Below are 60,948 nucleotides of genomic sequence, written 5' to 3'. Positions count from 1 at the left end.
CCGCCCAGCCGCCCTGTTTAGGGTGACCCACTCCCTTCTTCGGGGGGGGGAGTGCGGGAAGATCCCTTGCAGGATCGTGCTGAGGATTTTGTGCAATTCCTGCATGATAAAGTCGCTCGGATTCGGGATGGGTTGGACTCCGATTGGATGGGTCCAAGGGAGGAGACGAGGGCAGGTCTTGAGAATGTTATCTGGGAGGAGTTTGATCCTGTGACTCCCGAGGATGTGGACAGGGTTCTGGGTAAGATTAGTGCCGCCACGTGTTTATTGGACCCGTGTCCCTCCTGGTTGGTACTGGCCTCCCAGGAGGTTACACGAGGCTGGCTCCAGGGGATCATAAGTGCTTCTCTGAGTGAGGGTGCCTTTCCTGCCGCCTTGAAAGAGGCGGTAGTGAGGCCCCTTCTCAAGAAGCCTTTCCTGGACCCGGCTGAATTAGCCAACTATCGTCCAGTCTCCAACCTTCATTTTGTGGCGAAGGTTGTTGAGAGCATGGTGGCACGACAACTTCCCCGGCACCTGGATGAAGCTATCTATCTAGACCCGTACCAGTCGGGCTTCAGGCGGGGGTACAGCACAGAAACGGCATTGGTCGCGTTGGTGGATGATCTCTGGAGGGCTCGGGACAGGGGTTGCTCCTCTGTCCTAGTCCTATTAGATCTCTCAGCGGCTTTTGATACCATCGACCATGGTATCATGCTGCAGCGGTTGAGGGGGTTAGGAATAGGGGGCACCGTTCTGCAGTGGTTCTCCTCCTTCCTCTCCGACCACTTGCAGTTTGTGTTGGCAGGGGGACAGAGGTCGACCTCGAGGTGTCTCGCATGGGGAGTGCCGCAAGGGTCGGTCCTCTTGCCCCTCCTGTTCAACATTTATGTGAAGCCGCTGGGTGAGATCATCCGTGGTTTTGGGGTGAAGTGTCATCTGTACGCTGATGATACTCAGCTGTACATCTCCACCCCAGACCACCCCAACGATGCCCTTGATGTGATGTCTCGCTGCCTGGAGGCCGTGCGGGTCTGGATGGGGAGGAACAGGCTCAGACTCAACCCCTCCAAGACCGAGTGGCTATGGCTTCTGGCACCCCGATATAGTCAGCAGGTGCCATCGCTGACTATTGGGGGGTGAATCTTTGCCCCCCACAGAGAGGGCTCGCAATCTGGGTGTCCTCCTGGACGCACGGCTGTCTTTAGAAGAGCATATGACGGCCGTGGTCAGGGGGGCCTTTTATCAGGTTCGCCTGATTCGCCAGCTTCAGCCCTTTCTGGACCAGGACGCTCTGCGCACGGTCACTCACGCCCTTGTTACCTCCCGGTTGGACTATTGTAATGCTCTCTACATGGGGCTCCCCTTGAAAAGCACTTGGAGGCTCCAACTGGTCCAGAATGCAGCCGCGCGGGTGGTTATGGGCGCAACTCGTTGTGCCCACGTGACACCCCTCCTGCGCGAGCTGCACTGGCTCCCAGTGGTCTTCCGGGTGCAATTCAAGGTGTTGGTTATCACCTTTAAAGTGCTCCATGGCATAGGACCCGGGTACCTTCGAGACCGTCTTCTGCCACCAATAGCCTCCCACTAGCCAGTCCGCTCCCACAGTGAGGGTCTCCACAGTGAGGGTCTCCTCAAGTTATGTCGGCTGGCGACACCCAGGGGGAGGGCCTTCTCTGTGGGAACCCCAACCCTGTGGAATGAACTGCCCCCGGAAATACGTAAAATCTCCGACCTCCAGGTGTTTCGCTGCGCACTGAAGACCCTGTTGTTCCGCCAGGCCGGGCTTTCAACATAATAATTTTAAATTGGGGTATTTTAAATTTCTGGGGTTTTAAATTGAGCCAAATTTATTTAATTATTTTAAATTTTAATCGTTGTTTTGTCTTGTGTTTTTTAAATAGGCTGTACTCCGCCCTGAGTCCTTCGGGAGAAGGGCGGTATAGAAATAAAATAATAATAATAATAATAATAATAATAATAATAATAATAATAATAATAATATCCTAACCATTTTTAATGACAGCTACCAGATGTGTGCTGTGGAAATCAGATAATTAATTGGTAAACAGCAACAATAAGTTAACATAGTGTGTCCCTAATTTCTATCACCTAGTGGTTGTATGAATGTTTGCAGCACAAATCTGATATCCCTACCATTATGAATGTTGAACTTTATGATCTTTTCAAAAGAGTTTGAACTGGTTATTTTGATCTTTGGTTTGGTGGCTGAAAGAAATACAAGCTTTCTGTATACGGGCAATAGTTCCTATCGGTAGAGAATTGTTTCAGTTTAATGATTCCAATAGTTGAAAAGAATTCTGTTCTTGATAAACTGAGCTTTGAAAATCAGATGAGGAAGTGCTTACTTGATTATATGGAATGTATGGATAATATTTTCACTAAATATGAATTTTAATTATTGTTATGCATTTAGACAATAATACATTTCTCTGCCAGTAATATCTAATCACAAATTGGAATTAATGGAGGTATCCATTAGTGGCTGGAATATTGCAAAAAGGACCTGGAAAGCATCCTGCACCAACCTGCAACCCTCGTGCATGTGCCCAGTCCTCCCTGCTAATGTGCGTGCGTGTGCCCCACATGCGCCCCTCCCCCTGCGCGGCAGAGACTCAAAGACCAGCTGGCCAGCAGGAGGAGTGCACAGATGCGCGGTGGAGCTTGGCTGGGGCAACGGCTGGCATGCCTGCAGAGAGGTCCCTGCATGCCACAGGTCACCATCATGGCCTTAAGATAATGTGCATAATAATCTGGGCCTAGTGGCTCAGCAGACTAATAGCATTGTGATTAACACCAGCTGTCTGCAATTACTATAAGTTCGAATCTCCTCAGGCTCAAGGTTGACTAAGCCTTCCATCCTTTCTAAGGTAGGTAAATTGAGGACCCAGTTTGTAGGGGCAATAAGCTGACTTTGTATAAATATACTAAAGTATGAAGGCTATTGCTTAACGCATTGTAAGCCGCCCTGAGTCTCCGGAGAAGGGCGGCATATAAATCAAATTAAAAAAAAAAAAAGAACTAAAAGAGTCTGCTAAAATAGACCGGAATATATTGTATATTTAATTTTCAGCAGCTGGCTCTCCAAAACAAAATCCAACCGTAGCAATAAGTCTTCAGAGCAAACATTCAACTCAAGCACAGTAACCTAAGGGCTTTCTTTTTTCAGAAAGATCAGATTTCCCCTATATTGCGACTTCAGGGAAAAGATTCATCTCTTGAAGAGTCTGTATCATGAAAATGGCTAGATTCTCTCGCAGAATCCAGTGTTTCTCCTGATGGCTCCTCTTCCGCTTCCTCTGACATTTGCTCAATGTAACTTTGGGTTAGCTCGTCTTCAAACTCATGATGAGCATCATTAGATACATTGCTGGCAGTTCCTGATTCTTCGGCTGCACCCTCCACTTCTTCTAAGACCAGATCGAAGAGGGATCGACGAGAAGCTGTTGATCTTCTTCCTCTCAATTTGACCCTTGGAGAAAAATAAATCGCAGCCATTGGCCTGTTGGTCTTTGGCGTGGACATACAAATTCCCTCTGGTTTGTCCTCATCCAGTTCATCTATTAATTCATCATTTTCCTCTTCCTCATCCGAAACAATAATTGCAGGACGCTTCTTTTTCCACAGCCCAAAACTGCCTCTACTATCACATGGACCGTTGGGATCGTCCATGACCACAGAGCCCTCTGCACCATTGCTAGTCTGGAGGCTTCTGTGACTCCCATGTTCTCTCCCAATTGATTCAGTTGCAGAGCTACAGTAGCTAACCAACCTCAGCTGGAATCCTTTGTTTACTGTCTCCTTTAATGACATGTCTTTTTCTGCAAAGTCCTGCAGCAGTTTCATGTGGACATCTTTAAGCTCATTTCTTGCTTCTGGAGATGGTTCACAAAAGATCATTTTGGATTCAGAGTTGACACTGCCTTCGAGAGATAATGAAATAGCTTGGAGAAGAGGAGATACAACATTTAGACTCTCGTTTTGCTCATCTGCTTGTAGTCTGATTGGTTGATATTCTTTGTTTTTAAACTGCAGAACATCCGTATTGATTGTATGCAAAACCAGTTGCTCATCATCCTTATTCTAGGCAGGCAGTTCAGAGATTGCGCTGGATTCAGGACTGTAGTCCTCCTTGTTAGATACTGAATGAGTCTGAAAAGGGGACACAAGACCTGTCCCAGGCTTTAGTTCACACGCTTGGAAGCTGGGAAATTGCTGTTCTTTCTCCTCAGAAGGCAAAGCATCTTCCGTATTAGAAATAGTCTGAAGCATTTGCTCATCACCCATGTCATCAACAACCAGACTGGTCATTTTAGAGCTCAAATTGACCATACCACTAAGAACGTCATTGCCATCATCGCTTGTAAGATCAATAACTTTGTTACTGTGTACAGGACTAATAAATACAGGTGGGTTAAACACAGGCGTTGGAAGAGGAGTTGGTGATTTCTTCATGGATGGAATGGGTGATGCCACAACTGTTGGGTTTGTCCTTTCGGACATGGATGGCCCAAGAGGGCTTATCTGATGAAGACTTGAATGGTTTTGTTTTTGGCTGGGTGGATGAGTCTCTATCTCTTTCCCATGGTCCTTCAGTCGTGTTTCTGATATTTCTCATCTGCTGAGAGGAAATACCAAGAGACTTGAACTGCGCAGTTTCTCTCAAGTCAGATTTCTGCAGCACGCTGTTTTCTGACATTTTGCTAAGCATGGTCTCCTGTGGTGCCACAGCATCTAGTTCCTTAATTTTGCAGGCATCTCCATGAGTGATTGGAAGAACATCAAGTGACATCTCAGCCTGAGTTTGGTGCATGTCATCATCAGGATACGCAATTGTGTCTTGCAGCAGTTTCATCTGGACATCTTTACTTCCTGCTTCTTCGGCTGCACCCTCCACTTTTTCCAAGACCAGATCGAAGAGGGATCGACGAGAAGCTGTTGATCTTCTTCCACTCAATTTGACCCTTGGAGAAAAATAAATCGCAGCCATTGGCCTGTTGGTCTTTGGCGTGGACATACAAATTCCCTCTGGCCTATCCTCATCCAGTTCATCTATTAATTCATCATTTTCCTCTTCCTCATCCGAAACAATAATTGCAGGACACTTCTTTTTCCCCAGCCCAAAACTGTCTCTACTATCAAATGGCCCGTTGGAATCGTCCATGACCACAGAGTCCTCTGCACCATTGCTAGTCTGGAGGCTTCTGTGACTCCCATGTTCTCTCCCAATTGATTCAGTTGCGGAGCTACAGTAGCTAACCAACCTCAGCTGGAATCCTTCATTTACTGTCTCCTTTAATGACATGTCTTTTTCTGCGAAGTCCTGCAGCAGTTTCATGTGGACATCTTTAAGCTCATTTCTTGCTTCTGGAGATGGATCGCAAGAGATCATTTTGGATTCAGAGTTAAGGCTGCCTTCGATAGATAATGAAATAGCTTGGAGAAGAGAAGATACAACATTTAGGCTCTCATTTTGCTCATCTGCTTGCAGTCTGGTTGGTTGATACTCTTTGTTTTTGAAATGCAGAACATCCGTATTGATTGCATGCAAAACGAGTTGCTCATCATCCTTATCCTGGGCAGGCAGTGCAGAGATTGCGCTGGATTCAGGACTGTAGTCCTCCTTGTTAGATACTGAATGAGTCTGAAAAGGGGACACAAGACCTGTCCCAGGCTTTAGTTCACACGCTTGGAAGCTGGGAAATTGCTGTTCTTTCTCCTCAGAAGGCAAAGCATCTTCCGTATTAGAAATAGTCTGAAGCATTTGCTCATCACCCATGTCATCAACAACCAGACTGGTCATTTTAGAGCTCAAATTGACCATACCACTAAGAACGTCATTGCCATCATCGCTTGTAAGATCAATAACTTTGTTACTGTGTACAGGACTAATAAATACAGGTGGGTTAAACACAGGCGTTGGAAGAGGAGTTGGTGATTTCTTCATGGATGGAATGGGTGATGCCACAACTGTTGGGTTTGTCCTTTCAGACATGGATGGCCCAAGAGGGATTATCTGATGAAGACTTGGATGGTTTTGTTTTTGGCTGGGTGGATGAGTCTCTATCTCTTTCCCATGGTCCTTCAGTCGTGTTTCTGATATTTCTCATCTGCTGAGAGAAAATACCAAGAGACTTGAACTGCGCAGTTTCTCTCAAGTCAGATTTCTGCAGCACGCTGTTTTCTGATATTTTGCTAAGCATGGTCTCCTGTGGTGCCACAGCATCTAGTTCCTTAATTTTGCAGGCATCTCCATGAGTGATTGGAAGAACATCAAGTGACATCTCAGCCTGAGTTTGGTGCATGTCATCATCAGGATACGCAATTGTGTCTTGCAGCAGTTTCATCTGGACATCTTTACTTCCTGCTTCTTCGGCTGCACCCTCCACTTTTTCCAAGACCAGATCGAAGAGGGATCGACGAGAAGCTGTTGATCTTCTTCCACTCAATTTGACCCTTGGAGAAAAATAAATCGCAGCCATTGGCCTGTTGGTCTTTGGCGTGGACATACAAATTCCCTCTGGCTTGTCCTCATCCAGTTCATCTATTAATTCATCATTTTCCTCTTCCTCATCCGAAACAATAATTGCAGGACGCTTCTTTTTCCACAGCCCAAAACTGTCTCTACTATCACATGGACCGTTGGAATCGTCCATGACCACAGAGCCCTCTGCACCATTGCTAGTCTGGAGGCTTCTGTGACTCCCATGTTCTCTCCCAATTGATTCAGTTGCAGAGCTACAGTAGCTAACCAACCTCAGCTGGAATCCTTCATTTACTGTCTCCTTTAATGACATGTCTTTTTCTGCAAAGTCCTGCAGCAGTTTCATGTGGACATCTTTAAGCTCATTTCTTGCTTCTGGAGATGGCTCACAAAAGATCATTTTGGATTCAGAGTTGACACTGCCTTCGATAGATAACGAAATAGCTTGGAGAAGAGGAGATACTACATTTAGACTCTCGTTTTGCTCATCTGCTTGCAGTCTGATTGGTTGATATTCTTTGTTTTTGAAGTGCAGAACTTCCGTATTGATTGTATGCAAAACCAGTTGCTCATCATCCTTACCCTGGGCAGGCAGTTCAGAGATTGCACTGGATTCAGGACCGTAGTCCTCCTTGTTAGATATTGAATGAGTCTGAAAAGGGGATACAAGACCTGTCCCAGGCTTTAGTTCACACGCTTGGAAGCTGGGAAATTGCTGTTCTTTCTCCTCAGAAGGCAAAGCATCTTCCATATTAGAAATAATCTGAAGTATTTGCTCAACATCCATGTCTTCAAGAACCAGACTGGTCATTATAGAGCTCAAATTGACCATATCACTAACAACATCGTTGTCATCGTCGCTTGTAAGATCAATAACTTTGTTACTGAGTACAGGACTAATAAATACAGGTGGGATAGCCACAGGCATTGGAAGAGGAGTTGGTGATTTCTTCATGGATGGAATGGGTGATGCCACAACTGTTGGGTTTGTCCTTTCGGACATGGATGGCCCCAGAGGGCCACCTGATGAAGACCTGGATGGTTTTGTTTTTGGCTGGGTAGATGAGTCTATATCTCTTACCCATGTTCCTTCAGTCGTGTTTCTGGTATTTCTCATCTGCTGACAGGAAATATCAAGAGACTTGAACTGTGCAGTTTCTCTCACATCAGACTTCTGCAATGTGATGCTTTCTGTCATTTTGCTAAGCATGGTCTCCTGTGGTGCCACAGCATCTAGTTCCTTAATTGCGCAGGCATCTACATGAAGACAACCAAGTGACATGTCAGCCTGAGTTTGGTGCATGTCATCATCAGGATACACAATTGAGTCTTGCAGCAGTTTCATCTGGAGATCTTTACTTCCTGCTTCTTCGGCTGCACCCTCCACTTTTTCCAAGACCAGATCGAAGAGGGATCGACGAGAAGCTGTTGATCTTCTTCCACTCAATTTGACCCTTGGAGAAAAATACATCGCAGCCATTGGCCTGTTGGTCTTTGGCGTGGACATACAAATTCCCTCTGGCTTGTCCTCATCCAGTTCATCTATTAATTCATCATTTTCCTCTTCCTCATCCGAAACTATAATTGCAGGACGCTTCTTTTTCCACAGCCCAAAACTGCCTCTAATATCACATGGACCGTTGGAATCGTCCATGACCACAGAGCCCTCTGCACCATTGCTAGTCTGGAGGCTTCTGTGACTCCCATGTTCTCTCCCAATTGATTCAGTTGCAGAGCTACAGTAGCTAACCAACCTCAGCTGGAATCCTTCGTTTACTGTCTCCTTTAATGACATGTCTTTTTCTGCAAAGTCCTGCAGCAGTTTCATGTGGACATCTTTAAGCTCATTTCTTGCTTCTGGAGATGGCTCACAAAAGATCATTTTGGATTCAGAGTTGACACTGCCTTCGATAGATAATGAAATAGCTTGGAGAAGAGGAGATACTACATTTAGACTCTCGTTTTGCTCATCTGCTTGCACTCTGATTGGTTGATAGTCTTTGTTTTTGAAGTGCAGAACATCGTTGTCATCGTCGCTTGTAAGATCAATAACTTCATTATTGACGACAGGACTAATAAATACAGGTGGGGTAACCATGGGAGTTGGAGATTTCTTCATGGATGGAATGGGTGATGCCACAACTGTTGGGTTTGTCCTTTCAGACATGGATGGCCCAAGAGTGTCACCTGGTGAAGACTTGGATGGTTTTGTTTTTGGCTGGGTGGATGATTCTATATCTCTTAGCGATGCTCCTTCAGACGTGTTTGTGATATTTCTCCTGTGCTGATAGTGAGAGGAAATATCAAGAGACTTGAATTGCGTAGGTTCTCTCGTGTCAGATTTTTGCAATGTGATGCTTTCTGTCATTTTGCTAACTATGGTCTCAAGTGGTGCCACAGCATCTAGTTCCTTAATTTCGCAGACATCTCCATGAAGAACATCAAGTGACATGTCAGCCTGAGTTTGGTGCATGCCACCATCTGAAGGGTACACAATGGAGTCCTGCAGCAGTTTCATCTGGACATCTTTAAGCTCATTTCTTGTTTCTGGAGATGGATCGCAAGAGATCATTTTGGATTCAGAGTTGACACTGCCTTCGATAGATAATGAAGTACCTTGGAGAAGAGAAGATACAACATTTAGACTCTCATTTTGCTCATCTGCTTGCAGTCTGGTTGGTTGATACTCTTTGTTTTTGAAATGCAGAACATCCGTATTGATTGTATGCAAAACCAGTTGCTCACCATCCTTATCCTGGGCAGGCAGTTCAGAGAGTGCGCTGGATTCAGGACTGTAGTTCTCCATGTTAGATACTGGATGAGTCTGAAAAGGGGACACAGGCCCTGTCCCAGGCTTTAGTTCACACGCTTGGAAGCTGGGAAATTGCTGTTCTTTCTCCTCAGAAGGCAAAGCATCTTCCGTATTAGAAATAGTCTGAAGCATTTGCTCATCACCCATGTCATCAACAACCGGACTGGTCATTATAGAGCTCAAATTGACCATATCACTAAGAACATCATTGTCATCATCGCTTGTAAGATCAATAACTTCGTTACTGTGTACAGGACTAATAAATACAGGTGGGATAGCCACAGGCATTGGAAGAGGAGTTGGTGATTTCTTCATGGATGGAATGGGTGGTGCCACAACTGTTGGGTTTGTCCTTTCGGACATGGATGGCTCAAGAGGGCCACTTGATGAAGACCTGGATGGTTTTGTTTTTGGCTGGGTAGATGAGTCTACATTTCTTACCCATGTTCCTTCAGTCGTGTTTCTGATATTTCTTATGTGCTGGTCATTCACCTGAGATTCTCGTTGTACCAACTCTTGGGCTATTTGGACTCTGTGTATAATGTACCTATGGTCTTCTTCATTTTCGGCTTCATCATGTGCTGTGTCACATGTGTATATCAAATCATGGTCAGAAATGCCAAATATATCTAGCACGTGGAGGTATGCAATGTGTTCATCCAGCTTAGTATCTGTTTTTCTTTGGGTGGCATGCAAGGACTGCAGTTGTAACTGTGTGGCCGAGCTTCGTGTGTCTTCCAATATGAACAACTCCTTTAGCTCTTGCACAGTGAAATAGCGATAGGGATTTTTCTTATCGCCCGTGCTTTGACGTATTAAGGAATCTTTGAAGACTTGCCTTCTATAAATCTTCTCTTCTACTGTCCCACAGGTAATCAGCCGGTAGATTATGACATTCTCTTTTTGGCCAATCCTGTAAGCTCGTTCCACAGCTTGGGCATCTATAGCTGGATTCCAGCTAGGATCAAAGATCACCACCCGGCTAGCAGCTGTTAACGTTAAACCAACCCCACCAACTTGAGTAGTAAGCAAAAACACAGAGTAGTCTCCATCTTTCTGAAACATGCCAATTCTCTTCTCTCGTTCTGCCAACTGGGTCACTGTCCCATCAATGCGCATGAGCTTAAATCCTTTGTGAGTTAAGACGCGCTCTATAATGTCCAACGTTTTTCGCGATAGGGAGAACACCAGAGTTCTATGTCCCTCGTCTTGCAGTCTTTCCAGCAGCGCCACAAGGAAGCTCAACTTTCCAGACTCCTGAATCAGCATCTCATCAGAAACATGCCCAATACTCCTCTTCATGTCTGGGAGCTCACTAAGGTCATTTTCACCAACATCTTGTTCACTATAATCGGATGCTTCCAGGCCTAATTGACTACATGCTCGATTTGACAAGAGCCTTGGGTGATCACAGAGCTTCTTCAGGACAGTGAGTTCAGCCAGTGGAGACCTGGTAGACAACAACAGCTCCTTGATATGATCCAAAGATATAAAATTTCTATATATTTCCTCTTGTATGGGTGATAAGAATGCCCATATAATGAACTCGTTCTTTCGAGGAAGGGAAGGCATGATAGAAGCAAGATCTTTGCTTTGGTTTTCAGGAAGATGGTTTGGAAGTTCAGCCTTTTTCTTCTTCTGGAGCTCATCTTTAGTCCGTCTCAGAAAATATGGCTTTATGATGGACATCAGATTTTCTGAGATTTTAAGTCCCAGAGCTTTCTCTCCAGGAGTGGCGTCTTTTGCCCTGGCTCTTGTGATGGGGTTCTCATATTCCATCCAAAAGGTCTTGCTGGTACCCAAAAGCGAGCCTTGACAAGCAAAATCAAAAAGAGCCCAAAGTTCTTTGAGATTGTTTTGAACCGGAGTCCCTGTGAGAAGGATGCGGTTTTTGGAAGGAATGGCATACACAGATTTTGTTGTTTTGGCAGATGGATTTTTGATTTTATGGGCTTCATCCAGAATGATATAGTCCCAAACAAACTCTTTCCCACCAAAGCTAGAAAGCTGCGGCCAGCTTTTGAGGACCATGTGGTAGGTTGTGAGCAAGACGCCCTTTCTCCTCTGGATCTGCTCCAGAGACCTGTTACGTTCATCTTTATTGGTCCCATGGAAAACTTTCACTTGCAGGCCTGGGGTCCAATTGGCAAACTCTTTCACCCAGTTGTTAAGAAGGGTGACTGGGAGAATCAGCAACACGGAACAGATGAGTTCTGCGTCAAACATTCCACAGAGGAACGCGATGACCTGAATGGTCTTCCCAAGTCCCATGTCATCTGCCAGGATGCAGCCCTTTCTTCTGTCTCGATATAACTTGTACAAAAAAGCAACCCCTTCTCTCTGATAGTCAAAAAGCTTATCATGCATTTTTTCGTACAGCATGAGTCCACTCTGACACACATCCACAAAAATGTCATCGTCCTCCTCGTCCTCCTCTTCCTCCTCCACAGCCAGAGAAGCTAGAGCTTCCGCTAACTTTTTAATGTTCACTGTCAGCTTTTCACTGAAATGGATTTCAAGAGCCTGTTGGAACAATTGGATAGATGCTTCCAAGTTCCCACTTCGGGCCTCCTGCTTGGCTTGGGACACATATCTGTAAAATCAAAGAAATAAAGGGAGAGTAGTATAGATCTATTGAAGCTATTTAGCTCTTGATCAGGTAGCCATACAGTTCTGGGATTTGAAACTGGGCTGCTTACATATTGGTAGATGTATTTACCTTTAAACCACAGGCTCTCCTCGCTTTGTTGGTTATACCAGAGGAGAGATTGTGTTTAAGATTAAGGTTAACTGTCCCATTTTGGGTAGACCAGGCTGCCATGATTAAAAAACCAACTCTTTCTGCAACATAAATGCCTTAGATTCGGAGGTGAGTGGTAGTAGTAGTGCTTATTTCTAGGCTAGTACAGGTAGTCCTTGACTTACATCATTTGATTTACTGACCATTTAAAGTTACAATGGCATTGGAAAAAGTGACATGAACATTTTTCAGACTTATGACCATTGCAGCTGTTCCCATGATCACGTGATCGAAATTCGGACGCTTTTCAACTGACTCTTCTTTATGATGGCTGCAGTTTCTCAGGCTTATGTTATCCCTGTTTGCGACCTTCTGATCAGCAAAGTCAATGGGGAAGCTAACAAATGTGGCAAGAAAAGTCATAAAATGGGGCAAAATTCATTTAACAACTGTCTTGTTTAGCAACAGAAATTTTGGGCTCAACTGTGGTCATAAATTGAGGACTACCTGTATTAAAGCCATGTGAGCCTGCAAATCTGAAAAGTCCACACCTTCTCCTGGATTGTATATTATTCTCTTTCTCCTTCCTCCTGGACATGGGAGTTCTACTATCAGAGAAGTGGTGGTTGATAAAGTGTTCCACTGCCTGAAGAAGACAGCTTGGCAAAATTATTCTCTATCTTCAGCAAAAGCTTTCAACAAGGCTTACTTCCAAATGATTGAGGATGCAGTTCCAAACGTAGCCTCCCTCTCGCTCTTTTTTTTTTTTTAAAGCAATAGATGCAGTCAAAGAAAACAGCAATGAAAGAAATAGGTTGAGGAGAAAAAAGTGGAGGAGTGGAACAAAAATGAGCAATTCAAATGTAACTAAAATTGGGAAAAGACCATCTTCCACACCAAAATCTGCAGCATCCATTCCATCGAATCAGAGATCAATACAAGAAATGTGGCATCAAGAAAAAATAATACTTTGCAAAAAGAAGTACAATCTGTGCTACAATCAATCCAAGAAGCAATTACGTCACATAAAGAGGAAACAAAAAGTAATCACAATGAGACGAAAGGCAACTGGGAGGAGATGAAGGAGCAAATCCACAATATGGATGCGAGATTAGGAAATTTTCAGCAAATGATAATAAAAAATGAGCAAAGAATACAGAAATGAGAGGACAAACCAGAAGAAGCAGAACAAAAGATGGGAGAAATAAACTGAAGACTGATACAAGCAAATAAAAATCTGGATGATACAGTCATTGTTTTAGTGATGGAAAAAGCAGCACATTTTTTAAAATTTCAGAACATACCGATATAATGAAGATCTCCCAGAATTGATTATAAAGGTGTTAGTTGGTGCCCAGAGATAGAGGACTTCTGGGTTTGTCTGCCACCAGCGAAGACGGTCGCTTTTGAAGGACCGCCAGCCCCGCCGCCTGTAGAGCCGCTCCGAGTGAGGGGAGCGGCTTGAAAACTCCAAAATCCTGAGGATTTGAGGAGAAGAGTGAAGCAAGAGGCAGGTCGAGCCCCTGTGAACCCCCAGAAGTCTGCTACTGGGGAGGAAACGGGCGCTGCTCCCTTTCAACTTGCGGAGACTCCGGACGGCATGGGACGACTCTGCCTGTCAGAGCAAGCCGGCTGCAGCAAACATTTAAACTGATGGGAAAATAACTTTGCTATAAAACAACCTCAACCCCTAAACCAAGAAACTGCAAGTATTTCTCCTCTTTTGAACTTCTGATTTGGGAAAAAGCTAGAGTGAGCGGAAACGGCTTGAAAAAATGGCGCCGTTCCAGCGTTAACGAGCTGAAAGGGAGAGTGATTTCGCAAAGCTATTTCAATAAGTTACATTGTAGCACTGCTTGTAGCAAGTGAACAGAGAAGAGTGGAAGAAAAATTCCTTTTAAAATAAACCTGATCTTTTAACATCTTAGGTGGTAATTCCTTGTAAACTCCAATTTGAGCTCCCTCCACTTGCACAGAGGAAAGAAAGGATCTTTGCAAAATATCATTTCTTATTCTTCTGTCAGTAAAGTATATCACCACATCTTTTGGCAATTTTCTTTGTCTAGCCACCCATGAGTTCACTCTGTAAATTTTGTCTATTTTATAGACCACATCTGCTGGATCAATTTTTAACAATACAGCCAGGGCATCAGAACAAATCTGTCTCAAATCTTGCCTATCATTCTCTTTTATTCCTCGAAGCCTAATAGCGAATTCCATGGATCGAAACTGTATCATTGTAATTTCATTTTCAACTCTCTGCACTTTATTATCCACATCAGCAATTTTAAAATCAGTATCCTTCATTTTAACATTAACTTCTGATTTGAATTCTTCCAATTTGGAATCCACTTTAGTAATGGTTTCTGCCAAATCAGAAACCACATTTGACAATTTATCAGACACCTTGTCATAGTTCTCTTTCATTGCCTCTTTAAATTCATTAATTTCCTTCTTCATTTCCTGTTGTGATTTTTGAAATTTATCATCCAGAGCCTGGGTAATAAAATCTTTTAAACTTTGAACATCAAAGTCCTTTCCCTCACTCTGCTGACTGGGAGGGGGCTGCTGTTCCGGTTTGTGAGTGGGAGATCCCTCCCCTGCAGCCTTTCCTTCCTGTTTCTTTGAAGCCATTCTGCCACGTAAATTAACTTTTCTGAAAAAAGGAAATCTTTTTTTTTTCCTTTGCACCTCCACAAAGTCCTTTGAAAAAGTCCCCCAGATTTAATCAAATTAGAAATTAAATAAGCTGAAGCAAGCTCAGGTTTTCTTTGTTGTGTTAACTATAAAAAGGAGTGAATATGGGGCTCAAGGTTCTCTCTTCCTTTTTTTTCATAGAGAGATTCTAATAAACTACTTATAAGTGATCTTCCGACTCAGTTGCTTATTGGGAAGGTAAACTGAGGCAGAACCTAGAGCCAGATTTGGCTTTCAGGAGGTACATGTGAGATTTGTGAAAAAATGAAGAGATGAAATATTGAGAAGGGTAAGAGATGACCCATTACAATATCAAGGAAAAGAGATTGTGCTTCTGAAACAGATCCCTAGAAGGATAAGAGACTCACAAGCAATATCAATTTTTGACTACTAAATTGTTTGAAAGAGAAGATGGCTGATCCCAGAGAGAATTTTAGTGAATTGGGATGGTAAAAGATGCAGATTAGATTCTATAAATAAGGCAACAGAATTTTATGATAGCTACATAACCTTGCCTGAGGAGAAAGAAGCAAGGGCAAAAGAACAGGGACAGACAAGAATAACTAGAAGAATAAAACCAATATATAAATAAAAGAGATGGAGAAGGAAAGTGAAATGCTGCCAATGAACATAAACGGATTGAATTCTCCCCTCAAAAGGAAAAAAAATACACGATTACAAAAATTGAAAGTAGTGTTGAAAGAAATGTCTATCTGGGTTCGGTTCCAAGTGGGGAGAAAGACACTGGAAACATGGAGGCTCCTTGGAAAGCTGGTTTAATGGAGCAGAACCATGAAGCACATGGTCCTGGTGCAGCTGAACACATGGAGTGGAGAGAGAATGTTATTCATACCCTCTAAATTGGGGCTGAGTTTCTGTCTCCAAGAGCATGTTTCTCAATTTCTCATCCAGGGAAATATAATATTCTGTCTTTTTAATATTTCCTAAAATATTTCATTCTTCTAAGAGGGGTGGGTGCTAACTTTCTTCAGTAGACATAATTTGCCTCCAAGAAACCCATATAAAAAAAACAGCATTCTAAACTACTGGAATATCCAAAAATTGGGAAATTATATTTTTCATCAGTACAACAAAAGAAAAGGGGGGCAGCTTTTTATATTAAGGAAACAATAAATTCCAGACAAATTTATGGAGACGAAGGAGGATTTTAATGGTGGAAATAGTAATGAACCAAAAACAAATACTGATGGTAGTAATATACACCCCAAATAATAAGAATTCTACCAAAAACTACATAAGATGATACTGGAAATGGAATATCAAAATATTTCCTAGGAGATTTTAATGCAATCGTAGATGCAAAACTAGACTATAGAAATAGTAAGATGGGGGAAAAGGAAAGGAAGATAACTTCCTAAGATTTTTTAAAATGATAGAAGAAACTTGTATACAGGATGTGGAGAGAAATGAATGCCCTCCCACCCCAAAAAAAATTAATATACATTTTATTCAAACAGGCATAAATCATGGTCCAGGATTGATATGATATGGATGTTACCTGAATTCAGAACAAACTTATAGGAGATTGAGATAGAAACCAATATTTGGGCTGACCATAACCCCGATAAAATTAAGATGGAAAGGAGTAAAAAAAAACCTGACATGGACATTGAATCAATCTATAGTAAAAGAGAAAGAATTTATACAAGCAATAGCAAAAGGAATGAATTTTTTCTTTAAACAAAATAAGACACATCACAGCAAAATGTATGGGACACTGTGAAGGCATATATCAGGGGATTAGCTCTACCCTACATGCTGAGAAAGAACAAGGAAAAAAAAAATCAAATGACGTTGAGAGAAGAATTCAAAAAACTTGAGCTAGAAGTACAGAGATCCACAAAAGAAAACTCTTAAAAATCAAATGGAAATAATAAAACATAAACTGAACTTGATAGAAAAGGAAGAATTGGCAGAACTAATCAAAAGAACAAAACAAAACAAACTGAAAAAAGAGAGAAGAAATTGATTAGTAAACTATAAGACAAGAAAGGATGTATAGTTTCAAAATGAAATTTAAAAAAAAATAATTGAAGAATTTTATGAAAAATTATGATACAGAAAAAAATTCAGAGAAAATAATAACACAATACCTGGAAAGAGCTGAACTACCAAAAGTATGACAACATTAAAAATCTTAAATGAAAAGATAATGATGGAGTTGACGGAGCCGATAAAAAGACAAAAAAAAAGAGGTTTATAAACACCTACAAGATAAATGTATGCTAGAGGTTTGTAATGATGCATTTATGATGCAAGTTAGATCGTATGGACTTTGGAGAGACATTTATAAAAATGATTACAATATATTATAGACAAACAGCAAAAGTTAATGGGGACTTTACAGAAAATTTTAATATAAAAAAAAGGTAGAAGACAAGGATGTCCATTATCCCCATTGTTATTTATATTAACATTGGAAGTATTAAACAAAAATATTAGAGAAGACTCAGAAATAAAAGGCATGGAAATAAAGAAGGAAAAATATAACACAATACCTGGAAAGAGCTGAACTACCAAAAGTATGACAACATTAAAAATCTTAAATGAAAAATAATGATGGAGTTGACGGAGCCGATAAAAAGACAAAAAAAAAAGAGGTTTATAAACACCTACAAGATAAATGTATGCTAGAGGTTTGTAATGAGGTAATGTCAGAGGCCAAACACTTGGACATAAGCAAATATTACCCTAATTCCAAAAGAACTCAGATCGGACACATGTAAAGAATTATAGACCAATATCAATGCTGAATGCAGACTATAAAATATTCACATCAATAATGGCAGAGAGACTAAAAAGATTTTTAAATGAATTTATTCATTCGGATCAAAATGGATTTCTACCAAAAAGACAAATAAAAAACAATGTAAGGATTATCTTAGATACATTGGAATATTAAGAAATACATTCAGAAAAACACATGGCACTGGTCTTCTCAGATGACAAAGCGTTCGATAACCTAAATTGGCAATTTATGATGCAACAGTTAGATCGTATGGACTTTGGAGAGACATTTATAAAAATGATTACGACAATATATTATAGACAAACAGCAAAAGTTAATGGGGACTTTACAGAAAATTTTAATATAAAAAAAGGCACAAGACAAGGATGTCCATTATCCCCATTGTTATTTATATTAACATTGGAAGTATTAAACAAAAATATTAGAGAAGACTCAGAAATAAAAGGCATGGAAATAAAGAAGGAAAAATATAAATTACAAGCATTTGCGGACAACTTGATATTCATCATAGAAGAACCATTGCAAACTGGTCCTAAACTAATAAAAAGAAGAGAATAATATGGGGAAGTAGCAAGATTGAAAACAAATAAAGAAAAATTAAAATAATAGGTAAAATCGGTAAAATCTTACAGATTAACAAAAAATGAATTGGCAAAAAAGACAGATCTCCAGATAGTTAAAAAAGTTAAATATTTGGGAATATATCGAACAGGAAGATGTGCAACAATAAAAGAGGGTAACTATATTAAGCTATTGAATAAAAAAAATGACTTGGAAAAAGAAAAATGTGCAACCATCAAGGTTAGGAAGAACAGCAACTATAAAAAGGAATATTTTACAAGGAATTGTTTTTCTTGTTTCAAACCATTCCTTTTTGATGAGCCAAACACAATAAATTTTGAAATTTCTTTCAAAAACGCTAGAAAGAAAGCTAGAATTAGACTGAAAATGTTGCAATAATGGAGATTTTGGACTACCAGATTGGGAGTTATATTATCAAGCACGTGTACTGTACAAGATCAGGGTGTTGAATTATCACGGTGGCCACAAATGGAAACGCAACTGAGATATGATAAAGACGCTAAGATGGGAGTTCTGCTATCAGAGAAGGGCTGATTGAAGTGTTCCACCGCCTCAAGAAGACAGCTTGGCAAAATTATTCTCTACCTTCAGCAAAAGCTTTCAACAAGGCTTACTTCCAAATGATTGAGGATGCAGTTCCAAACCTAACCTCCTTCTCACTCTAGATGCTTTTTTAAAGTAACAGATGCAGTCAGGGTTCTTCCCTGACATCATGAGCCAACAGGACTTTTGTCCTCAGAGTGCCTAAATTCCCGTCTTTTTTTAAGCCAGAGATGCCCAGAACTGGATGGGGAATTGGAGATCACTATTCCAAGCTGTGCTTTGCTTAGCCATATCTTGCAGAATAAATCACAGTTGGCTTGGTTCACCAAACACCAAAGGCAGTCAGTGGTTCAGGCACACTGGTCTAGGAACTTTGTCCATATAGGGGCTAAATTCACATCTTGTTCGAAGCGAGGGGTGCCCAGACCTGGATGGGGAATTCTGGCAGTTGAAGTCCACACGACTTAAAAAGTTCCCAAGGTTGGACCCGAAGGTTATAAGCTGTGCTTTGCTTAGTTCTCTCTCTCTCTCTCTGAGCCCAAAACACCTCACACAATTGGTGTGGGGAAAATAGGAGGGGGAGCGCCTACGATGGGAAACGAAAGCTAAGAGATGGGGGGGAAACGAAAGCTAAGAGAGTGAGCGCAGAGTAGAGCTGGCATCCCAAGGTCCGATAGGAAGAATGTAACTGCATGCCAGACTATAAGCAGAGCGTCCATTTCCAAAAAAACTTTATTGGTTTATTGTATTCTGCTTAACCTTTAAGTAAACTATACTTTCCTCACCAACCGGAGTCAAGGATCGTTCTTACTTAAAAGCCAGGAGCGGAGGCAGGACCGACATTCTCATTCTTTTCCCCCAAATAATTCTGCTGGTTTAAATCTTAGCCAGCTCCCATTGATAAAGGACCCCCTTAGTATTTATGGAGATTCTCAATCATTTGGTCACGGTTGTCCCAAAGCTGCTTTTCGTTTTCAAAGGAAAAAAATAAGAAAGTCTAGTTGCCTTTTGAAGAAAAGCACCTTTCGGGAGACTCTCTTAGCAGGAAAAAAAAGGAAGATGAATATAGGGATGTGGGATCCCCCACTCCTGCCAAGCCCCTGCACAAAGAAACGGCTTGCCAGGAGCAAATCAGGAGGCGCCCCTTCCCCATACCTGTACTCTTCTATTTGCTCCGGGTTCAAATCTGCAAACTCCGCCATGCTTCGCCCAAACGCGCCCAAAACTATACGCGGCTTTCTGAATAGTTCAAATTTAAATCTGCGGGTGGAAGAAAAGAGGCGGAGTCCCCGAGTTTCATTCAGTCATTCTTCGGGACGGGTTGTTCGCTTGACACAAACAGATAGGCACCCTAGTTGCTATTGATTCGTTTATTTACAGAAAAATCGGGGCCACCAAAATAAGGCAGGGCGTCCAAGAAAAATGCATATCCCTTTTAAACCCGTTGCTTTTACTTCGTTGGGAAAAAGACAATTCGTTGTGCAAGAGCTACGTGGAAGTAACCTCCATAAATAAAATTAGGGGAAACCCCATTGTGTCCAGTCGAGCTAAAGTCAGGCAGAACGGTCTCTAGCGATGCGGGGTCTGTATCGGCGCTTCTCCACCTCGAGAATTTAAAGAGAGGTGGGCTTCAACGTCCAGAATTCTGGGCAATCCTGGGAGTTGAAGTCCCCCCAGCTTAAACCCGCCGAGGTTTGAGAGACACCGGTGTACGATCTGCTCCAGGACCCTGCAGACCAATCTGGGGGCAGCGATGAAGTGGGTCGCTTGCTTTCCTCCAAATGGGCTACAGATGCAGATTTCAAAACTCCCCAAATCCCCACGGGGGGGCAGGTGGGGGAGGGCGCTGAAGTCCGATGTGGTGCAGCCTCCTCTGTAAGACCGAGCACTAAAAATCCCCTTCTCTGATTAACCAAACGGCCATTGATCAGTGGACTCCCCTAAATCTGGAAGGACCAGTCCCTGGGATTTAGGGGAACCAGACCTGCCTCGCTCGCCCAAGGCTCCTTCCCTGTAGCAGAGAAACACTACATATCCCATCTTGATCCTCCTTGGCAGGGGATGATGGGAACTCGCTCGTCTCTAAATTATACCCGGTTGAGAAGCGCCCAAGCCTGCAGTTGCCTCTTCTTCCCGATAGGGCGCAGCCTCCTCCTTTCCCGGTGACGTCATCAAGGAAAACGAAACTTGGCTGGGAGGAGGAGCCTCTCGCCGCGGCCGCCTCCGTAGCTGCCAAAGACGGCGCCCCCATTGTGCGCATGCGCCTCGGCCAATCCCCTCAACCGCCTCTTCTCTCCTCCTCTTTTCTGCTCAAGCTCCGCGTGACGTGATGTTGACGGAAGAGGCGGGGAGTGGAGCTCGCCGGGCGGAGGCGGAAGCAGGAAGCCCACTGCTGACAGAAAGGGGAGAAACCCAACAGGTCGCCGGCACCGAGCCGCCTCGCTCTGTTTTCCGCCGTCGTTCGACCCAGGCCCGCACCTGAAGCGCCGCCATGTCCAACATGGAGAGTATCCTGAGTGACGCCCATCGGGAAAACACGGCCGGGCTCCGATTGGTGGTGGGGGCAAGAAACTCCCGCCTCTTGGCGAGATTGATGGGACGGGGGGCGTGGCTAGTGGGGGACCCTTACGGCAGGAGGCGCCCTTGAGGAGCTTCGGCGCTGAACGCTTTTTCTATTGGTGTTTTTGGATGGGAGTGACAGCGGGAGTAGCCCGTGGGGTGGGGTGAGGGCGTTTTCCTCTCTTCCTTCCAAAGTGGAAGCTTATTTCTCTGTCCATTTTCACCCCAAGGGAGGAATCTCCCCCCCCCCTTCCAAGAAAATTCTCAGGATCCCCAAAAGTGCTGGGGTATCCCTATTTTTTTCCCTTGGAGGATTGGACCAGTGTTTCTGAAACTTGGAAACTTTGAGACAGGTGGACTTCAACTCCCAGGATTCCCCAGCTGCCAAGTTTCAGAAACACATGGACTACAACTACCATCATGCCCAGCCCAGGCAACATAAGGCAGCTGTGGATGACCCTGAGGATCAGAGGCTGATCAAGCCTCCCCACACTGGACAGAGCAAAACCTCTACTGAGGCCCTTCCAAGCTTTTCTGGGGTTATTCTAATAGTAGTGTATCTACTATCTAGATAATGTGTATAAAGAATTGTATCTCGATAATGGCCATTATTTGAATTATTTATTTAAATTGGTTATAACTTCCCTCTCTGGGAGTCTCAGGGGCTTATGTAATGCAAAAATAATAAAAGTGATTAAAAACATACATGGACATAGATATAGGAGAGCCCCAAACTGCAGACTGGGATTTTCTGTAGAATTCGATGTGTGGGACAAGGGTAAGAAGAGCTTGTTGTTGTGACGGTATTTTTCTGAAATTAGCATACAGGTAGTCCTCAATTTACGACCACAATTGAGCCCAAAATTTATGTTGTTCCTAAGTGAGAAATTGCTTAAGTGAGTTTTGCCCCATTTTATGATTTGTCTTGCCACATTTGTTAAGTGAATCTGCAGTGATTAATCACATGGTTGTTAAGTGAATCTGGCATCCCCATTGACTTTGCTTGTCAGATGGTCACAAAAGGCAATTATATGACTCCTGGACACTGCAACCGTCACAAATGTGAGTCAGTTGTCAAGCGTCCGAATGGCAATCCCATGACCATGGGGATGCTACAACATTTGTAAGTGTGAAAAATGGTCATAAGTCAGTTTTTTCACTGATGTAACTTTGAACGGTCACTAAATGTACTGTAGTAAATCAAGGACTACCTGTAACCGGATAACAGACATTAATTGCATTATTTATTTAAACTGGTTAGACCTTCCCTCTGTGGGAGTCTCAGGAGCTTATGTAATGCAAAAACAATAAAAGTGATTAAAAATATAAATACATAGACAGCCTGGCTACGAGATTGTTATTTTCTGTAGAATTCTGTGTGTGAGGGAAGTGTAAATTATTCTATTCTATTCTATTCTATTCTATTCTATTCTATTCTATTCTAAATTATTCTATTTTAAATTTTTGTATTTATGTGTTTTATTTGGTGGCTGTTCACCGCCCTGAGTCCTTCGGGAGTAGGGCGGTATACAAATCCAATAAAATAAATAAATAAATAATAAATAAATTGTTCAATTGCTAAATCATGTCTGACTTAGCAATTGAACCCCATGGACAGTAGCACACCAGTCCCTGTCCTCCACTGTACATAGCAGAAATAACCAGGTATAAAGTACTAAGAACTAAATAACTTTCCTGACTTCTAGGCATCTGTTCACTTTCACGTGCCTGTCAAAATGGACTAGTCCAGGAAACGGTGTATCCCAATAAATCTGTTAGAATGGAAAGACGCACACCCCCATCTCCGTTTTGCAGTTTCAGAGTTGCCGTTTACAGATTTGTTATGGCTGTGATTGACGAGAACATATGCCTGTTCTAAGGTTTCTCTGATGAAGCGCTGAATATGTTTTTTTGCAGCTTCTGGCTGGGCTTCCAGACCAGCCGGTTAAGACTTTTTTGGTGTGTTTTTGTCTGACATGACACACCGTAGTGTCATGCTTGGATGTTTCTGGTTTTTATCAGCTGATTCAGTTTTTCTGCTTTTTTTCCTTTTGCTTTAGTTTTATATTTTAAAAATATGAGAAAAGAATATAAAATTTGTTTTCTCTGCTGCCTTCATTCTAAATCCTACTTCTGTTCATCTAGTTGGCTATAAAGTGCATGGACCATAAACCTTGGTTTCCACATCTTGACAGCTGACTTAGATAAATCACTTAATGATAGCTGTAAGAAATGTGAATCCTAGTCATTTAATCACTCTTTTATCATATTTGCTTTAGGTCAGGACATATCCTAACCATTTTTAATGACAGCTACCAGCTGTGTGCTGTGGAAATCAGATAATTAATAGGTGGTAAACAGCAACAATAAGTTAACATAGTGTGTACCTAATTTCTATCACCTAGTGGTTGTATGAATGTTTGCAGCCCAAATCTGATATCCCTACCATTATGAATGTTGAATTTTATGATCTTTTTAAAAGAGTTTGAACTGGTTATTTTGATCTTTGGTTTGGTGCCTGAATGAAATACAAGCTTTCTGTATACGGGCAATAGTTCCTATCGGTAGAGAATTGTTTCAGTTTAATGATTCCAATAGTTGAAAAGAATTCTGTTCTTGATAAACTGAGCTTTGAAAATCAGATGAGGAAGTGCTTACTTGATTATATGGAATGTATGGATAATGTTTTCACTAAATATGAATTTTAATTATTGTTATGCATTTACACAATACTACATTCAATTTCATCTATTGCGTGTTGGCAGTTTTTATAGAACTCTGCAGGTATTCCGTCTGGATACTGAATGAGTCTGAAAAGGGGACACATGACCTGTCCCAGGCTTTAGTTCACACTCTTGGAAGCTGGAAAATTGCTGTTCTTTCTCCTCAGAAGGCAAAGCATCTTCCATATTAGAAATAATCTGAAGCATTTGCTCATCATCCACATCTTTAACCACCAGACTGGTCATTATAGAGCTCAAATTGACCATATCACTAACAACATCATTGTCATCATGGCTTACAAGTTCAATCACTTTGTTACTGAGGGCAGGACTAATAAATACAGGTGGGGTAACCACAGGAGTTGGAGGAGGAGTTGGTGATTTCTTCATGGATGGAATGGGTGATGCCACAACTATTGGGTTTCTCCTTTCAGACATGGATGGCCCAAGAGGGTCACCTGATGAAGACCTGGATGGTTTTGTTTTTGGCTGGGTGGATGATTCTATATCTCTTAGCGATGCTCCTTCAGTCGTGTTTCTGATATTTCCCCTGTGCTGATAGTGAGAGGAAATATCAAGAGACTTGAACTGCGCAGTTTCTCTCACATCAGACTTCTGCAATGTGATGCTTTCTGTCATTTTGCTAAGCATGGTCTCCTGTGGTGCCACAGCATCTAGTTCCTTAATTTCGCAGGCATCTGCATGAAGCCAATCAAGTGACATGTCAGCCTGAGTTTGGTGCATGTCATCATCAGGATACACAATTGAGTCTTGCAGCAGTTTCATCTGGAGATCTTTACTTCCTGCTTCTTCGGCTGCCCCCTCCACTTTTTCCACTTTTTCTGCTTGCAGTCTGATTGGTTGATATTCTTTGTTTTTGAAGTGCAGAACTTCCGTATTGATTGTATGGAAAACCAGTTGCTCATCATCCTTATCCTGGGCAGGCAGTTCGGAGATTGCACTGGATTCAGGACCGTAGTCCTCCTTGTTAGATATTGAATGAGTCTGAAAAGGGGACACAAGACCTGTCCCAGGCTTTAGTTCACACGCTTGGAAGCTGGGAAATTGCTGTTGTTTCTCCTCAGAAGGCAAAGCATCTTCCGTATTAGAAATAGTCTGAAGTATTTGCTCAACATCCACGTCTTCAAGAACCAGACTGGTCATTATAGAGCTCAAATTGACCATATCACTAACATCATTATTTTTTATTTATTTTATTTTTATTGTATTTTAAATTTATATACCGCCCTTCTCCCTGAGGACTCAGGGCGGTGTACAGCCAGAATTAAAAACATAAAATACAAATATTAAAAACACTTAAAATATATATAAATTTGGCCCAAAATTAAAAATACAAACCAATTAAAACATTTAAAACATTATCATCATCGCTTGTAAAATCAATAACTTCATTATTGACAACAGGACTAATAAATACAGATGGGGTAACCATGGGAGTTGGAGGAGGAGTTGGTGATTTCTTCATGGATGGAATGGGTGATTCCAGGACTATCGGGTTTGTCCTTTCGGACATGGATGGCCCCAGAGGGCCACCTGATGAAGACCTGGATGGTTTTGTTTTTGGCTGGGTAGATGAGTCTATATCTCTTACCCATGTTCCTTCAGTCGTGTTTCTGGTATTTCTCATCTGCTGAGAGGAAATATCAAGAGACTTGAACTGTGCAGTTTCTCTCACATCAGACTTCTGCAATGTGATGCTTTCTGTCATTTTGCTAAGCATGGTCTCCTGTGGTGCCACAGCATCTAGTTCCTTAATTTCGCAGGCATCTGCATAAAGCCAATCAAGTGACATGTCAGCCTGAGTTTGGTGCATGTCATCATCAGGATACACAATTGAGTCTTGCAGCAGTTTCATCTGGAGATCTTTACTTCCTGCTTCTTCGGCCGCACCCTCCACTTCTTCCAAGACCAGATCGAAGAGGGATCGACGAGAAGCTGTTGATCTTCTTCCACTCAATTTGACCCTTGGAGAAAAATACATCGCAGCCATTGGCCTGTTGGTCTTTGGCGTGGACATACAAATTCCCTCTGGCTTGTCCTCATCCAGTTCATCTATTAATTCATCATTTTCCTCTTCCTCATCCGAAACAATAATTGCAGGACGCTTCTTTTTCCACAGCCCAAAACTGTCTCTACTATCACATGGACCGTTGGAATCGTCCATGACCACAGAGCCCTCTGCACCATTGCTAGTCTGGAGGCTTCTGTGACTCCCATGTTCTCTCCCAATTGATTCAGTTGCAGAGCTACAGTAGCTAACCAACTTCAGCTGGAATCCTTCGTTTACTGTCTCCTTTAATGACATGTCTTTTTCTGCAAAGTCCTGCAGCAGTTTCATGTGGACATCTTTAAGCTCATTTCTTGCTTCTGGAGATGGCTCACAAAAGATCATTTTGGATTCAGAGTTGACACTGCCTTCGATAGATAATGAAATAGCTTGGAGAAGAGGAGATACTACATTTAGACTCTCGTTTTGCTCATCTGCTTGCAGTCGGATTGGTTGATATTCTTTGTTTTTGAAGTGCAGAACTTCCGTATTGATTGTATGGAAAACCAGTTGCTCATCATCCTTATCCTGGGCAGGCAGTTCAGAGATTGCGCTGGATTCAGGACTGTAGTCCTCCTTGTTAGATACTGGATGAGTCTGAAAAGGGGACACAGGCCCTGTCCCAGGCTTTAGTTCACACGCTTGGCAGCTGGGAAATTGCTGTTGTTTCTCCTCAGAAGGCAAAGCATCTTCCATATTAGAAATAATCTGAAGTATTTGCTCAACATCCACGTCTTCAAGAAACAGACTGGTCATTATAGAGCTCAAATTGACCATATCACTAACAACATCGTTGTCATCGTCGCTTGTAAGATCAATAACTTTGTTACTGAGTACAGGACTAATAAATACAGGTGGGATAGCCACAGGCATTGGAAGAGGAGTTGGTGATTTAATCATGGATGGAACGGGTGATGCCACAACTGTTGGGTTTGTCCTTTCGGACATGGATGGCCCCAGAGGGCCACCTGATGAAGACCTGGATGGTTTTATTTTTGGCTGGGTAGATGAGTCTATATCTCTTACCCATGTTCCTTCAGTCGTGTTTCTGGTATTCCTCATCTGCAGAGAGGAAATATCAAGAGACTTGAACTGTGCAGTTTCTCTCACATCAGACTTCCGCAATGTGATGCTTTCTGTCATTTTGCTAAGCATGGTCTCCTGTGGTTCCACAGCATCTAGTTCCTTAATTGCACAGGCATCTCCATGAAGACAACCAAGTGACATGTCAGCCTGAGTTTGGTGCATGTCATCATCAGGATACACAATTGAGTCTTGCAGCAGTTTCATCTGGAGATCTTTACTTCCTGCTTCTTCGGCTGCCCCCTCCACTTTTTCCAAGACCAGATCGAAGAGGGATCGACGAGAAGCTGTTGATCTTCTTCCACTCAATTTGACCCTTGGAGAAAAATACATTGCAGCCATTGGCCTGTTGGTCTTTGGCGTGGACATACAAATTCCCTCTGGCTTGTCCTCATCCAGTTCATCTATTAATTCATCATTTTCCTCTTCCTCATCCGAAACAATAATTGCAGGACGCTTCTTTTTCCACAGCCCAAAACTGTCTCTACTATCACATGGACCGTTGGAATCGTCCATGACCACAGAGCCCTCTGCACCATTGCTAGTCTGGAGGCTTCTGTGACTCCCATGTTCTCTCCCAATTGATTCAGTTGCAGAGCTACAGTAGCTAACCAACCTCAGCTGGAATCCTTTGTTTACTGTCTCCTTTAATGACATGTCTTTTTCTGCAAAGTCCTGCAGCAGTTTCATGTGGACATCTTTAAGCTCATTTCTTGCTTCTGGAGATGGCTCACAAAAGATCATTTTGGATTCAGAGTTGACACTGCCTTCGATAGATAATGAAATAACTTGGAGAAGAGGAGATACTACATTTAGACTCTCGTTTTGCTCATCTGCTTGCAGTCTGATTGGTTGATATTCTTTGTTTTTGAAGTGCAGAACTTCCGTATTGATTGTATGCAAAACCAGTTGCTCATCATCCTTATCCTGGGCAGGCAGTTCAGAGATTGCACTAGATTCAGGACTGTAGTTCTCCTTGTTAGATACTGGATGAGTCTGAAAAGGGGACACAAGACCTGTCCCAGGCTTTAGTTCACACGCTTGGAAGCTGGGAAATTGCTGTTGTTTCTCCTCAGAAGGCAAAGCATCTTCCATATTAAAAATAATCTGAAGTATTTGCTCAACATCCACGTCTTCAAGAACCAGACTGGTCATTATAGAGCTCAAATTGACCATATCACTAACAACATCGTTGTCATCGTCGCTTGTAAGATCAATAACTTTGTTACTGAGTACAGGACTAATAAATACAGGTGGGATAGCCACAGGCATTGGAAGAGGAGTTGGTGATTTAATCATGGATGGAATGGGTGATGCCACAACTGTTGGGTTTGTCCTTTCGGACATGGATGGCCCCAGAGGGCCACCTGATGAAGACCTGGATGGTTTTATTTTTGGCTGGGTAGATGAGTCTATATCTCTTACCCATGTTCCTTCAGTCGTGTTTCTGGTATTCCTCATCTGCAGAGAGGAAATATCAAGAGACTTGAACTGTGCAGTTTCTCTCACATCAGACTTCCGCAATGTGATGCTTTCTGTCATTTTGCTAAGCATGGTCTCCTGTGGTGCCACAGCATCTAGTTCCTTAATTGCACAGGCATCTGCATGAAGACAACCAAGTGACATGTCAGCCTGAGTTTGGTGCATGTCATCATCAGGATACACAATTGAGTCTTGCAGCAGTTTCATCTGGAGATCTTTACTTCCTGCTTCTTCGGCTGCCCCCTCCACTTTTTCCAAGACCAGATCGAAGAGGGATCGACGAGAAGCTGTTGATCTTCTTCCACTCAGTTTGACCCTTGGAGAAAAATAAATCGCAGCCATTGGCCTGTTGGTCTTTGGCGTGGACATACAAATTCCCTCTGGCTTGTCCTCATCCAGTTCATCTATTAATTCATCATTTTCCTCTTCCTCATCCGAAACAATAATTGCAAGACGCTTCTTTTTCCACAGCCCAAAACTGTCTCTACTATCACATGGACCGTTGGAATCGTCCATGACCACAGAGCCCTCTGCACCATTGCTAGTCTGGAGGCTTCTGTGACTCCCATGTTCTCTCCCAATTGATTCAGTTGCAGAGCTACAGTAGCTAACCAACCTCAGCTGGAATCCTTTGTTTACTGTCTCCTTTAATGACATGTCTTTTTCTGCAAAGTCCTGCAGCAGTTTCATGTGGACATCTTTAAGCTCATTTCTTGCTTCTGGAGATGGCTCACGAAAGATCATTTTGGATTCAGAGTTGACACTGCCTTCGATAGATAATGAAATAGCTTGGAGAAGAGGAGATACAAGATTTAGACTCTCGTTTTGCTCATCTGCTTGCAGTCTGATTGGTTGATATCCTTTGTTTTTGAAGTGCAGAACTTCCGTATTGATTGTATGCAAAACCAGTTGCTCATCATCCTTATCCTGGGCAAGCAGTTCAGAGATTGCACTGGATTCAGGACCGTAGTCCTCCTTGTTAGATATTGAATGAGTCTGAAAAGGGGACACAAGACTTGTCCCAGGCTTTAGTTCACACGCTTGGAAGCTGGGAAATTGCTGTTCTTTCTCCTCAGAAGGCAAAGCATCTTCCATATTAGAAATAATCTGAAGTATTTGCTCATCATCCACGTCTTCAACAACCAGACTGGTCATTTTAGAGCTCAAATTGACCATATCACTAACAACATCGTTGTCATCATCGCTTGTAAGATCAATAACTTCATTACTGTGTACAGGACTAATAAATACAGGTGGGTTAAACACAGGCGTTGGAAGAGGAGTTGGTGATTTCTTCATGGATGGAATGGGTGATGCCACAACTGTTGGGTTTGTCCTTTCGGACATAGATGGTCCAAGAGTTTCACTTGGTGAAGACTTGGATGGTTTTGTTTTTGGCTGGGTGGATGAGTCTATATCTCTCAGCCATGCTCCTTCAGTCGTGTTTCTGATATTTCTCATGTGCTGGTCATTCAACTGAGATTCTAGTTGTACCAACTCTTGGGCTTTTTGGACTCTGTGTTCAATGTACCTGTGGGCTTCTTCATTTTCGGCTTCATCATCATGTGCTGTGTCACGTGTGTACATCAAATCATGGTCAGAAATGCCAAATATATCTAGCGCGTGGAGGTATGCAATGTGTTCATCCAACTCAGTGTCTGTTTTTCTTTGGGTGGCATGCAAGGACTGCAGTTGTAACTGTGTGGCCGAGCTTCGTGTGTCTTCCAATATGAACAACTCCTTTACCTCTTGCATAGTGAAATAGCGATAGGGATTCTTCTTATCGCCCGTACTTTGACGCATTAAGGAATCCTTGAAGACTTGCCTTCTATAAATCTTCTCTTCTACTGTCCCACAGGTAATCAGACGGTAGATTATGACATTCTCTTTTTGGCCAATCCTGTAAGCTCGGTCCACAGCTTGGGCATCTGTAGCTGGATTCCAGCTAGGATCAAAGATCACCACCCGGCTAGCAGCTGTTAAGGTTAAACCAACCCCACCAACTTGAGTAGTAAGCAAAAAGACAGAGTAGTCTCCATCTTTTTGAAACATGCCAATTCTCTTCTCTCGTTCTGCCAACTGAGTCACTGTCCCATCAACGCGCATGACCTTAAATCCCCTGTGAGTTAAGACGCGCTCTATAATGTCCAACATTTTTCGTGATAGGGAAAACACCAGAGTTCTATGTCCCTCATCTTGCAGTCTTTCCAGCAGCGCCACAAGGAAGCTCAACTTTCCAGACTGCTGAATCAGCATCTCATCAGAAACATGCCCAATACTCCACTTCATGTCTGGGAGCTCACTGGGGTTTTTTTCAACAACATCTTGTTTACTATAATTGGATGCTTCCAGGCCTAGTTGACTACATGTTCGATTTGACAAGAGCCTTGGGTGATCACAGAGCTGCTTCAGGATATTCAGTTGAGCCAGTGGGGACCTTTTAGATGTCAACAGCTCTTTGATATGATCCAGAGATATAAAATTTCTATATATTTCCTCTTGTATGGGTGATAAGAATGCCCATATAATGAACTCGTTCTTTCGAGGAAGTGAAGGCACGGTGGGAGCAAGATCTTTGCTTTGATTTTCAGGAAGATGGTTTGGAAGTTCAGCCTTTTTCTTCTTCTGGAGCTCATCTTTAGTCCGTCTCAGAAAATATGGCTTTATGATGGACATCAGGTTTTCTGAGATTTTAAGTCCCAGAGCTTTCTCTCCAGGAGTGGCATCTTTTGCCCTGGCTCTTGTGATGGGGTTCTCATATTCCATCCGAAAGGTCTTGCTGGTACCCAAAAGCGAGCCTTGACAAGCAAAATCAAAAAGAGCCCAAAGTTCTTTGAGATTGTTTTGAACCGGAGTCCCTGTGAGAAGGATGCGGTTTTTGGAAGAAATGGCATTCACAAATTTTGTCGTTTTGGCAGATGGAGTTTTGATTTTATGGGCTTCATCCAGAATGATATAGTCCCAAACAAACTCTTTCCCACCAAAGCTAGAAAGCTGCGGCCGGCTGTTGAGGAGCATCTGGTAGGTTGTGAGCAAGATGCCCTTTCTCCTCTGGATCCGCTCCAGAGACCTATTACGTTCAGCTTTGTTGGTCCCATGAAAAACTTTCACTCGCAGGCCTGGGGTCCACTTGGCAAACTCTTTCACCCAGTTGTTAAGAAGGCTGACTGGGAGAATCAGCAACACGGAACGGATGAGTTTTGCATCAAACATTCCGGAGAGGAACGCAATGACCTGAATGGTCTTCCCGAGTCCCATGTCATCTGCCAGGATGCCACCCTTCCTTCTGTCTCGATATAACTGGTACAAAAAAGCAACCCCTTCTCTCTGATAGTCAAAAAGCTTATCGTGCATTTCTCCATTCAGCATGAGTCCGCTCTGACACACATCCACAAAAATGCCATCGTCGTCCTCTTCCTCCTCCACAGCCAGAGAAGCTAGGTCTTCCTCCAACTTTTTAATGTTCGCGGTCAGCTTTTCACTGGAATGGATTTCAAGAGCCTGTTGGAACAATTGGATAGACGCTTCCAAGTTCCCACTTCGGGCCTCCTGCTTGGCTTGGGACACATATCTGTAAAATCAAAGAAATAAAGGGACAGTGGTACAGATCTATTCAAGCTATTTAGCTCTTGATCAGGTAGCCATACAATTCTGGGATTTGAAACTGGGCTGCTTACATATTGGTAGATGTATTTACCTTTAAACCACAGGCTCTCCTCGCTTTGTTGGTTATACCAGAGGAGAGATTGTGTTTAAGATTAAGGTTAACTGTCCCATTTTGGGTAGACCAGGCTGCCATGATTAAAAAACCCACTCTTTCTGCAACATAAATGCCTTAGATTCGGAGGTGGGTAGTAGTAGTAGTAGTAGTGCTTATTTCTAGGCTAGTACAGGTAGTCCTTGACTTACATCATTTGATTTACTGACCATTTAAAGTTACAATGGCATTGGAAAAAGTGACATGAACGTTTTTCAGACTTATGACCATTGCAGCTGTTCCCATGATCATGTGATTGAAATTCGGACGCTTTTCAACTGATTCCTCTTTATGATGGCTCAGGGTGGATTTGATTTAAATCGAGTTGATTTAAATCACAATTTAAATCATGATTTAAATCACTAGTAAAAAGGCTTGATTTAAATCAACTTGATTTAAATTATAATTTTTAAAGAGCAACTGTCATCTCTGCTACTTCTTTGACCCACTGTTGACTCACCGATAGTCCCAGTGTTGCAGAATATACAGCCTCATGCTACATAACTTAGCTCCATTTCATGCTGAATAAACTAAATTATTTATGTATCTTAAATAGAAAACTATCTTACGATAGATTTTTACCCCAAAAGTGTTTTATTTAAATAAATTAGATATAAATCAAAAAAATACGATTTAAATAAAAAAAATACGATTTTAAAAAAAATTATTGATTTTTATCCACCCTGTGATGGCTGCAGTTTCTCGGGTTTACGTTATCCCAGTTTGCGACCTTCTGATCAGCAAAGTCAATGGGGAAGCCAGATTCACTTAACAACCATGCTACTAACTAAACAACTGCAGTGATTCACTTAACAAATGTGGCAAGAAAAGTCATAAAATGGGGCAAAATTCATTTAACAACTGTCTTGTTTAGCAACAGAAATTTTGGGTTCAGCTGTGGTCATAAATTGAGGACTACCTGTATTAAAGCCATGTGATCCTGCAAATCTGAAAAGTCCACACCTCCTCCTGGATTTTATATTATTCTCTTTCTCCTTCCTCCTGGACATGGGAGTTCTACTATCAGAGAAGTGCTGGTTGCAAAAGTGTTTCACTGTCTGAAGAAGACAGCTTGGCAAAATTATTCTCTACCTTCAGCAAAAGCTTTCAATAAGGCTTACTTCCAAATGATTGAGGATGCAGTTCCAAACGTAGCCTCCCTCTCGCTCTGTTTTTTTTTTTTTTGTTTTGTTTAAAGCAATAGATGCAGTCAAAGAAAACAGCAATGATGGAACCAAAATGAGCAATTCAAATGTAACTAAAATTGGGAAAAGACCATCCTCCACACCAAAATCTGCAGCATCCATTCCATCGAATCAGAGATCAATAGAAGCAATGTTGCATCAAGAAAAAACTAATACTTTGCAAAAAGAAATACAATCTGTGCTACAATCAATCCAAGAAGCAATTACGTCACATAAAGAGGAAACAAAAAGAAATCACAATGAGACGAAAGGCAACTGGGAGAAGATGAAGGAGCAAATCCACAATATGGATGCGAGATTAGAAAATTTTCAGCAAATGATAATAAAAAATGAGCAAATACAGAAACGAGAGGACAAACCAGAAGAAGCAGAACAAAAGATGGGAAAAATAAACTGAAGACTGATACAAGCAAATAAAAATCTGGATGATACAGTCATTGTTTTAGTGATGGAAAAAGCAGCACATTTTTTAAAATTTCAGAACATACCGATATAATGAAGATCTCCCAGAATTGATTATAAAGGTGTTAGCTGGTGCCCAGAGATAGAGGACTTCCGGGTTTGTCTGCCACCAGCGAAGACGGTCGCTTTTGAAGGACCGCCAGCCCCGCCGCCTGTAGAGCCGCTCCGAGTGAGGGGAGCGGCTTGAAAACTCCAAAATCCTGAGGATTTGAGGAGAAGAGTGAAGCAAGAGGCAGGTCGAGCCCCTGTGAACCCCCAGAAGTCTGCTACTGGGGAGGAAACGGGCGCGGCTCCCTTTCAACTTGCGGAGACTCCGGACGGCGTGGGACGACACTGCCTGTCAGAGCAAGCCGGCTGCAGCAAACATTTAAACTGATGGGAAAATAACTTTGCTATAAAACAATCTCAACCCCTAAACCAAGAAACTGCAAGTATTTCTCCTCTTTTGAACTTCTGATTTGGGAAAAAGCTAGAGTGAGCGGAAACGGCTTGAAAAAATGGCGCCGTTCCAGCGTTAACGAGCTGAAAGGGAGAGTGATTTCGCAAAGCTATTTCAATAAGTTACATTGTAGCACTGCTTGTAGCAAGCGAACAGAGAAGAGTGGAAGAAAAATTCCTTTTAAAATAAACCTGATCTTTTAACATCTTAGGTGGTAATTCCTTGTAAACTCCAATTTGAGCTCCCTCCACTTGCACAGAGGAAAGAAAGGATCTTTGCAAAATATCATTTCTTATTCTTCTGTCAGTAAAGTATATCACCACATCTTTCGGCAATTTTCTTTGTCTAGCCACCCATGAGTTCACTCTGTAAATTTTGTCTATTTTATAGACCACATCTGCTGGATCAATTTTTAACAATACAGCCAGGGCATCAGAACAAATCTGTCTCAAATCTTGCCTATCATTCTCTTTTATTCCTCGAAGCCTAATAGCGAATTCCATGGATCGAAACTGTATCATTGTAATTTCATTTTCAACTCTCTGCACTTTATTATCCACATCAGCAATTTTAAAATCAGTATCCTTCATTTTAACATTAACTTCTGATTTGAATTCTTCCAATTTGGAATCCACTTTAGTAATGGTTTCTGCCAAATCAGAAACCACATTTGACAATTTATCAGACACCTTGTCATAGTTCTCTTTCATTGCCTCTTTAAATTCATTAATTTCCTTCTTCATTTCCTGTTGTGATTTTTGAAATTTATCATCCAGAGCCTGGGTAATAAAATCTTTTAAACTTTGAACATCAAAGTCCTTTCCCTCACTCTGCTGACTGGGAGGGGGCTGCTGTTCCGGTTTGTGAGTGGGAGATCCCTCCCCTGCAGCCTTTCCTTCCTGTTTCTTTGAAGCCATTCTGCCACGTAAATTAACTTTTCTGAAAAAAGGAAATCTTTTTTTTTTCCTTTGCACCTCCACAAAGTCCTTTGAAAAAGTCCCCCAGATTTAATCAAATTAGAAATTAAATAAGCTGAAGCAAGCTCAGGTTTTCTTTGTTGTGTTAACTATAAAAAGGAGTGAATATGGGGCTCAAGGTTCTCTCTTCCTTTTTTTTCATAGAGATTCTAATAAACTACTTATAAGTGATCTTCCGACTCAGTTGCTTATTGGGAAGGTAAACTGAGGCAGAACCTAGAGCCAGATTTGGCTTTCAGGAGGTACATGTGAGATTTGTGAAAAAATGAAGAGATGAAATATTGAGAAGGGTAAGAGATGACCCATTACAATATCAAGGAAAAGAGATTGTGCTTCTGAAACAGATCCCTAGAAGGATAAGAGACTCACAAGCAATATCAATTTTTGACTACTAAATTGATTGAAAGAGAAGATGGCTGATCCCAGAGAGAATTTTAGTGAATTGGGATGGTAAAAGATGCAGATTAGATTCTATAAATAAGGCAACAGAATTTTATGATAGCTACATAACCTTGCCTGAGGAGAAAGAAGCAAGGGCAAAAGAACAGGGACAGACAAGAACAACTAGAAGAATAAAACCAATATATAAATAAAAGAGATGGAGAAGGAAAGTGAAATGCTGCCAATGAACATAAACGGATTGAATTCTCCCCTCAAAAGGAAAAAAAATACACGATTACAAAAATTGAAAGTAGTGTTGGAAGAAATGTCTATCTGGGTTTGGTTCCAAGTGGGGAGAAAGACACTGGAAACATGGAGGCTCCTTGGAAAGCTGGTTTAATGGAGCAGAACCATGAAGCACATGGTCCTGGTGCAGCTGAACACATGGAGTGGAGAGAGAATGTTATTCATACCCTCTAAATTGGGGCTGAGTTTCTGTCTCCAAGAGCATGTTTCTCAATTTCTCATCCAGGGAAATATAATATTCTGTCTTTTTAATATTTCCAAAAATATTTCATTCTTCTAAGAGGGGTGGGTGCTAACTTTCTTCAGTAGACATAATTTGCCTCCAAGAAACCCATATAAAAAAACAGCATTCTAAACTACTGGAATATCCAAAAATTGGGAAATTATATTTTTCATCAGTACAACAAAAAAAAGAGGGGCAGCTTTTTATATTAAGGAAACAATAAATTCCAAACAAATTTATGGAGATGAAGGAGGATTTTAATGGTGGAAATAGTAATGAACCACAAACAGATAGTCATGGTAGTAATATACACCCCAAATAATAAGAATTCTATCAAAAACTACATAAGATGATACTGGAAATGGAATATCAAAATATTTCCTAGTAGGAGATTTTAATGTAATCGTAGATGCAAAACTAGACTACAGAAATAGTAAGGGGGAAAAGGAAAGAAAGATAACTTCCTAAGATTTTTTAAAATGATAGAAGAAACTTGAATACAGGATGTGGAGAGAAATGAATGCCCCCCCCCAAAAAAATCAATATACATTTTATTCAAACAGGCATAAATCATGGTCCAGAATTGATAGGATATGGATGTTACCCGAATTCAGAACAAACTTATAGGAGATTGAGATAGAAACCAATATTTGGGCTGACCATAACCCCGATAAAATTAAGATGGAAAGGAGTAAAAAAAAACCTGACATGGACATAGAATCAATCTATATTAAAAGAGAAAGAATTTATACAAGCAATAGCAAAAGGAATGAATTTTTTCTTTAAAGAAAATAAGATACATCAGAGCAAAATGTATGGGACACTGAAGGCATATATCAGGGGATTAGCTCTAACCTACATGCTGAGAAAGAACAAGGAAAAAAAAAATCAAATGACGTTGAGAGAAGAATTCAAAAAACTTGAGCTAGAAGTACAGAGATCCACAAAAGAAAACTCTTAAAAATCAAATGGAAATAATAAAACATAAACTGAACTCGATAGAAAAGGAAGAATTGGCAGAACTAATCAAAAGAACAAAAAAACAGCAAAAGAGACAACAAACCGCGAAGATGGATAGCCTACAAACTGAAAAAAGAAAGAGAGAAGAAATTGATTAGTAAACTAAAAAACGAGAAAGGATGTATAGTTTCAAAATTTTAAAAAAAAATAGAAGAATTTTATGAAAAATTATATGATACAGAAAAAAATTCAGATAAAATAATAACACAATACCTGGAAAGAGCTGAACTACCAAAAGTATGACAACATTAAAAATCTTAAATGAAAAGATAATGATGGAGTTGACGGAGCCGATAAAAAGACAAAAAAAAAGAGGTTTATAAACACCTACAAGATAAATGTATGCTAGAGGTTTGTAATGATGCATTTATGATGCAAGTTAGATCGTATGGACTTTGGAGAGACATTTATAAAAATGATTACGACAATATATTATAGACAAACAGCAAAAGTTAATGGGGACTTTACAGAAAATTTTTATATAAAAAAAGGCACAAGACAAGGATGTCCATTATCCCCATTGTTATTTATATTAACATTGGAAGTATTAAACAAAAATATTAGAGAAGACTCAGAAATAAAAGGCATGGAAATAAAGAAGGAAAAATATAAATTACAAGCATTTGCGGACAACTTGATATTCATCATAGAAGAACCATTGCAAACTGGTCCTAAACTAATAAAAAGAAGAGAATAATATGGGGAAGTAGCAAGATTGAAAACAAATAAAGAAAAATTAAAATAATAGGTAAAATCGGTAAAATCTTACAGATTAACAAAAAATGAATTGGCAAAAAAGACAGATCTCCAGATAGTTAAAAAAGTTAAATATTTGGGAATATATCGAACAGGAAGATGTGCAACAATAAAAGAGGGTAACTATATTAAGCTATTGAATAAAAAAAATGACTTGGAAAAAGAAAAATGTGCAACCATCAAGGTTAGGAAGAACAGCAACTATAAAAAGGAATATTTTACAAGGAATTGTTTTTCTTGTTTCAAACCATTCCTTTTTGATGAGCCAAACACAATAAATTTTGAAATTTCTTTCAAAAACGCTAGAAAGAAAGCTAGAATTAGACTGAAAATGTTGCAATAATGGAGGTTTTGGACTACCAGATTGGGAGTTATATTATCAAGCACGTGTACTGTACAAGATCAGGGTGTTGAATTATCACGGTGGCCACAAATGGAAACGCAACTGAGATATGATAAAGACGCTAAGATGGGAGTTCTACTATCAGAGAAGGGCTGATTGAAGTGTTCCACAGCCTCAAGAAGACAGCTTGGCAAAATTATTCTCTACCTTCAGCAAAAGCTTTCAAGGCTTACTTCCAAATGATTGAGGATGCAGTTCCAAACCTAACCTCCTTCTCACTCTAGATGCTTTTTTAAAGTAACAGATGCAGTCAGGGTTCTTCCCTGACATCATGAGCCAACAGGACTTTTGTCCTCAGAGTGCCTAAATTGCCATCTTGTTTTAAGCCAGAGATGCCCAGAACTGGATGGGGAATTGGAGATCACTATTCCAAGCTGTGCTTTGCTTAGCCATATCTTGCAGAATAAATCACAGTTGGCTTGGTTCACCAAACACCAAAGGCAGTCAGTGATTAAGGCACACTGGTCTAGGAACTTTGTCCATATAGGGGCTAAATTCACATCTTGTTCGAAGCGAGGGGTGCCCAGACCTGGATGGGGAATTCTGGCAGTTGAAGTCCACACGACTTAAAAAGTTCCCAAGGTTGGACCCGAAGGTTATAAGCTGTGCTTTGCTTAGTTCTCTCTCTCTCTCTGAGCCCAAAACACCTCACACAATTGGTGTGGGGAAAATAGGAGGGGGAGCGCCTACGATGGGAAACGAAAGCTAAGAGATGGGGGGAAAACGAAAGCTAAGAGAGTGAGCGCAGAGTAGAGCTGGCATCCCAAGGTCCGATAGGAAGAATGTAACTGCATGCCAGACTATAAGCAGAGCGTCCATTTCCAAAAAAAACTTTGTCCAAAATTGGACAAAGGGGGGTGGAGAACAGTGGAGAAGCCTTAAAGCGGGGGAAAGCTTTACTCGGAATTTTGACATGCAAACTCCAGTTCCGGCTTTGCTTACCTTCAAGTAAACTATACTTTCCTCACCAACCGGAGTCAAGGATCGTTCTTACTTAAAAGCCAGGAGCGGAGGCAGGACCGACATTCTCATTCTTTTCCCCCCAAATAATTCTGCTGGCTTAAATCTTAGCCAGCTCCCATTGATAAAGGACCCCCTTAGTATTTATGGAGATTCTCAATCATTTGGTCACGGTTGTCCCAAAGGTGCTTTTCGTTTTCAAAGGAAAAAAAGAATAACGTCTAGTTGCCTTTTGAAGAAAAGCACCTTTCGGGAGACTCTCTTAGCAGGAAAAAAAAGGAAGATGAATATAGGGATGTGGGATCCCCCACTCCTGCCAAGCCCCTGCACAAAGAAACGGCTTGCCAGGAGCAAATCAGGAGGCGCCCCTTCCCCATACCTGTACTCTTCTATTTGCTCCGGGTTCAAATCTGCAAGCTCCGCCATGCGTTCGCCCAAAGGCGCCCAAAACGGCTTTCTGAATAGTTCAAATTTAAATCTGCGGGTGGAAGAAAAGAGGCGGAGTCCCCGAGTTTCATTCAGTCATTCTTGGGGACGGGTTGTTCGCTTGACACAAACAGATAGGCACCCTGGTTGCTATTGATTCGTTTATTTACAGAAAAATCGGGGCCACCAAAATAAGGCAGGGCGTCCAAGAAAAATGCATATCCCTTTTAAACCCGTTGCTTTTACTTCGTTGGGAAAAAGACAATTCGTTGTGCAGGAGCTACGTGGAAGTAACCTCCATAAATAAAATTAGGGGAAACCCCATTGTGTCCAGTCGAGCTAAAGTCAGGCAGAACGGTCTCTAGCGATGCGGGGTCTGTATCGGCGCTTCTCCACCTCGAGAATTTAAAGAGAGGTGGGCTTCAACGTCCAGAATTCTGGGCAATCCTGGGAGTTGAAGTCCCCCCAGCTTAAACCCGCCGAGGTTTGAGAGACACCGGTGTACGATCTGCTCCAGGACCCTGCAGACCAATCTGGGGGCAGCGATGAAGTGGGTCGCTTGCTTTCCTCCAAATGGGCTACAGATGCAGATTTCAAAACTCCCCAAATCCCCACGGGGGGGCAGGTGGGGGAGGGCGCTGAAGTCCGATGTGGTGCAGCCTCCTCTGTAAGACCGAGCACTAAAAATCCCCTTCTCTGATTAACCAAACGGCCATTGATCAGTGGACTCCCCTAAATCTGGAAGGACCAGTCCCTGGGATTTAGGGGAACCAGACCTGCCTCGCTCGCCCAAGGCTCCTTCCCTGTAGCAGAGAAACACTACATATCCCATCTTGATCCTCCTTGGCAGGGGATGATGGGAACTCGCTCGTCTCTAAGTTATACCCGGCTGAGAAGCGCCCAAGCCTGCAGTTGCCTCTTCTTCCCGATAGGGCGCAGCCTCCTCCTTTCCCGGTGACGTCATCAGGGAAAACGAAACTTGGCTGGAAGGAGGAGCCTCGCGCCGTGCCCGCCTCCGTAGCTGCCAAAGACGGCGCTCCCATTGTGCGCATGCGCCTCGGCCAATCCCCTCAACCGCCTCTTCTCTCCTCCTCTTTTCTGCTCGTCAAGCTCCGCGTGACGTGATGTTGACGGAAGAGGCGGGGAGTCCAGGTCGCCGGGCGGAGGCGGAAGCAGGAAGCCCGCTGCTGACAGAAGTGCGAGAAGCCCAACAGGTCGCCGGCATCGAGCCGCCTCGCTGTGTTTTCCGCCGTCGTTCGACCCAGGCCCGCATCTGAAGCGCAGCCATGTCGAACATGGAGAGTATCCTGGGTGACGCCCGTCGGGAAAACACGGCCGGGCTCCGATTGGTGGTGGGGGCAAGAAACTCCCGCCTCTTGGCGAGATTGATGGAACGGGGGGCGTGGCTAGTGGGGGACCCTTACGGCAGGAGGCGCCCTTGAGAGGGGTGATTCTTGTGGGAGGAGCTTCGGCGCTGAACGCTTTTCCTATTGGCGTTTCTGGGTGGGAGTGACAGCGGGAGTAGCCCGTGGGGTGGGGTGAGGGCGTTTTCCTCTCTTCCTTCCAAAGTGGAAGCTTATTTTTCTCTCCTTTTTCACCCCAAGGGAGGAATCTCCCCCCCCCTTCCAAGAAAATTCTCAGGATCCCCAAAAGTGTTGGGGTATCCCCATTTTTCTCCCTTGGAGGATTGGACCAGTGTCTCTGAAACTTGGAAACTTTAAGACAGGTGGACTTCAACTCCCAAAGTTTCAGAAACACATGGACTACAACTACCATCATGCCCAGCCCAGGCAACATAGGGCAGCTGTGGATGACCCCTGAGGATGAGAGGCTGATCAAGCCTCCCCACACTGGACAGAGCAAAACCTCTACTGAGGCCCTTCAAAGCTTTTCTGGGGTTATTCTAATAATAGTGTATCTAGTATCTAGATAATGTGTATAGATAATGTGTTTCTAGATAATGGCCATTATTTGCATTATTTATTTAAATTGGTTATAGCTTTCCCCTCTGGGAGTCTCAGGGGCTTATGTAATGCAAAAATAATAAAAGTGATTAAAAACATAGATAGATATAGATATAGGAGAGCCCCAAACTGCAGACTGGGATTTTCTGTAGAATTCGATGTGTGGAACAAGTGTAAGAAGAGGTTGTTGTTGTTGTTATGGTATTTTTCTGACATTAGCATAGAGGTAGTCCTCAACTTATCAGGTACACGGTGGCTCAGTGGCTAAGACGCTGAGCTTGTCGATCGAAAGGTCGGTAGTTCAGCGGTTCGGAACCCTAGTGCCACGTAATGGGGTGAGCTCCCGTTACTTGTCCCAGCTTCTGCCGACCTAGCAGTTCGAAAGTACGTAAACAATGCAAGTAGAAAAATAGGGGCCACCTTTGGTGGGAAGGGAACGGCGTTCCGTGCACCTTTGGCGTTGAGTCATGCCGGTCACATGACCACGGAGACGTCTTTGGACAGCACTGGCTCTTCGGCTTTGAAACCAAGATGAGCACCGCCCCCTAGAGTTGGGAACGACCAGCACCTATGTACGAGGGCAACCTTTACCTTTAACTTTACTTTAGTCCTCAATGTACGACCACAATTGAGCCCAAAATTTATGTTGTTGCTAAGTGATAAATTGGTTAAGTGAGTTCTGTCCCATTTTACAACTTGTCTTGCTTCATTTGTTAAGTGAATCTCTGTAGTTATTAAATTAATAACATGGTTGTTAAGTGAATCTGGCTTCCCCATTGACTTTGCTAGTCAGAAGGTCACAAAAGGCGGTTATATGACTCCTGGACACTGCAACCGTCGTAAATGTGAGTCAGTTGTCTAGCTTCCAAATGTAAATCCCATGACCGTGGGGATTGCTACAGCGGTTGTAAATGTGAAAAACCGTCATGTCAGTTTTTTCACTGATGTAACTTTGAATGGTCACTAAATGAACTGTGGTTTGTCCAGGACTACTTATATCTGGATAACGGACATTAATTGCATTATTTATTTAAATTGGTTAGAGCTTTCTTGACTTCTAGGCATCTGCTCGCTTTCATGTGCCTGTCAAAATGGACTAGTCCAGGAAACGGTGTATCCCAATAAATCTGTTAGAATGGAAAGACGCACACCCCCATCTCCGTTTTGCAGTTTCAGAGTTGCCGTTTACAGATTTGTTATGGCTGTGATTGATGAGAACATATGCCTGTTCTAAGGTTTCTTTGATGAAGCGCTAAATATGTTTTTTTCCAGCTTCTGGCTGGGCTTCCAGACCAGCTGGTTAGACTTTTTTTTGTGTGTGTGTTTTTGTCTTGACATGACACACCACAGTGTCATGCTTGGATATTTCTGGTTTCTATCAGCTGATTCAGTTTTTCTGGGTTTTTTTTCCTTTTGCTTTAGTTTTATATTTTTAAAATCTGAGAAAAGAATATAAATGTTGTTTTCTCTGCTGCCTTCATTCTAAATCTTACTTCTGTTCTTCTGGTTGGTTATGAAGTGCATGGACCATAAACCTTGGTTTCCACATCTTGACAGCTGATTGTACACCTCTTGCTCAGATAAATCACATCATATTTGCTTTAGGTCAGGACACAAGGATATGTCATCCTAACCATCTTTAATGACAGCTACCAGATGTGTGCTGTGGAAATCAGATAATGAATAGGTGGTAAACAACAACAAGTTAACATAGTGTGTACCTAATTTCTATCACCTAATGGTTGTATGAATATTTGCAGCCCGATATCCCTACCATTATGAATGTTGAGTTTTATGATCTTTTTTAAAGGGTTTGAACTGGTTATTTTGATCTTTGGTGGCTGAAAAAACACGAGCTTTCCGTATATCGGCAATAGTTCCTACCGGTAGAGAATTGTTTTAGTTTTAAGAAGATGTTGGATAACCATTTGTCTGAATGGTTTAGGGTTTCCTGCCTGGACGGGGTTGGACTAGAAGACCTCCAAGGTCCCTCCCAACTCTGTTATTCTATTCTATTCTATTCTATTCTATTCTATTCTATTCTATTCTATTCTATTCTATTCTATTCTATTCTATTCTATTCTATTCTATTCTTGATTCCAATAGTTGAAAAGAATTCTGTTCTTGGTAAACTGAGCTCTGAAAATCCGATGAGGATGTGCTTACTTGATTATATGTAATGTATGGATAATGGTTTCAGTAAAGGGAATTTCAATTATTGTTACAAATTTAGAAAATACTACATTTTTCTATCTCTGTCTGCCAGTTATATATATCTAATCACAAGTTGGTATTAAAATAGCCTCCTAATGGAGGTATGCATTAGTGGCTTTAATTGACCTATATTTAAAGAAAGCTAGGGAGTATTTTCATTTTATAGTCTGCCTTATAATAACTAGAATTGTTTTTTTAATTGATTGATGGCATGTTTAAGCTAGAAAAAGGATTATTTGTTTCTTGCATGGATTCTTAGTGGGTTAAAAAACTCGAGCAAAAATATTAAACCCAGACAAATGCATAAAAGCAAAACATCTCAGTAATACAAATGGCATGAAATAAATATGGCCATGTCTATATTCAAAGGGAGGTTATATCTAAATATTCTCTCCCTCTGAATATTAAATATTAAATGTAAAATATTTAAATTCCAGAGAGCCCTTTTTCAGGTTGCTATGTGCATGGCATGTTCTTATTTCAGTACATTACTTAACTTGAAATCTAGAGCATCTTTTCAATTTGAAATTTGCTGCCAAGGAGCTTAACAGAAATGCAAAAAAGTGTGATAAAGAAGAAAAGGTTGAAAAAGTCAAAATTAAAAAGGTAAGTAATTAATATGGATATTTTCTATATACAAAATGAGAAATTATTACGATGACATTAAAATTATACATAAAAATTGCTATTGAGTATTTATTTCTGTCTGTGTACTCACCTCACAGATTAAAAGTAATTTGTTTTCACAGACTAATGTATAGAATTTCTGCCTCCCAAATATGTACAAATTGTTTCTTTAACATTAGTTCCGACTTGGACTTGACAGTGTTCATGTTCTCATTAAGGCATTAGGTGGGATAATACAATTCATTTGAGAATAAACTAGTCAGCAGTCTTCTAACATTTCTCAGGTTCCGGATACCGATGACAATACCAGCTCATTCCTCTCAGTATTTTATTTATTATTAAATTTATTTGCTATCTCATATCCAACGACTCTGGCCAGCTTACAACATAAAAGGCATTGAAACCATCAATTATAAAATAATACAGCAGATAAACTCATTAACACAAGATGTTAATATCAGTTCATTTTGAACGCCCACAAAAAAAGTACCATATTTTTCAGAGTATAAGATGTACCGGAGTATAAGACGCAGCTTAGTTTTTGTGGAGGAAAATAGGGGGGAAAAAATCTGCCTACCAGGTATTCATCTGGCTAGCGTCCTTAGTCTGGTCAGCTTCAGCACATTAGTTTGCTGGTTTTTATCCCCTGCTTGGGGATAAAAGAAACGGCTTCTAAATTTGAGAGAACAGAAGCTCCTAAATCAGGGGTCCCCAAACTTGGCAGCTTTAAGACTTGTGGACTTCAACTCCCAGAATTCTGGGAGTTGAAGTCCATAAGTCTTAAAGCTTCCAAGTTTGAAGACCTCTGACCTAAATAGACACCAGGGATAACCATCATAAAGTTTCATTCACCTGAAAGTCTCCATGCTCCTAGGAACGGGATTACCAAACACTAGGGTTTGTTTTGTTTCTTTCCATAAAAGAGAGGAATAATTGTGTTCCTTTGTTCTATTTTGAAGGCAATTCAGAAGGGTAACACGGAAGTGGCAAGAATCCATGCGGAAAATGCCATCCGACAGAAGAACCAAGCAATCAACTTCCTGCGCATGAGCGCCCGGGTAGATGCTGTGGCAGCGAGAGTGCAGACGGCCGTCACAATGGGCAAAGTGAGCAGGCAATTTATATATTTATTTTTTACCCTTCCTTATAATAATAACGACTCATCATGGTAAATCCTTCCTCCTATTTCCCCCCATATTAACGACCCTGTGAGGTGAGCTAAACTGAGAGAGAGGAATTGGCCCAAAGTCCCCCAGTTGGCATTCATGCCTAAAATGGGACTAGAACTCACAGTCTCCTGGTGATTGGCCCAAAGTCACCCAGCTGGCTTTCATGTCTAAAATGGGACTAGAACTCACAGTCTCCTGGTGATTGGCCCAAAGTCCCCAGTTGGCATTCATACCTAAAGTGGGACTAGAATTCACAGTTTCTTGAGTTATAGCCTGGTGCCTTAACCACTAGAACAAACAGGCGCTCTCCTCTTTTATCAAGGAACATACATGGCAAAAAACCTTGGGGAGTACTTGACATACATTATTTGATAATGCCTAAGATTTGCTGCCATAAATTTAATCCATGGCAATTCCAGATAGCAATGAGAAAGTTCTCCACATGAAATGTTGAAGAATCTGGGACTATGCTCATACAGTGTGATGAGTCACTGTTTGCTTAATTATTGTTTATTGAATATGCCAGACAGCAGCCTGGCCTATGAACTCCAGTCTCTAGATTTGTGCAGCACATTAGATCCTATTCAAACAGACAATATTAGTAAGGTCCTTGGTGCTCTCTGAGCTTGGTGGATTTCTTGCAGACGTTTCATTACCAGACTAGCATCAATGCACTGATGATGTTACCTAGTTGGATAATGAAATGTCTGCAAGAAAACCACCAAGCTCAGAGACCACCAAGGATCAAATATTTCAACCCTGAGCTACAAATATTCTCTTCTGTTGAGACAATGCATTGAGTATCCTGCTCATGATTGAAGAAGATGCTTTGGCTGGCTAAACTTAATTAAATTAACAATAAACTATGATGTACCAGCAACTATGCTTGTATTCATATGGCACACTAATCTAAATAAAAAATATACCATGGAGTAATGTAATATTAAAATATTAACCCTTATCTGTGCCAGATTATGTAAATAGCATGGAGGCAGAAAAAAAAACCACTCACAAAATTTTACTTATTCGCCTTACCAAAATGCAGCCTAAAAATAACTTTTTCCAGTATCCCTTAAAAAGTAATTTACAAGGTAGCTATGAATGGCAGAGATTTGGTTATTTCTCACCTTGAAAAACATACCAGCAGTTCTACAGATGTAATAATAACACTCCAAAATCTGCATCGGGACAACAGACGATCTCTAGCTTGGAATGGAATGGGAATAGAATTCTTTATTAGCCAAGTGTGATTGGACACACAAGGAATTTGTCTCTGGTGCATAAGCGCTCAGTGTAGATACAAGCAATAAGTGATAAATTGTGGCCCGTCAGCGGCCTGTGCGGATTGTAGCTGATTCTGACAGCGAGGAGGCTGGTGTGGTGCTGTGCCAGCAGCCTGTGCAGCTGGCACTCGAGTCAGACAATGAGGAGGCTGGAGAAGATGTGGTGCCCAAGGCAGGGATTCAGCCAGGGCCTTCAGAACCTCCAGAAGCTCCTTTAAGTGAAGAGGAGGAAGAGGAGGAGCCTCTCCTCGATGCACGGGTGCGCAGAGCGGCCAAAAGGCAGGAGTGGCTTCTCAGGAGGAGGTCTCCTCGAGAGTAAGGCTTGGGGCTAATTGGCCACTCCCTTAGCCTATTTAAGGAGGAACACCGACTGAAGCAATTTGTAGGGAACAACTTTAGTTCACTCTACTTCGCGTCTGGATTCTCTGCACATTGCTTCTGGGCTTTCTGCCAACTCTAGTAAGACTGATTACCTTATCTTAGAATTCTGGTAGGCTGTTAAGAAAGTTTATTAACAGCCTTTGTTTTGAAAAAGACTGAGTTATTTTAGTAAATTAAGTTTTGTACAAACTTTGTGTGTGCTGTGTTCTTTGGGGTCCGTAGCTGAGGCAGAACATAAATCATGATCATACTCATCGTAAAAATACTTTCTCTATAGCTTTTATCAGGTGCAGTTATGAAACAGGAGCTAAGGAAATTGAGGGGTGGGGGGTGATGGGAAAACTCTCTTGATATGATTATCATACACTTTCTCTTCTAGGTAACAAAATCCATGGCTGGAGTAGTTAAATCAATGGATGCTACGTTGAAAAGTATGAACTTAGAAAAGGTAAAAAAGGATACATTTTGCTGTTCATTTTTAAATGTTTCCTGCTACTCTTTTGATCTCTTCTGCTTAAACCGTTTATTTACCTACAGATTTCTGCCCTGATGGATAAATTTGAACAGCAGTTTGAAACCTTAGATGTCCAGACAGCACAGATGGAAGACACCATGAGCAGTACTACCACACTGACAACACCACAAGTAGGTACCCATTAAAGCAGAGATGTCTGCTTCCACTTGCAGTAGTCTCTATCGAAGTTTCTCAGCCTCAAGAACTTTAATAGGTTAACAGAGTTGGAAGGGACCTTGTAGGTCATCTAGTCCAACCCCCCACCCAAGCAGGAAACCCTACACCATTTCTGACAGATAACAGTCCAGTCTCTTCTTGAAAGCTTCCAGTGATGAAGCTCCCACAACGTCTGAAGGCAACTTCTATTCCATTGGTTGATTGACTTTTTTGATTGTTCCATTTGCTACCTGGCTGGGGAATTCTGGGAGTTGAAGTCCACCAATCTTACATGATTGCCAACGTCCGATGACGGATATGGCACAAGAAGAAGAATCTTAAAATTCTTGAGGTTGAGAAACACTGGCTTGCTATATATTCTGGTGACTACAGTATCTTGGCCCTAGTGAGATAAATGTTCAAAAGACAGTTTGCTCCTTCATGATGGGTCTCCTCTTTCTTTGAGAACCGAGTAAATTTTACAATGTTTTCGGTTGAGAAACTGTCATATTTTTAATTAAAAAAAAAAATAGATGTAAAGCCAGTTTCTTACAAGTACTGGTGGGCTCTATACAATCTATGTAAGTGATGTTTTGGTTTTTTTTTGTTTTTTTTTTTGAAGTCTGCAGAAAAACATTGGAAGCCATTTCTTTATCTCAATAGTGCTAATTAGGATTGAAAAATGGAAGTAAAAAAGGACATCATCTGTGAAGGATTGAGAATGTTCTTCCAGGCACTGAAGGAACAACACAAGAATCAGTAAAATTACTATAATCCTAAAACAGTCCATTAAAAAAAAAAGAGTTGTAACAACCACAGTGCTCTGAAAGTTCACCCCACACAATTACAAATGCCTTCTTGTGACCAAGAACTCTTTCAGTACAAAATCTCCAGTAATTATCTGTGTCATATTGCTGCCCTCTTAATTGTAACTCAATCTTTTACATAATGCCTGCTTTAACAGATTAACAGAGTTGGAAGGGACCTTATAGGTCATCTAGTCCAGCGGTTACCAACCAGTGGTCCATGAGAAAATTTTGGTGGTCCGCAGAAAAATTGTTTGCATTTTTTATGTTGCACTAAATACTATTTATCTTTTTAAAAAAATCATATTAGTGGTCCGTGGGATTTAAAATTATGAATTTAGTGGTCCCTGAGGTCCGAAAGGTTGGTGACCCCTGATCTAGTTCAACCCCCTGCCTAAACAGGAGACCCTACACCATTTCTGACAAATGGCAGTCCAATCTTTTCTTGAAAGCCTCCAGTGATGAAGCTCCCACAACTTTCAAAGGCAAGCTGTTCCATTGGCTGATGGTTCTCGCTGTCAGAAAGTTCCTCTTCATTTCCAGGTTGAATCTCTCCTTGATCAGTTTCCATCCGTTATTCCTTGTCTGGCCTTCAGGTGCTTTGGAAAACAGATTGTCCCCCTCCTCTCTGTGGCAGCCCCTCAAATATTGGAAGGCTGCTATCATGTCTCCCCTGGTCCTTCTCTTCACTAGACTAGCCATGCCCAGTTCCTGCAACTGTTCATCGTATGTTTTCGCCTCCGGTCCCCTAATCATCCCGGTTGCTCTTCTCTGCACTATTTCTAGAGTCTCAACATCTTTTTTTATAATGTGGTGACCAAAGCTGGATGCAGTATTCTAGGTGTGGTCTTACTAAGGCTTTATAGAGTGGTATTAGTACCTCCCTTGATCTTGATTGTACCCCTCTGTTAATGCAGCCTTTTTTTTTTTTTTTTTTTTTTAGAACCAAGTAGATATGCTCCTTCAAGAAATGGCTGATGAAGCTGGGTAAGTGTGTGAATATCCAAAAGTCGAAATAAATGCAGGACATGAAAAAAATATGTTTGGGGGAGCAAGGAATTCCTGGTTTTCTTCAGCTCAATAGAGTCCCACAGGATTGAGAAAATGGAGAGGCATAGCATCATCAAACTTGTTGCCCCTAATCTGGTTCCATCCATGGGCCAAGCTTCGCTGGCTGGAGAATTAAAGGTGCTGATATTCAGCACATCTGGAAAGTAGCAACTTGAGGAAAACTGAACTAGGTTATAACCTACTGTTAATACTTCCTAAAGCAGAAGAATTGTAATGCTCTCAGAAGTATTGACATTTTTCTGATCATAAGTTAACAACAAGATTGGAATCAGTTCCCAACGTCCACATTTGACAATAGAAGCAGCAAGAAGGAAGTCTACCCCCACCCTAAACGATGCTTATCTCAAACCCTGATCTGTTGTAATTCAGGTTTAGAGGTTTATATATTCCAAGCTTCACAGGGTTGATTGTGGCATGTGCAGTGTAATGTATAACTTTTGACTCGGGTATACTCTATTTTTTAATTTAAGTGAGATGGGTGGGGTTTGCTCCTCGAACATGAAATGCCGTATCTGAATGCCAATGTTTAATGTATTTGGTTGTATTTTTCTCCCTTTGAATTTTAGGCTTGATCTGAATATGGAACTACCTCAGGGACAAACAGGCTCTGTTGGCACAAGTGTTGCTTCAACAGAACAGGTAAATATTGCCTGCCCTGGCTTGTTCTCTTCTCCCCTTATACTACAGTGCACGGGTGCCAAACTTGCCGTGTCACGTTGCCTTCACATGACGTTTCGTGACATTTTTCCCCCTTCACAGAGCTGGGGTGGGCGTGGCCTGTGCGTGACGCATCCGGACTGCGAGTCGCCAGTTTGACTCCCCTGCTATAGTGTATGCTGGCTGGGGGGATTCTGGGAGTTGAAGTCCACAAATGTTAAAGTTGCTGAAGTTGGGAAACAGTGTCATAGAAGATTGGCTGGGATATTGTTAATATTTAAACTTTTTAATATATCTTACTAAGGTCCAATATGGCTTGCTCTTATCATTTGGGGCTAGAATTACTTAAAATGAAATAATCTGCAAGTTTTAATATCTTAAACAATTTCCTGTCCTTTCCTCATTTCTTCTGCATTGCCTTTCTTATTTATGGCCTTGTTTATTTGCTTACCGTATTTTTTGGAGTATAAGTCGCACCTTCCCCCCCCCAGAGGGTGAAAATTTGGGTGCGTATTATACACTGAATGTAGCCCCGCCTACCCACCACCCCCAACCCTTTGGCCTCTGCCTCCCAGCAATTTACCTCCTTGCAGCAGACAGCAAACAGCCAGTTTCAGCTTCAGCACAACCTGATTAGCACAAGCATCTGATTATTGGTTGGATCGGCTTCCCGACCATCAACTCTTTCAGGCTCCCTATTGCAGCCTCCGTGGACCTTTGCTGTTTGCTGCAAGGAGGCAAATTGCTGGGAGGCAGATTTTTTTTTCTTGTGCTAATCTAGCTGTGCTGAAAATGAAACTGAAACAGGCTATTTGCTGTTTGCTGCAAGGAGGCAAATTGCTGGGAGGCAGAGGCAGATTTTTTTTTCTTGTTTTCCTCCCTAAAAAAGGTAGGTGCGCCTTATAGTCTGGAGCGTCTTATACTTTGAAAAATACAGTAATTTATTTACAAGGTCCAGAGGCCGCTCACTTTGAATTTCTGTATACCCTGTTTCCCCTAAAATAAGACATCCCCTGATTATAAGCCCAATTGGGCTTCTGAGAGCATGCACTAAAATAAGCCCTCCCCTGAAAATAAGACCTCCCCGAAAATATTTAAACGCATGCGCAGCAGTCCCCGCCATTTCCTCTGGTTCCGTCCATGCACCCCAAAATAATAAGCCCTCCCCAAAAATAAGGCCAAGTGCTTATTTCGGGGTTCAAAAAAATTTAAGACAGGGTCTTATTTTTGGGGAAACACGGTAGTTCTTAGAAAACTTCAGAAGCTTCTTCTTTTTTTTTTTTAAGTGACAGACCCATTTATCTGGCCCAGACTTACCTTGACTTGCAGCATTTGATCTCCACCCCTTCAATTTGTTACTCTTTTAAGGTGTTTTGTATCTTGATCATATATTCATATCTGTCTCTGTTCTGAAGGACGAACTCTCACAAAGACTGGCACGTCTCCGCGATCAAGTGTGAGGGGGAGTCAACGTCTGCAGCGTTGTACATACGCTTCCAGCTGCATTCTCTGTACATATTTCGTGGCCTGACCAGGATTTCTGTCAAGATGTTTAAATAACACACAAGTACAGAGGTCTCCAACCTTGGCAACTTTAAGACTTGTGGACTTAACAAGTTTGCTTGGACTTGTGGAGTTGAAGTCCACAAGTCCAAGCAAAGCTGGACTTGCTTGAAGTCCACAAGTCCAAGCAAAGCTGTCTGAGGAACTCTGGGTGTTGAAGTCCACAAGTCTTAAAGTTGCCAAGGTTGGAGACCCCTGCGCTACTGAATACCTGTCTCTCTTTCCCCCCCTTCCTTTGCTGTGCTTTCCAAATTGCATCTAACTCAGTAGTGTTGTGCCCTAAGTGCATTTTCTAGGTCCGTAATTGTACATTTTGAAGCTGAAGGTTATATTTTTGCAGATCTCTTTTTCAACGATTAAAATGTCGGTTTTATCGGATGTTGCGGCAAGTAATCAAACTGAAAGAACCGCTTGTATAATTTTAAGTTATAGAACACATTTTTAAATTATGTTTGCAATTAAATCCCTAAGATGGTGTGTACGTGATTCACTTGGTGTCACATTAATTATCAATAATATAAAATATGTGTGTGTATCCACCAGTATTACATCACTGGAGAATCTTTCCAAAGCCCGTTACTTGTCATGACACCTAAAAATCAAGCAATATTGATGCTGTCCTTATAATCGGAAACTCATATTGCTAGCAACAGTTCAGTACCAAAGGAATAAAATATATTTTTCAACGCTTTTGCCTAGATTTCCTTAAAAATATACATGACACTCCTATAGAGAGGAATACCTTGATACAGTAACGAAAACTAACCAAAACATCAAATTTGAAATGTCATTTTAAGATTGTGGTATTGTTGAATCTGATTGTTTTCTGCTGTGCGTGGGGCGATCGATGGAATTATATCAGAAAGGAAAATGAACAAACATGAGCATACGTCTGAAGTATTCCGTGAAGTATGCTTCAATTCTGTCTTTGTATCTCTGCTTAAAACAAATGGTAAGATAAAGATATCTTCAACTCAAACTTTATTCCTGATGATTTTTTGAATCTCTGCCATTTTCGCGTTGCTGGTCATTGTCCGAATAAATATTATTACTTACTTTTCTTCACAGTTGTGGAGAAGTTTATTCTCGCTTCCTTCTGGGATGTTTTTCCAATTTCCCAATTGTTGTGGCCCGCCAACGGCTGGCAGATTCGGACAGTGAGGAGGTTGGGGAGGAACATGGGCCAGTCCTGGAGTCTGGGGAAGGCTCTGATGAGGGCTCTGCGTCGGAGGCAGAGATGGGGCCAGGGCCGGATGCCAGTTATCAGCTGCCTTCAGAGTCGGACATCAGTGAGGCAGACGAATAGTTGGAGCCTGCTCCCAGTGTGTGCATGCGCAGAGTTGCTAGACGAAGGGAACAGCTAAAGAACAAGGGTCGACCTGGGAGTAAGGCCACAGGTGGACGGTGAATGGCCCAGAGGGAATAAAAGAGGAGCGAAAGGGGAGTGGAGTTTGCAGGAGACAATTAGTTCGCTTAATTGCTTCATGACTCCAAGACTCTTTGCCAAGTTTTGAAGATATCGGCCTGGCAGCTCTCCAAGCCAGATAAGGTCTGTGACTAAATTCTCCCTTGAAAGACTTTGCTGAAGGTGAGAGAGGAATTCACTGTTTGTTTAATAAAAGGGTTTTTGTCGGGACCAGGACTCTGCTTCGTGCTTTTTGGGGAAGCCTAGGTCAGAACAATCTAGCCTACAGACATGGGCTTTCCTGGTGATCTCCCAAATTTATTTATTTATTTTTATCCCGCCTTTATTTTTTTCACAAATAACTCAAGGCAGCGAACATATCCAGCCCGCCTTCCTCCTCCTCCTCCTCTTCCTCTTTTCCCCGCAACAACAACCTTGTGAAATGAATTGGGCTGAGAGAGATGGACTGGCTTTCATGGCTAAGGCAGGACTTGAACTCAGGGTCTCTTGCTTTCTAGCCTGGTGCCTTAACTTTTAAGCCTACTTAGCTTGGAAGCCCAGATCAGGCTGGCCAGTTGCCACCTCCTGAAACTAAGAGCAATGACAATTCCTGAAAGAGATAGTCCACGGTGGCACAGTGGTTAGAATGCAGTACTGCACGTTAACTCTGCCGACTGCCAGCCGTTCAGCAGTTCGATTCTCACCAGCTCAAGGTTGACTCAGCATTCCATCCTTCCAAGGTGGGTAATATGAGGACCCAGATTGTTAGGGGCAAGAGTGGTTTACTCTGTAAACCGCTTAGGCCTATAAAGCACTGTGAAGCAGTATATAAGTGCTACTGCTATTCCTCTTCTAAAATATAAATACCCTGCACATTGGTATTTAGAGGATTTCAGCTTTTCTCACTCCTTTCTGTGGGTTGAAATCGCATTTATGGCTCCAACATACCACCTTCAATTTGCATTTCTCAGGTGAAGCTGCAGTTAGCAGTTTTACAACTAAGAGTTTTAACTTCAGTTTGGGTGCAGGTAAAAATGACAGAGAAGCTTAATGAAATTGAAGGGATGTTTAATTGTGATTCACCATGAGTCGGCACAAGAAAAACCTGACCAAATAAAAACTGCTGAATTGATTTTTAATTTTAATACAACAAAATATTCTGAATGGGTGGGCCCCAAATCTGATAGGGCTGAAATTTTGAAGAAAAAAAAAAGTGACAGAAAAAGACCTGGTGACACAGTGGTTAGAATGTGGTGAAAAGGTAAAGGTAAAGGTTCCCCTCGTACATATGTCCTAGTTGTTCCTGACTCTAGGGGGCAGTGCTCATCTCTGTTTCAAAGCTGAAGATTCAGCACTGTCCAAAGACGTCTCCGTGGTCATGTGGCCGGCATGACTCAACACCAAAGGCGCACGGAACGCTGTTACCTTCCCACCAAAGGTGGTCCCTATTTTTCTACTTGCATTTTTTACCTGCTTTCGAACTGCTAGGTTGGTAGAAGCTGGGACAAGTAACGGGAGCTCACCCTGTTACACAGCACTAAGGATTCGAACTGCTGAATTGCCGAACTTTCAATCAACAAGCTCAGTGTCTTAGCCACCGAGCCACCGTGTCCCTTGTAGAATGCAGTATTGCAGGCTAATTCTGCTGACTTCCAGCAGTTTGATCCTAACCGGCTCAAGGTTGACTCAGCACTTCCATCCTTCCAAGGTCGGTAAAATGAGGATCCAGATTTTGGAAGGGCAATAGGCTGGCTCTGTAAACCCCTTAGCACTGTAAAAGCACTGTGAAACGGTACATAAGTCTAAGTTAGCCGGTCTCTCTTGATTTTATGATTTTATGATTTTATGGTTGATTTTAAATTTTGATATGGATTCTAAATTGATAAATTTTAAACTATGGGCCAAATTTAATTATTTTAAATCTATTTTTAATCGCACTTTATGTATAAATGTTTTATTTTGGCTGTTCACCGCCCTGAGTCCGAAAGGAGAAGGGCGGTATAGAAATTTGGATAATAAATAATAAATAAATAAGTGCTATAAAGGAAAACAAGCAATTTTTACAATCGGGCAGTCTACCATTCCTAATTTTTTTTTCATAGCAGAATGGCATAGAGGAAGCAAAGAGAGAGTTTCCCCAAGCTGTTACTTTACCTAATGGTTAGACACAGAGTCATTTTATCTCTTAGAGAATGAACGTACGCCCCTTTGAATGTGTTCCTCCATTGGTACTATGTCTGCATAAAATCCGCATGGACTTCTGATTTCTGATTTCTTAGCAGTGTGTAATTCAGGGGTCTGCAACCTTAAATACTCAAAGAGCCATTTGGACCCGTTTCCCACAGAAAAGAAAACACCGGGAGCCACAAAACCTGTGTGGGCATGGCCAACTCGATGTCACTCACTTCCACCAGTCACATGACCTCCCCAGCCAGTCATTAGGGCAGACAACCAGTTGTTAAAAAACACCAGGAACCACACAATCCTTTTGACATCTCTCTCTCCCCCTCTCTCTGTATCTCTGTCACTGTCCTGGCCACTTCTCCATCCCCTACCGTCGCCCTTACCTTCTCAGGCCAGGCGAGGAGTGACTGGGAGGGGAGGGCGAGGGGCAGGGCCAGCCAATGGTGGGATCATCTGACAGCAGAGGGCCCAAAGAGCCTCATGTGGCTCCAGAGCCCCAGGTTGCTGACCCCTGATGTAACTGGAAGCTACATTTTCATAAGTCCGGATGTACGATTCTGTTTTAATTTTTTTTTTTACAAAAGAATTAAAAAAGATCCAAATTCCAAGCAAAGTTCTTTGAATTAAAAAGGATCCTAATCAGTGATGAAATTCAATTTTTTTTACTACCTGTTCTGTGGGCGTGGCTTGGGCGTGGCGTGGCTTGGTGGGCGTGGCAGGGGAAGGATACTGCAAAATCTCCATTCCCACCCTACTCCAGGGGAAGGACACTGCAAAATCTCCATTCCCTACCCACTCTGGGGCCAGCTAGAAGTGGTATTTGCTGGTTCTCCGAACTATTCAAAATTTCTGCTACCGGTTCTCCAGAACCTGTCAGAACCTGCTGAATAGCACCCCTGATCCTAATATCATGCAAAACTCTTTGAAACTTGTTTATTTTGTGAGGCTTTGTTTGATGTGAAGGAGAGTCTGAGATAACTACAAGTGTTCGGTTGCCAGTTTATACAAAAGAATGGAAAAAAATGTTTAAAGTACTTATTTGGTGGGACTTTATTAGGTGTTACATTTTTAAATACATACAGTATTTTTTTAAAAAAAAATTGACTTGAGGCTGCAGTTAAATTACACAATCTAGTAAATAAGATGATGTACATAGATATCACTAAATTAGATTTAAGGAAAAAGTTGAACAAACAGTTTGCTAGTTTTCAAGAGGAAAACATCAGTATGACATGTAGGTATTTTATTATATTTTATGCTTCCAATTTTCTCAGGTTATTTTCATAACAACTGGCCTGTATCCATCCAGATAGGTTTAGTATTGAATCGAGATATAAATCTTTTTCTGTTCCTCTTGTAAATATAGAAGTGCTTTCCCTGATAATTCCTGTTTTCATATTTTCTTTGTGTGTTCTGTTTCTTACTGCCTTTGAGCGTGAGTTTAAAAAGAGATTCAGAATCACTTTCCTCTTGATAAATTTGATTATTTTTTTCAATGAAACCAGTAGAGGGAAGTAGAAGACCTTGTAAATTTCACCAGTAAATTTCACTCAAACAATGTTCGAGATACCCTTATCAGTTTCTGATTCTTAAGAAAATCATCCTACGAATTAAAATCCATGCTTCTTAGATGGTCCCGTTTCACTCTCAGCTTGCTTTGTCTTCCACTTTGTCATTTTAAAAGTAAAATTTTACCAGATTGGTAAAATGAGGGCCCAGATTGTTGAGGGCAACATTTTGACATTGTAAACTGCCCAGAGAGTGTTGTGAAGCACGGTGGAGTGGTATATAAGTCTATTGCAAGTGCTACTCAACCTCACTACGTTCCATCACAACTTTCTTCTTTAGAAATGTTGGTTTTTAAATGTTTGAACCCCAGATGAGAAGTTTGGGTGCCAATCCCAGGCCCGCTTCCTGGTGAGCTGCCATCATTTTAGCATCATCTATAACTATAAAGACAGTCCAGTTGAGACTCGCTAAGCCATCATGCTTAGTCACAATATGGCGGGGTTTTTATTATTATTATTATTAATCATCTCACAGTCAGCCAGATGTTCAGACTGGGTTTGGCATTTTTGTCTACCTATCGAGTCCATACCAAGGAGCTGGGATAGGCAGATCTGGATGTTTGACGGTATTACAGATATCGTCGCAGGATGGAAGCTGTTCCAAGGAAAGCCGCCTCCTGCAATTGACTGATGTCATAATCATAATCAGTCATAAATGACTGACAAATATTATTTATTTGTCATAAATAATAAATTATCTCTTTTATTCATTAAACATGAAACTTAGTCAACTGAACATTTAAAAATGTATCACAAATACAGTACCCGAATTTGCAAGCTAAATGTTGGAGATGTGAATGTGATGATGCAACTTATTATCATATATGGTGGACTTGTAAGAAAATCAAGGCATTTTGGATAAAAATGTGGTGGGTGATGCAGAACATTTTGAAAAAAAGGTTGAAATTTACTCCTCAATTGTTTTTATTGGGTATAACGACGGATTGTACAGTATTAGAGACTAAATTGATCTTGAACTTAATATCAGCAGCTAGACTGTTGGTAGCGCAATACTGGAAGAAGGACTCTTTGCCTACTATTGAAGAATGGACATTGAAAGTAGCAAATTTAGCGGAAATGGCAAAAATTTCATTATATTTGAAGGACTATACACAAGAAAGATACATATCGGAATGGAGAAGATAGATTGATTATATTCAAAATAAGTATCAGACAAGAAAATATCAAATAGCTTATGAATGAAGGTTAAATTTTACTTTAGAAGTATTATGTTATCTATAGTGGAGTTAAGGTTTCAGGGGGGGAATAGGTAGTTTAAGAATAGTTAGGCTAATTTAGCTTATGATTGTTAATTGAAATACGCTGTATTTTTTTTTTTTTTTTAAATTTGATTTATATGCCGCCCTTCTCCGGAGACTCAGGGCGGCTTACAATGTGCTCAGCAATAGCCTTCATCCTTTTGTATATTTATACAAAGTCAGCTTATTGCCCCCACAACTGGGTCCTCAATTATTTTGCTCTGGGAAGTCTTGGGGGGGAGGGTGGGAAAAGGGTGGGGGGAATATGGAGGGGGGGAAAAAAAATTTTGTAAAACTTTTCAATAAAAAAACCAACAAACAAATACCATTGACTGGCGCTGATGGTTGATACGGGTTGCTGCCAGCATCCTAGGTAATCAATCAAGTATCTTCTTAAAATGTATGATATTCCAAGTAGTGCAGTTTTTTGCAGTTCCGCTGGTGTTATTGCAGGAAGCTGCAATTTCTTGATGTTTTTAATAAAATTCTTGGACATAGTACCAAGTGCTCCGATGACAATGGGTATCACTGTTACATGTTTCATCCATAATCATGTAGTTCCAATGGCCAGGTCGTGATATTTCGTGATTTTTTTCCAGTTCTTTTTCTTCGACTCTGGCATCTCCTGGTACAGCGATATCAATAAATTGTATGCTTCAGACCTCAACAACTGTGATATCTGGTGTGTTGTGTACCCAATGACAATCTGTTTGTATTCAAAAGTTCCACAAGATCTTCACCTTCTCATTTTCGACAACTTTTTCCACTTTATGTCCCCATCTGGGGTGAAATGCTCCTAGTTCAGACTGGATCACCCGATCCGGTAGTGATGGTGACGGGTGGTTCGGAGAACTCGTAGCAAACATCCCTGCTCTCCCCCCCCCCCCATGCCCAGCTGAGCTGCACAATCATCAGAGGCTTTTTTTTTTTTTACTTTTAAAAGCATTTTTTCTACAACCTCTTTGGCCGAAATAATGCTTTTAAAAGTTAAAAAAAAAAAGCCTCTGATGATCGCGCAGCTCAGCTGGGATCATCAGAGGCTTTTAAAAGCATGTTTTTCCCCTACAACCTCTTTGGCCGAAGGAGTTGCCTGATTGTCAGAGGCTTTTAAAAGCATTTTTTTCTGCAACCTCTTAAGATTGTAGAAAAAAATGCTTTTAAAAGTTAAAAAAAAAAAAGTTGGCCACGCCCACCCGGTCACATTACCCACCCACCCCACCAAGCCACGCTCACAGAACCAGTAGTAACAAATTTTACATTTCACCACTGGTCCCCATGATTTATTATTATTATCTCTTTTATTCATTAAACATGAAACTCAGTCAACTGAACATTTAAAAATGCATCACAGATATCATTGACTGGCACGGGTTGCTATCATCATCATCATCATCATCATCATCATCATCATCATCATTATTTTGGAGTGTGATCAAACACTTGCTGCTGATCCAGCTAACTCTAGTTAAGCCGTTGGGGTGATACAGATTTGGGATTCCACCCATCCTTGCTGCCTTTAACCATGACCTATTCAATAAGCTACAATTGGCCAAGTGCCACTCAGTTCTAAACTTGAAACCGCGGATCTCGGCTTCCCCATAGCAGTCAGTTTCAGTCTTCATAATTATTTTAAAACCCTTGCCGTGTGATTTGAAGCTTTTAGCAAGTGCAGGTTTTCCTGCAGGGAGCGTTGTCAATTAGTTCCAGTCTATAGGGGAATACTGTAACGAATGAATGTGATCTCGCAAAAAAAAGAAAAGAAAAGAAAAAAAACCAGAAGGAAAAGGACGGGGGGCTAGGAGAGACCCCAAACCAGTGAATCTTTCTCTTGAATAAACTGACATGTAGGATTATTATTATTTTTTTCAGTTTTCTAAATAGAGAAGAACTCTTGTTTCTTCTCCAGATGATTGTGACTGAAGGGAGAATGGTTGTTGAAAAGTTTAATTGTACAGCAGTAAATGCATAGGGTTTATGCACACACATACTGTACACATATACACACAAACAACGAAAAGCCAGAAGCCAGCTGGAATATCAATGCTACATCATAAGATTAAGAGACAACGAGGAGGAGGAAGAGGAGGAAGGCTAAAGGGCCAGGGCAAGATTTAAAAAGGAGGAACCGTTTAAGCTAAGCCTCCATATCCGTCTCTGATTATCCAGGTACTGCAATTTTCCTCTGATTTAGAGGTAAAGTCTGTCAGTTAAAAGGAACATAAAGAATTTCCCAAGATAAGTTCTTTCTTTACTCTTACTGATTTTTCCT

The 60,948-nt window shown here is 41.6% G+C and overlaps 3 protein-coding genes across 4 annotated transcripts; 1 reads left to right on the top strand and 2 right to left on the bottom strand.

Moving 5' to 3' along the window:
- Nucleotides 1-3,072: 3,072 nt before the first annotated feature.
- Nucleotides 3,073-11,693, bottom strand: LOC139322783 (DNA excision repair protein ERCC-6-like). Its single transcript, XM_070952006.1, has 4 exons — nucleotides 8,506-11,693; nucleotides 5,352-5,843; nucleotides 4,587-4,868; nucleotides 3,073-3,835 (listed from the first exon to the last, which is right to left on the bottom strand). Exons 1-4 carry the CDS (start codon nucleotides 11,676-11,678, stop codon nucleotides 3,199-3,201), a joined length of 4,584 nt encoding a protein of 1,527 aa, XP_070808107.1. The 5' UTR covers nucleotides 11,679-11,693; the 3' UTR covers nucleotides 3,073-3,198.
- Nucleotides 11,694-20,900: 9,207 nt separating this feature from the next.
- On the top strand, nucleotides 20,901-53,328 carry CHMP1B (charged multivesicular body protein 1B). 2 transcript variants are annotated; one of them, XM_070951947.1, is made up of 8 exons: nucleotides 20,901-21,135; nucleotides 44,545-44,642; nucleotides 45,623-45,769; nucleotides 47,876-47,944; nucleotides 48,034-48,141; nucleotides 49,916-49,959; nucleotides 50,610-50,682; nucleotides 52,116-53,328. In XM_070951947.1, the coding sequence occupies exons 1-8, from the start codon at nucleotides 21,120-21,122 to the stop codon at nucleotides 52,158-52,160; spliced, it is 600 nt and encodes a 199-aa protein (XP_070808048.1). In that variant the 5' UTR covers nucleotides 20,901-21,119; the 3' UTR covers nucleotides 52,161-53,328. The 2 variants fall into 2 exon arrangements, with proteins under 2 accessions (XP_070808048.1, XP_070808047.1); XM_070951946.1 differs by lacking the exon at nucleotides 20,901-21,135 and adding an exon at nucleotides 41,007-41,160.
- On the bottom strand, nucleotides 23,956-39,858 carry LOC139322745 (DNA excision repair protein ERCC-6-like). The gene is made up of 7 exons (XM_070951953.1): nucleotides 39,812-39,858; nucleotides 38,681-38,683; nucleotides 29,239-32,114; nucleotides 27,757-28,755; nucleotides 27,005-27,273; nucleotides 25,523-26,254; nucleotides 23,956-24,915 (listed from the first exon to the last, which is right to left on the bottom strand). Exons 1-7 carry the CDS (start codon nucleotides 39,856-39,858, stop codon nucleotides 23,956-23,958), a joined length of 5,886 nt encoding a protein of 1,961 aa, XP_070808054.1.
- Nucleotides 53,329-60,948: the final 7,620 nt, after the last annotated feature.

The sequence above is a fragment of the Pituophis catenifer genome, unplaced genomic scaffold (genome assembly GCF_029215685.1).
Source record: "Pituophis catenifer annectens isolate HBS135680 unplaced genomic scaffold, rPitCat1.0.hap2 SCAF_11, whole genome shotgun sequence".
Lineage (NCBI taxonomy): Eukaryota > Metazoa > Chordata > Lepidosauria > Squamata > Colubridae > Pituophis > Pituophis catenifer.
This window is presented reverse-complemented; position numbering and strand designations above follow the sequence as displayed.

Coding starts and splice junctions, on each gene's coding strand:
- LOC139322783 (XM_070952006.1), bottom strand. CDS start 11,678: ATGCTGTACGAAAAAATGCATGATAAGCTTTTTGACTATCAGAGAGAA. Junction 5,844..8,505: donor ACAAGCGACGATGACAACGA/TGTTCTGCACTT, acceptor AAGCGATGATGG/CAATGACGTTCTTAGTGGTA. Junction 4,869..5,351: donor CCAGAAGCAAGAAATGAGCT/TAAAGATGTCCA, acceptor AGAAGCAGGAAG/TAAAGATGTCCAGATGAAAC.
- LOC139322745 (XM_070951953.1), bottom strand. CDS start 39,858: ATGGCGGAGCTTGCAGATTTGAACCCGGAGCAAATAGAAGAGTACAG. Junction 28,756..29,238: donor AAGAAATGAGCTTAAAGATG/TCCACATGAAAC, acceptor GAAGTAAAGATC/TCCAGATGAAACTGCTGCAA. Junction 24,916..25,522: donor ACACGACTGAAGGAACATGG/GTAAGAGATATA, acceptor TCCCCTTTTCAG/ACTCATTCAATATCTAACAA.
- CHMP1B (XM_070951947.1), top strand. Junction 47,945..48,033: donor AAAGTATGAACTTAGAAAAG/GTAAAAAAGGAT, acceptor ATTTACCTACAG/ATTTCTGCCCTGATGGATAA. Junction 50,683..52,115: donor GTGTTGCTTCAACAGAACAG/GTAAATATTGCC, acceptor TCTGTTCTGAAG/GACGAACTCTCACAAAGACT.